Raw genomic sequence first — 72,089 nt, forward strand, 5'->3', positions numbered from 1 at the left:
ACATCCTCAGACACCTACCAAAAATGAAGGAAAGTAAGGCATAGCATATATTACAGGGTAGTAAAAACAATCATGGGGTATAGAGCCAGAGAACCTTAGGTTCAGACCCATCAGGTCCTCTGTGGCTCCCTCATATGCAGAGTTGAAACCACTGCATCAGAGAATCCAAGAGCCATACTCACATGTAACCCAAACAGCTTAGTATTAATGCTGAAGGGTAACTAGTTTATTGTTTACAATTAGCAGCTCATTATCTTGAAGACAGTTTCTTAGACACAAACACATTCATTCTACAATCTCTTTAAACAGACGAGATACATCACTAAAGGACCCAGTAGCAGACCATAGTGAGAAGGAGTAATTCTGAGGGAAGAATGATCTCCCTGTGATAAGAAAACAAACCACATTCCTAAAAAATTGACAATAAAAAACAGTAAGAAGCAAGCTTCCATTTTCTTTATTAAAAAACAAAAATCACCAACTCATGTAAAATAATTCATCAGATCATAAAAAGGAGTAGAAACAAAAAGTCAAATGTCAATTTAAAGAATATCTGACACACTAGAATGTGTGTATACAGTCTCTTAAATAATTTAAGATTAGCTCCATATTAAACACCCAGCTTTTCTCACATTGTTGCAAACCCAAGTATTGTTCTGACTATAGTCATTAATTATCTTTTTTAACAAAAATAAAGATTTAACTCAAACAGAACTCCTCTTAGTATTGCCATTTTAACTTTTGCTGCATTACCAGAAACAGTGTGTTTTCAAGAACTGGATCTTTCTAAGCCCATTTTTATTTTTAAAACTTCACTATTTGATTATATTCATTGTAGAAAAATGTGAAGATAAGGAAAAATATAAAGAAAATTAAAAATTTATCCAGTGTCCCTCCCCCCAAATACAATAACAAAAGAGTATATATATTTCTTTCTATTCATTGTACATATTTAAAACAAAATTAGTACTGTAAAATGCTTACATATCCCCATTTCATATTATACAGCAACAATTTCCTTAGTACATTAAATATTATGTGAAACCATGATGTTCAGTTGGCTGCTTCACAATCTAATTAGAGCTTAACCGTGATTACCTCCAGTTGTTGGATATTCAGATTGTTTTGAATATTTGTTATTAAAACTATGTTCTACATCCTTCTTTATACATAATTATTTGTATGTATCTCTGATAATTTCTTAAAGATAAATTCCTAGGAGTAAAGTAACCAGCACAAAGGGTATTTTTTAAGCCTTTTGATACATTTTACCAAAATGCCCTCCAAAAAGATTGTACCAATTTACAGTCACATCAGTAAATAGTCTAAAAGCTATTTCTTCACATTCCTTGGCAACATAGGAGTGTTACTGCTTACCTTTACTGTTACAAATTTGGGGGAATGGTGAAAGGTGTCTTCTTTTTTTCTAATGTGTAAATATTTCCCCACATGTTTACTGGTTATTTGCTTTCCTTCTGTTATTTGAAGCAGTCCAAGTCTTTTAGAAGGCATCTCTGATGTGAGCAATGTCTTATCACTTGTTCTTCCTTAGGGGGCAAGGACACAGAAGCTGCATGTCTCTTCTGTGTTTTCTCAAGCAGGAATTCCCCAAATGATTGGAATTAGAAGGTTACCTTGTCTTCTGAGCAGCCATGCTATTTTAATGTCTTGGTAACAAAACAGAAGACTGGGCCATTTTCTGAAAGAAAGCAGGCACAGATTATGGGACTTTGAGTGTAACTCCTAACTTTTAGTTCTTCATTCTCCTTTCATGTAAGGTGAGGTTCAGAATGTTTATCTCAGAGGACTGTTCTGATTCTCACTTATCTCCACCTGCCTTTACATCCACTAGGACATATTTTATACACCATCCTCCAGCCTGGATTGTTGTTTATGCAACCTCCATCATTCGCCTTATTCCACTGAAAAACGTCATTGAAATTTCAACGTTAGTATCGCCAAATAGAATAGGAGCTTCTTCATTACAGCGTCTTACATATCTTGACATATAGTGGGTGCTCACTAAGTGTAGTGAATTAATGATGCACACTTCAGTGCTGAGAGAGCTGAAAATAATGCCCTGGAATAAGGGATTATTAGTATGGTGTTCCTTAATGCTATAGAATGGAGGCCATAATTCTCAATTTTGTCTAGAGCAGCAATTCTTCATTTTCTCTTTTCTACACATATTAACCCTCTTAAAAAATGCATATGGGATTCCCTGGTGGCGCAGTGGTTGAGAGTCTGCCTGCCAATGCAGGAGACATGGGTTCGAGCCCTGGTCTGGGAAGATCCCACATGCCGCGGAGCAACTAGGCCCGTGAGCCACAATTACTGAGCCTGCGCGTCTGGAGCCTGTGCTCCGCAACAAGAGAGGCCGCGATAGTGAGGCCCGCGCACCATGATGAAGAGTGGCCCCCGCTTGCCACAACTAGAGAGAGCCCTTGCACAGTGGCGAAGACCCAACACAGCCAAAAAAATAAATAAATAAATAAATTAAAAAAAAAATGCAGCTGAAATAATAAATTTATTGCTTGACAAATTATCTTTAAGTTCAAGGGACTATGGTCAAAATGGGGTCAGAAACCTAAAAAAAAAACAAAAACAAAAAAAACAAACCCAAAACACACCATCCCATCTTGCAGGTTATACCCTCAGCAGCAGCAAAAGTATGAGTCACATTTCCTGCCAATCAACAGTGTGTTTATTTAGACAAGCCAAAGTCATGCTGCTCTATCACATTACACTCATTATGTTTAGCTAAATGTAACTGTTTCTAGTTTAAAGTGACATTCTCCAATTCTTAGAATTTGTTTTCTGTTCCCCTTTTCTTTATCCTTATAATGACGGCCTATATTTCAATTATGATGAAATACTTCATGGGGGGAAGGGCCTAACATTTACTCATTAAAGAACATTTATCTCCTGGGTATATAGGCTGAAACCAATGGATGAGTTTCCTGCTCCTTATGGATTTAAAGTCTAGTAGGGAAGATAGATTACAAATGCCAATATTCCTGACTTTGCCAGTCCTCAAGGCTGAGAGGCATATTATTACAGTGATGTGCTGGAGCCTGCTTGTACCAGCTTGTAAAAACCTGATTATGTACATCACTTCCCAGCTTACCAGTGGCTTCATGTTAGTAGCTTGAAGTCGGCTGTGCAAGAGCATTTATACCACAGCAATCAGCAAACACTACAAATCATGGCACCTCCATGCCCAGCAATTGGCAATCATTTACTACCACATAGTGTCCTTGTCACACTAAAACAGTGGCTCTCATTCCAGGGCTCCTCGGTGGTAATTCAGGTAGAGAGGGCTTTTATCAACTTTTCGAATCTTCTCTCAACTACTTTTCTTAAGACCTAAGAGTACAGATGTGTTCTAGGATATACTTAGGACCTTAGGATATACTGGCTACTAGGTGAATGTAACATCTGATCAATTTCAGGCAACTCCTTATCCAAGGTGGTTAATCAAGAGAGTCTCAAGATGTCCAGATAAAAACCACACATCTCTGAGCTCAGCAGTCAGTTCAAATTATATTCTGGGAATTAATACTAGAGTTGAAGAGCTACCGATCTGCAACCCATCACTTGTTTATCATTAATTACTATCTTAGTTTGACGCAACATTAACTGTAAGTAGACATTCCCTGGCACCATTTCAGTATTGCTGTTGTCAGTGTTTTGGCTTTAAAGGCTGCCAACACTTTGCATGGATCTGCCAAAGAGAAAACAGCCTTGTCTGCAGCATAATCCATGTACAGAGCAAACATTACCAATCTTCTGAAGTAAAACTTAGGGATATACTGCAAAGCAGGACAATGTTAAGAACCTGGTAGACTAGATAATAAAACTCTCCCCACCTTAACTTCCAGTGCTCTTGCATTACCAGCCAAAATGTATATCTATTCCATTTATGGTTAGTAGTAGTAAATGGCATGAAAACTTGTAGAAAACATCTAGCCTAGTATAAAATACATAAGGAGATGGGCCAAGGGTGAAATGCAAATTAGAGAAAAAGGCAGCTGAGGGTCTATGGAATTGTCTGCTTACAGATGGCTGAGGATACTTACCCTAATGTTATGGAGGGTTTCTGACCATTCCATGGATCCTATCTGAGGTATGGTAGTGAGAAGTAAACTTTTGGCTTTATTGGCATTTTCTTTCAGGGTCTTTAAGACCCGGTCCACAGAAACCTAGAGAAACAATAGCACGGGATGTTAACAGCAATTTAAAATTCCACTGCTTTTCACAGAACATTTTCTTGAGTTCCTACCTGATCTGTTAAAGTCATTTTACCCCAGTTTCAATCCCCTGGACCCAAGCTTTGCATGTATCAGGGAGAGCTCTTGGAGAAACCCAATGACATCTCTGAAAAGCACTGCTGGTTTTCAGTATGGCATCCGAGAAAGTTTCTCAGATGTATAATGTGTTAGCATGGCCTAGAAAGATTGTGGCTCTTCTCCTCATGTCCACAGAATGGATTCCAGTTTTAAAAACTGTTGCTATACTGGATAAATCAGAAGATAAGCACATTTCTCTTTAGAGAAGTCTTCCAGCTAATAAAGAAAAACAATGGGATCAAAGCATCAACCATTTTACAGTCCCAGTGAATTAATGGATGGGCTGTTAACATCACAGAACCAAAAAACCCAAACCAAACAAAGAAACAGTCCACTTTAATGAGCTTCCTTGTGGATTATGATGACCGAATATGATCAAATCTCTAGATCCTGCTGCCAATTTACAGAAAATAACAGAGCACTGAGAAATTGGATAAACCACCCTAAGGAGATGATTTCACCAATTCGGACGGTGGGAAACTACAGGACAAATGACCTGGTTTCTTTTAAAAACACCTGGAAGAAAAAAATCACTTACGCTATTTGAGATAACTAGAAAATTGAACTTTGCCTGGATATATTAAGCAATTATTGTTGGAATGCGATAACGGTAATGTGGTTATGTTAAATGTTTCCTAAAATGTTTATGGATAAAATTATGGATCAGAGTATAGACGAAATATGATTGGCCTTAAGTTGTTATGTTTATGATTGAAGCTGGATGTTGGATTCTTGGACGTTCATTACCATTGTCTCCTTCTGTGTATGACTGAAGTTGCTTCATAAGGAAGCTGAAGAAAGTTGAGTATAAAACAGATGATCAGAAAGAGTAATTGTCATGTTTCACTATGCTTAGAAGAAACCCAAGATTCAGGGGCACAATGATTACACCTTTCTACTTCCTGGAGTATCAAGTCCAGACCCCTCCCACAACACTGAGATGTGTTTAGAACAAAATGATGAGCACTGTAGCAGAGGGGAGTCCCATCACTGTGCGAGGGGATCACAGCACAAGGTGGTGACCAGCTTGCTGGGTGCCTGCCAGCTATGAATCTTCAAATGCAGGGTCATGAAACATCCCAGAGATTTACCTTGTATTTTACTCTTTTCCTCACACTTTGTGACTAATACAGATTCTGATCTCCTTTTTCTCTTTGTTTCTGCTGTTGTGCTTCACCCAAAATGTCCTTTCTACTAACTTCCTCACAATAAATTCTAACCTGTTCAACATCCAGCTTAAATCTCAGAAGTTTTCTTCAGAAACTATCCCTCTCCTCCATTCCATCACACCTACCATCTGATGACCACCCTCTTAGGAGCCAGCACTATACTAGATGCTCTACATTTATCATATGGTTTAATCCTCCTAATAATCCTGCAAGGTCAGAAATGTAACTACACAACCCCCACCCACGTGAATGGGTTAAATAACTCACCCAGTATTACAAGTAAAAAGAACAACAGGAATTTGAGCAAGTGTTTAGGCAACTCTAAAACCCTTTTGCCATGCCAGGCTACACATCTGGTTTAAAGCACAATGACACACATAGCTAGCTGACTGAGATGATGCCATCTTTGTCTATGTTTTCCTGGTGGCATTTAATATTATTTGCTTTTGTGCCTTACCACTTACACAGAGCTTAGGTTTTTGTTTTTTTTTTTTTTGCTTTTAACTGAAGTAGCTCCAACTGACTGTTTTCCAAACCTCATGTGGGCTACTAAACGAAAGTACCATTCGCTCTGCATGGGAGACAAATGTTACTAGACCGAGCAGAAAGCCACAGGCAGGAAGCAATCTGCTCTTGGGGAGTGGCAGAGGCTGGAGTCTCCTATTAATTGGAAGCAGCTTCTCAACATCATGAGGCTGAGCTGTCCCTTAGATGACCAAAGCTGCCAAGTCAGGGACTTTTTTGGGTCAGGATTTGCAAATCTCTTACATAACGAACATTCTAGTAGTCAGCAACAGTTTATTACACTGCAGAGTGAGGATAAGACATTCATTCAAAGAATCTGGGTTCACCTACGACCCAAACTCCATACCCACGGATGGACAGGCAGCTAGAATATCTTACTCCATTTTACATGAAATTGGATGGTGAAACAAGCAGCCTGAGATGGTGGTAAGGTCCCTTTGGAGAAGATGTCACCTCCCCTAAGTGTGTTCAGAACCGCCACTCCAGCACTTCTTCCTTCAAAATTTCTTGGCTGTAGTTTTATCACTTTCTCTTTTTAAAATGAGATAAATGACAAGACAAATGATCTGGTTTTTTCAAGTAAAATGCAAGGAATGAAAAGGGAGAATATTAGAGTAAAAGATTTAAGAGGCATATCGTTAAAATGCAATGTGTGGATTATAAGGGATCCTGATTTGAACAGTTAAAAATTATGAAATGAGGGAAAATGTGACAAATCTGGACATTTGATTATATTAAGGAATTAATATCAATATTTTTTCATACAACAATGGTGTTGTGGTTTTAAAAAATTATTTTAAAAGAGAGGCCTTTTAGAAAAATTTACTTCAAAATAATTAGGGTAGGGGAGAGAAAAGTGGGTAGGGGCATATAAATAAAACAAGACTTGACATGGCTGATAACTCTGGAAAGCTTGGTGATGGGTAACTGGGGGTTCATTATACTAGACTCTACTTTTGTAGATGTTCAAAGTTTTCCACAAAGAAAATATTTGTTTTGGAAGCCTGACCTCTGTGGCCCAGTGTCCTCAAATACCAGCTGGATCTTGCTGTCTTTCCTGCCAAAAACCCTCATTGACCTCCCATCTGAAATCCTTACACAGCCTACGTGGCCCTGCCTGCCTCTTCTCCCTCCTCTCCTCTCCACTCCACTCAGGCACGGCCATCTTTCCCATCACACTTAAACCAGGAAGGCTTCCTGGATTTGAAGTATTTGGTTGGGCCAATTTGATATGTACTTCTGTACCTTATCACACTATTTCTTTATAACCCTGCGCCTTCTCACATTGGTTTGCTTGGCCTCTACCCAGCCCCACAAAACCCAGAATGTTGGCTCCTTATGGACTTGTCTGTCTACTATCATATAATTATACCAAGCACAGTACCCAGCCATGGTAGGTGAGACAGACATGAATACAGACAGACATGAATACAGAGTCCTCTTACCAGGTTGAGGTACATAATAGTAGGGTTTTCCCCCTACATAATAAACAGTAGCACAGCATAAAGAACTTATAACCAAGTCTTTATCCTTAAAGTAAGGGCCAAGTCTCAATATAATTCCCAACACACCTACATGTTTACAGTGTACTGTTCCCCTGTTGATCCTTGGATAAAAGTGTCTTTTTATTCTCTATGAAGATTTCTGTTCTTCCAGTGGGAACTACAGAAAAAATCTGTTAATACCTAATGACAGTGTATAAAAAGCTGACTTTAGGGGCTTCCCTGGTGGCGCAGTGGTTGGGAGTCTGCCTGCCAATGCAGGGGACACGGGTTCGAGCCCTGGTCTGGGAGGATCCCACGTGCCGCGGAGCAACTGGGCCCGTGAGCCACAACTGCTGGGCCTGCGTGTCTGGAGCCTGTGCTCCGCAACAGGAGGGGCCGTGATGGTGAGAGGCCCGCGCACCGCGATGAAGAGTGGCCCCCGCTTGCCACAACTAGAGAGGGCCCTCGCACAGAAACGAAGACCCAACACAGCCATAAATAAAATAAATAAATAAAATTAAAAAAAAAAAAAAAAGACCTGTCACAAACATTATTAAAAAAAAAAAAAAAAAAAAAGCTGACTTTAAAACCTGGTAGAATGGCACTTTCTGGAACTAATGTAATATAAACAAAGAGTTAAGACACTCTCTTACTGGCTCACACGGCACGTGGAAGCCCAGGCCATACATGTTCCAAAGAGAATTTCACCTACCACTTCCTCATGCTCCTTCCAGCAATCATAATCTGTTGCCATGGCGATACTTGCGTAGCAAATTCCAGCCTCCTTAGCAAGAATCACCTCTGGAACTGTGGTCATGTTGATAACATCCGCCCCCCAGGTTTGGAACATGACGCTTTCTGCCCGGGAGCTAAAACGAGGTCCCTCAATTGTGATCACTGTCCCTTTTGAGTGGCACCGGAGTCCTAGCTTCTTAGCGGTCTCTATGAGGACCTAGAATGCAAAGAACCAAACTCAAAACATACAAACAGAAGTTCAGCTTAATTTATTTTTCCTCTGATACTTTAAAAGATTGTTACTATAAATACCTAGTACCTGTAGGCCCTCGAAGAGAACCTAGGAGATCACAGAAGGGTGTTTCCTAGACTCTTACCCACTTACATAGTGCTCTGTCCTGCCCCAGCCCCTAGCTCACAAGTACAAGAGCAAACAGTGAGGTTTTTCTACACACCAGGCATTTGTTTACATGCTTTAATCTCACTTCTTAACAACTTTAAGAGACTATCATGGATTGTGAAAGGGGGCTTGAGCCTGAGCTCTTAACCTCCAAGGCTACACTAAGATGCCTTCCTCATTCACATCTCAGAGATGTGCAGAGTGAACTGTTTTCAAGCTCCTGAGAAACTCATTCTCACTGCTCTTTTATACAAAACCTGAGGGCTTTTGTGAAAGCTTTTTGGGGGTAGAAAGTGATTTCATAATCTCTTTTGCCTGTTGCCTCTCTAAAGACATACAGTAAAAAACAGAATGGGGCTGTGCTGATTTCTTCTATCCAGAGAGAAACTTATCTTGGCATCCCTTTAGAGGCAAGGTGACACATGAGTTTAGAAACATTATTTAAAAGTTTGATCACTTTTTCTAGTGTCTAATAATGTACATCTAATCTAATTTCATTTTTTTCTTAGCCTGTGCTTAAACATTCCTTTTTAATTAAAAAAAGAATTAGTCTTTTAAACTTAACTGTTAAAGCACTGCCAAGAATTCACTTACCCTTATGTATGTCCTAGTTATTTCATCTGTAAAATGGGAATAATAATATTATATAACTCAGAGATACTGTGAAGTTGTGTGTTTGTTTGTTTTTTTTTTAAGAATTTATTTATTTATTTATTTATTTATTGGCTGTTTTGGGTCTTCGTTGCTGCATGTGGGCTTTCTCTAGTTGCAGCGAGCGGGGGCTGATCTTTGCTACGGTGCATGGGCTTCTCATTGCAGTGGCTTCTCCTGTTGTGGAGCATGGGCTGTAGGCGCGGGGGCTTCAGTAGTTGTGGCTCGCAGTCTCAGTAGTTGTGGCGCACGGGCTTAGTTGCTCCGCAGCATGTGGGATCTTCCCAGACCAGGGCTCGAACCTGTGTCCCCTGCACTGGCAGGCGGATTCTTAACCACTGTGCCACCAGGGAAGCCCCAGTACTGTGAATATTAAAAGAGCTAAGGAATATATATAGCAAGGAATCTAAATGCTTAACTGGTCTTCTAATTATTAACACTGGCAGCTTCTACACATTTCCCAAATAATTTGTCAAGTTTCCTATGATACCAATATATAAAATGGAGTGACTCAAAGTCAATAGAAGGCTCCAATCTAGGCCAAGGTCTTGCCTGCACATGTCTGAACCACATAAGCAAATTAACCTATTTCCTTAAAAATAACACATTATGCTATGGCAAGAGGAGAAAGAATTTTAACAAGAGCCTCGGCAACTCCAAATTTAGAACCACGACAAGCCCTAGATGACTAGCTGATGCTACATCATGTTTATTTATCCTATACATGCTGAAAATAAGATTATGCTAAATCAAAACTTTTCCTTAAGGAGTATAGGTATAAATACAGGGCTTATTAAATCACTCTTTCCCCTGCTGTCCCCCCTACTTTCAAAATTAAGATATATCCAGCCCAGTCCTGTCTTCATTACATGTCTTTAAAAATCCCAAATAACTGAGCTGTATGTCTCGGCCAAACTTCAGAGTGCTTCTAGAGATGTGTGAAGGAAGATCACAACTATCGCAGGCCAGTGGCAATGTGGCTTGTAAGTCTTCACTATCACCCTGGGCGGTGGGTGCCACGTTGGGGAGGAGGAAGTAGAGGCTTATGGGCCTGGGTGGGCCAGCCAGTGACAGACCCTGGGCCCTTGCCACCTGGACCAGTACTCTGCACTCCCACACGAACAGACAACGCCACCGTAAGGTGCCAGAAATATAAACTACAGGCTTAGAGGTCTCTTTACTGTGTCAGGACTTTAGAAGAATTTGTTTCAGATTACCTTTCGACTAGAAGTACTATTTTTGGAATAGGTAATACTTGCACATGGTACAAAAATGTAAACAGTACGAAAGGATATTATTCTGTGACAAGTATTTCTTCTACCTGTGTACTAGCGACCCAGTTTCCCCATGGGAAACCACTGTTAGCAGTTCTTTGGTCAACTTTCCAGAAACACTTTATTTGCATATAAATATTTTCATATTTATCTCTTTTACATACACATATTTCAACACAAATGGTAAGATATAGTACAACCATAGTGTACCTTGCTTGCCACTTGACAATCTGTCGTCGGTACATGAAAGATCACAATGATGTTGAAAGTTAAAGTGATAATTACGAAGGGGCAACACCACCCACTCTTTACATTTTTTGGACAATATTTTAAAATCTCTTTTAGGGTATATAAGAATAAAGTAATATTCTGAAGGCCTTATTTTCCCATGTTCTTAAACTGCCCTCCCCAGCACTCTTTTAAAGTCTTTATGTGAGGGTCCTTAGCTTGACTAGACTATTAATAGCTGCATTAATTCGGTCTCAAGGGAGGCCAAACTGCATTACTGGAAACTATCACCCAGCCACCACATTTACATGTGCTCTGCATACATCATTAGCACTTCCCTTACCCACCTCTACTCCTAGTACCCAAATCACTGGGGCAGTACCTCTGATTTCCTACTATCATGCATATTCTCTCCCTAGTCTATTTCTTCCCAAGCTGCCCCCATTTTGAAGTGGACAAAAATGTTATTGCACACATCTAACTTCCCCTGGAGAGCAGATTTATTCTGTGGACAGATCTGAGTTTCAGACTTACATTGTTCTGATATTATGCTGATAACTACCCAGGAACATACACAGTTGATCCTTGAACAACACCGGTTTGAACTGTGCAGTCCACTCATACATGGATTTTTTCCAATGAATTCATACTACAATATTATACAATCTGTGGTTGGCTGAATCCTTGGATGCAGAACTGCAGATAAGGAGGGCCAACTGTAAAGTTATACTCAGATTTTCAACTGCATGGTAGGTCAGTGCCCCAACCCCTCACATTGTTCAAGGGTCAAATGTATTCTAAACTCACACTTAAAACTTAACCTGCCTTTTTTTTGTTTTAAAGAAGTAAAAAAGGTGCTTTCACAGAAGTCACAGAGAATCAACATGCAGTGATATATCTGAAATGGCTCCCTCCAACGCCTGGCTTTGGATTCTAGATTTCTGAGACCAGAGTGAGGTTAAGGTGCCCTAGCTCTTAACTGTAAGGAAGCTAGTTTTACATGATTATACAAGGCTGAACATGTACTACTTTCCACATTCAGGTGTTAAAATCACCTGAATGATTAACATGTTTAGGTATATGTATTGTCTAAGTTATTTTATAAAGTAGATTTTACTAGGCAGTTTGTCTCTGACAATAACTTCTGACCTACTGGGTTGCACCTGACTTTCAAATCTTGAGTTATAAGAAAAGTACCATGGATGGACTTTTGAATTGTGGTAGCCATTTTTATTCTCTGAAAGCTAAGGCTGTGATTCCTCACTTTATATCACCATTGGCTTTTGTAGGGCTGCCCCTTTAGTCCTGAGATCTTACTATAATCCTGGAGAGGCAGCTGGAGAGTAAAAGCCAAACTCAGCTCAAAGGCAAATGATGCCAATCTGACAATTTACAGATTATTAATAACTTAATTCATAAAAGCAGTTAACAGTCACTGGATGTCTTATAACTAACAGGCATCACTCAAAGCACTTTATAAGTAAATAACTCTTTTATCCCTCACAGTCCTATGAGGTACATGTTATCATCACCTTATTTTATAAACAAGGAAACCAAATCCGAGGTTTTGGTCCAAAGACACACAACAATTAAGCTGAAGCGTAAAGACCTGATCATAAGAAATCTGGTTCCAGATTGTATACTCTGGACATATTATGCTACTCTAAATTATTTTAAAAGGTATCCTGACAGCAAAATCAAAACTCACTTAAGAAAAAAAAAAAAAAAGGTTGCAACTTTGAGTGATTCAGCTTACCAATGACTGAGAGTAGTGGAGGCATTATTAGCAAAGGGAAACAACTCTTCATAAAACCTTGAGTAAGCAGCAAGCTAGAGAGGGGAAGAGAGACCACGTGCTTGGCCAGTTAATCTACGTCTAGATGCCACCCCAAGCCCTCATGATTTATTCTGGTGCACCTTCCAGAAATATTACGAACCTCTCTCGTTTTAGGGCAGAACGGCTCAGCCATTGGAATATGACACACTCCTCTGGCACAGGAATGACTTCCGTCATAGAAGGTCTGAAGCCTTCTGGTAGTCCTACAAAATAAAATAAAAAAGGGTAGTTTTTAAAAAGCCACCTTTCCCCCCTCTGGGGGCTGGTAATCAGTTGTATCTAGGTCGATATCTTGGTCCTCACTCCAGAATCAATAGTTCTGGATAAGCTGAAGGAAACTGGTTTTTTTTGTTCTGTTTTTTGTTTTTTAAAAACAACAACAACAACAAGAAAAAGAGCTTCTGGATGGTATTTGCTTTTCTGGCTCTGGGTTGGTGGCAACATGCTTCCCAACAGGAATTAAAGTGTCTGTGGTCTGGTGGCTGTGATAGGATAACCACACTGAACTGTAGATGCAACTCAACTGTGGGCTCAGGAGGCCAGGTAAAACACTTAAGAAGTCAATATGAAAATTTTCCATCATCTTAGATGTAGAGGATTGTATAGTGAACCCCATATATATCTATCACTTAGATTCAACAATTTCCTAAATTTTGTCAAACTTGCTTCATCTGTTGCAAATCCCAGACTTTGTCACTTCACCCCTACTTCAGAAGGACCAAAATATGTGGATTATTCTCCACGGCAATGTCATTATCACAGCTGATAAAAATGACATTAATTCCTCAGTATCACCTAATATATAGACCATGTGCAAATTTCCCTGGTGTCCTCAAAAAAAAAAAAAAACAAACTTTTTTTAAACCGTTGCTTGATTAGTTTCATGTTCCAAACACGGTCCAAACTTTGCATTTGATTGCCCTGTCACTAAATTGAGAGTAATTCCTGCCCTCTGCCCTCTGCCCTCAACCTTATTTTTTCATGCCTTTGACCCACTGAAGAAAGCAGCCATTCATCCAGCTCCACATTTCAGAATCATCTGTCTCTTAGCTCCCTTACTTAAGCTTATGCGTCTACCCGCCAGAATTAGTTCTAAAGTCTCATGAAAGTTCTAAAGTTAACTTTCTGATAAAACATTTTTGAATCTGTAGGAGAGAGGGTAAAATTAAGCCAGTGGCAAGTCACCCAGCAACTTCTCTCTCAAAGTTTTCAGAATAAAGCACTTCCTATATCCATTATATTGTTCTAAACTTGAACTCATGAGTAATATAGAAAAGAAAGTCCTCATTTTCCTAGAGAGGGGAGAGCAGGGGAGGGACGGGGCAAGGGAAAACCAACAGGTGAAGGCAAATCACTTCATTTCTGCTTCCGGGGGTGGGAGGGTAGGGAACGGCATGGAGAAATATTCTGGTTCAGTTTACACAGCTGGCGTGTCCACTTATCAAAGTTAACCTGTTACTTCCTCCCCATCACATATTAAACAGTGACACTAGCTGGCACCAAAGCCACCTTGCTCAGAGATTAGGCCTCAGAGATTGGGGGGAATGAAAACCCAGTCTGTGCTCCTCTCAACCCCTTATCGTACGTGTCTTAAGGGAAAGGCTAAGTTAACCCCAAAGCAATTTCAGATGGCGTTGAAGAACAGGTCAAACGACTCTTCCAGCCTGTATAAACAGAGGCTTTTCTCTTTTTGTAAAACTGACTAATAAAATGGTGCCACATATTCCAGCTTTGGCTTGGTTTCAGCCTTCAATGAGTCAAGTATTAGCAAAAATCCTATTTACAACCATGATTAAGTGTGAAAACAGGGTCACAAAACCCTTCAGTGGCTATACCCCAATAGACATCTATGCAGTAACACCCCCATCTTATCTATCTCCGTCCCTTCTTTGCCTAATTACTCCTCTCTGTTCTGAACATTTACCTTAAGACATAATATGTATTAGTTATTCCTTATGTTATGCTATATACATGTGATACTAACTGCCTACAGTTTTAATTCCCTCTCAACTGGAACATTTTACATTTTTCTCTTTAAACAAAGCTCCCTAAATCCCACCTCTAAGGCTTATAGCAAACCACCATATCTTCTTCTTTTTTTTTTTTTAATTTTTAAAAATTTATTTATTTATTTGTTTATTTATTTTGGCTGTGTTGGGTCTTCGTTTCTGTGCGAGGGCTTTCTCTAGTTGCGGCAAGCGGGGGCCACTCTTCATCGCGGTGCGCAGGCCTCTCACTATCGTGGCCTCTCTTGTTGCGGAGCACAGGCTCCAGACGCGCACGCTCAGTAGTTGTGGCTCATGGACCCAGCCACTCCGCGGCATTGTGGGATCTTCCCAGACCAGGGCTCGAACCCGTGTCCCCTGCATTGGCAGGCAGATTCTCAACCACTGCGCCACCAGGGAAGCCCCCACCATATCTTCTTGATTCTTCATTTTCCAATTACAAAATGTAGTGTTCATCCACCCATTTATAAGAGTGTTATGAGGATTAAGTCAGCCCTGATGCCCAGATATCCCACGGCAGCTCAGAACTGAGGTCTGGGCTAGAGACTGAATTGGGAGTCAGCACCAAGGAGAAGCTGTAGCTGAGAATGGGGCCTCAGAGCACCCAACCTTGCAGGAGGGGTAGCCCCGAGGAAGAAATGGGGACTTTAATACCAGTATTTCTAATAGGTTCAGGGTTATGCTGTTAAGATCCCAGGAGGGAAAGTGCCGATAAGAAACATCTCTTCACGCAGACTGCCCACCTACTTGTGGTGTTCTGCATAACTCAAACAGTGACATATTCAAGGAAAAGTAATGATCTAATTTAAATCACTATAAATACTCCTGTGCTGCATAAAATAATGAGGTAGGATTATGCTGAATGAAATTCAGACCAAGAGCAATGGGGTTTGCAATCACAAGTGAAGTGACTGAAGGACACCACCCAAGTGAAATTCTAAAATGAAAATATATGTGATTTTAAGATCTCCTGTCCTCCCCCTGAGAGTTTTTAAGTAGAAGTGAGAGCTTCTGTAACGCAGCAAGAAGCAAGGGACGTCCCACACGGTGGGGACTGTTACCTCATTGAGCCTGTGTTGAAGGGGGTTCCTGCCTGTTCACTCCCAATTTCCAGTCAAAAGAGCTCTTCTATAAACAAAATAGTAGTTCACCCTCAGGTGGAGTTTTCTGACGGATATGGAGAAAATACAGGAAATGTAGTTTTGTACCTGGATTTCAATCTTGTTACTGATTTTTCGTGTGGCCTTGAGCAAATTACTTAACCTCCCTGAGTTCTTTCTTCATAACGTATTAGCAACATCCACTTACACCCTTGTTTAAAACAGGGCCGCAAAAAACCTCCAGTAGCTACATCCCAATAGGCTGATGCAATAACTCCTCCATTTATATGTCAAATGTGTGTTTGGGGATAAATAGTAATTGTTGCAAAGTGCTACTACTATTGCCTGAGGATCAGTGAGGGAACAGACGCAGCATCCGGCCCACAGTATTCACCCAAGTCACATTACCAATGGACACAGGTGCAGCAGAAGCAAGCACATGGAGGAGCTCATCAGTGGAAGACACTTGCAGATTTTTCTTGAGGGCAGAAACTAGGTGTGCAGCCGTGCCTAGGTGAGCACCTTTCCCTGATAAAGGGGGCCCTTAATGAGATCTCTTCTTCCTTCCATCAAGAGATAGAATTGGAATCTCTTCCTGGGCTACAGGAAACAATTAGCCTAGACAACGTCAGACTGGCTGGATCCATTGGGAAGCTGTGTTTTAGGCTGTGGGTGAGAAGAACAGGAAGGATCACACACCTTCCAGAAGCAACCTAGACCAAGGATGAGAGTTTGGGGGTGGCGGCTCTGTCCTACCACGCTGTGAAAGTGGCATGTGGTAGCAAACAAAATAATGCCCCCCTGCACCCCTGAATATCCACACCCTAATGCCCAGAACATATGAATATGTTACCTTACATGGCAGAGGGGAACAGAGGTTACAGGTGGAATTAAGACTGCTAACCAGCTGGACTTAGAAAGATTATCCTGGATTAACCAGGTAGGCCCAGTACAATCACAGGAGTCCTGACATGTGGAAGAAGGCAGAAGGGTCAGTACTAGTGATGAAAAGGACTTGACCCGCCATTGCTGGCTTTGAAGATGGAAGGGGGCCAGGAGCCAAGGAATGAAGGTGGCAAAGAGCAAGGAAAGGGATTCTCCCGAGCCTCCAGAAAGGAATGCAGCCCTTGATTTTAGCCTACTGAGACCCATGTTAGACTCCTAACCTGCAGAATTAGATAATAAATTTTTGTTGTTTAAGCCACTAAGTTTGTGGTAATTTGTTACAGCAGCAGTAGGAAGCTAATACATGTGCTCATGTGGTTTAACATAGTTAACGCAATGCAACTCTGCCCCTAACTCTTGCTTCAATTGGTGAAGCCTCCTAGTGAGGCAAAGGGACTGCTAATTTCACCCCCCTCTCCACCATCAGCCTGGGATATCCACTGGAAGTAGACTTCAGGGACTGCCCAACTGACTGGCTTTACTGCTCCCTGGCTGTCTCTGTGCCTCCAGGAGAGAGTCACTCTGACCTGGGTTCACCTTATCAGTCTTCTCATATTTTAAATGGGGAAGTATGAAGGGTAAATACAGTCAGTGTGAAGACTGAATGAGAAGACATGAAGCAAGTGCTCAGTCTGAGTAACTACTGCTGGTAGAAAATCTGCTTCTGTACTTCTCGTCTGCCAACTTCAGAGCAGACATACTCGGGTCTCAAGTCAAGGGTAGCCCCAAAACGGGGATATGTGATGAGAAAAGTTAGCAAAACAAACAACAAACTGCGTATGGAAGAGTGAAGAAGACAAAATGATGTTGTGTACTGGCAAGAGAAATGAGTTCAAGGCCATCAGGGAGAGAATACCGGGCACTTTCAGACACAGTTGGGGAACAAAGCCCAGAGAAAGACTGACCAGTAGGTTCTTTCTGGATCAAGATCCTTGAATTGGCACAAAGACAGCCATCTGTTAATAGTTTTCCTTTGAGGAAATGCTGAGTTGCAAACAAGATGAGGGAAAACACTTTTCCCACAGCAGAAGCAAACACACCCGCACATTTCCAAGGTGCTTCTGGAGCACAGCACATGTCCACGAGCCTCAGCACACAGGAACACGAGGCGGTTAATTTACTGGCAAAGCGAGGCCAAGGGCTGCTCATATGCAGCTTGGTTTCGGGGAAATGATTCTACCCACATCACTTAAAGTCTATCCAAACAGTCTATCTCATGAGTGCCCCTAAGTGAAAAATGCATTGTTTGGTGCATTTACTCTTAGCACTGCAAGCTGCAAAAGGGGAAGGCTGGTTGGAAAGGCATGCATATTGAAAACTTTAGTAATGTGTCAGATTGCCTTCTATTACGATTCTAACCATCTCTACCAGTAATAGGTATGTGCGTTAATTATCCAGGGCCTAACAGCATCTCACAAGTGGGAAGAACTTAATATTTTCTTTCCCTTCATAATTATCCAGAAATAACTTGACTTCATGTTCAAAAGACCAGAGATGACCAGATAATAAACAGTAATACTTCATTGGGGAAAGGGAAATGAGCAAGGATGCAAAGTACAAAAGCAGTGAAGAAACCACCACAAAGGGGACAAGATAGTTTTAAGTACACATCAAAGATCATTACCATCAATGACAAAAGGAACTAGGAAAAAATTACATCAAATTACAGGAAGAGCTGAGTAGCTGAGGTCTTCTACACAGGGACAGCCCTTCTCTAGACTGTGCTGCTTATTCAGAAGTCTGCATACGAGCTGATGCTCAGTAACAGATTCCGGGGCAAGGCCTCACAGAGGGTAGCAGTTGTTTGAGCTTGGTTTCCAGCACTCTTGTGACTGTGTCTTCCTTCCTGTTTTATTTTCCGGGAGTAGTATGGCAACCAGCTTTGAGGGGAGTCAAGCTGGGAGAAGTAAAAATGTTAAGAACTAACCCAGATGAGGGCAGTGGTGACAGATGACAGGGTGGATTCAAGGCACACATGGGCACGACTTAGAGACTGACTGGATGTAGGGGTGACAGATCCACAGCAGCGGTCACCTGGTAGATGGCAGTGTGATGGTATTACCAACTTAGCAACTTACCAAGTGGAGAAGAGGGAGCTCGAGACGGGGGAAGGTGTGGGGTTAGAAGACAACCAAGGGGGAAAATTAATGAAGTGTGAATTACAAAGTGTGAGGTGTCTTTGGGACCTTGTCCTGTATCTAGGAGCCAGTGTGGATCTCGAGGCAGGAGGGCAGAGCTGGAAGTCCATGTGTCAGGAGTGGTTGAGGTCATAGGGTTTGCAGATGAACCTAATTCAAACTCCATAGGTCCCACTTACTAGCAAATGACCAATATTTCTGAGCTTAAGTTCCCTCAATTTAAACTGAGGAAACGACACGTGTATGTGGTAAATAGGGTTAATTGATTTGTGGCACTTGGTAGGAACTCAAACATTGGGAGCTTACAGCATTTTTTAAATAACAATAAGGATATAAGGTAAGAAGGTAGTTTGCAGAACAGAGAGTTAACCTCACACAGGGAACAGCTGCCCCCACTTCAAGGACAGCAGCAAGATGACAAAGAAGAACGGGGATGCAAGTAACTGGTGAAAGGGAGGGTGAAGGAAGATGGCGCGTTTGTGCCGAATAGCATCTGTTTTCTTGTAAAGAGGCAATGTTCTCAACCAAGAGCGAAGGATATGGGCAGGAAGCTGTGAGAGAACAGAAAGGGTTCAAAATAGCTGCTGACAGGAATGGGAGAAAGAGCTGAGCAAAGGCTTCCTGTATAATTCTTTATCATAAACCTCCATTTCTATTGTTCTATTGGTAAGAACAAACCCCGTGCCCAAGAGGCTGAAAGACTGAGAAACTGACATCATTACACACCTCAACCTCTAGGCCGACCTTCCAAGGGTGGGTAAGAAGAACTTTGCACTGTTAAACCCCGGGGGAAGCCCAAGGCAGGGCTATGTCTTTGGGAGAGGGAAATAAACTGACATCATCCCTTACCCCTGTGGTTACAGCGGGACTTTCCTGATGAGTAAGTGTGCATCACCAGCCAAAGCTCATCCCAACCCCCAGCCTCTCCTGATTCTAGCGAGAAAATAATTCTCTTAAGAGGGTGGACATCAGAACTCTTAGGAATCAATCCAACACCCTCATTTAGCAGATGAGGACATTAAGTGACACAGGAATTTGGGGGCAGAGCCAGGATACAATTTTGGATGTCCTCACTTCCAAGCTGGGGCTTCTTCCACCACATTCTTTTAGTAGAACCTAACCAGGGGCCTCAGGCCAGTGTGTTAACAGCATTTTGCAGAAAACACCTGGCATTAGGAATTACATCCTGCCTTTTTTTAATCTTAATTTTTTGGTCATACTTTTCTCATTGTTAAAAAAACAAAAACCAAAAAACACCTTAAACATTCCTAATAGAGGCCGCTATTAAAAAGAAAGAATCTTATTCTCATCCTTACAGATGTTACCCAGCCTCACCTTGAGATATTTCTGGTAGTGACAGAAGCAGTTTAAGTGACCCTACTAGTATGCATCTTTTTTTTTTTAAAACTTAATATAATGTGGGCATCTTTCCAAACACTCTGCATATCTAATTGTTCCTTTCATAAATATGGTGAGGGACTTCCCTGTTGGCACAGTGGTTAAGAATCTGCCTGCCAATGCAGGGGACACAAGTTCGACCCCTGGTCTGGGAAGATCCCACACGCTGCGGAGCAGCTAAGCCCATGTGCCACAACTACTGAAGCCTGTGCGCCTAGAGCCTGTGCTCCACAACAAGAGAAGCCACCACGATGAGAAGCCCGCACGCTGCAACGGAGAGTAGCCCCTGCTCGACGCAGCTAGAGAAAGCCTGTGCGCAGCAATGAAGACCCAACGCAACCAAAAATAAATATATAAATAAAACTAATTCTTTAAAAATAAACAAATGATTTGTTTGTTTGATAAACAAATTCTTTAAAAATAAACAAATGATAAATAAGGTGAGTTGAATTCCCTTCAATGATGATAATCAGGATTGATGGTGAAAGGAGAAAGGTCATATGTGGAAGTTGCTAGAATCCCCTGCCCATGTGTACCTTCCATGGCATGGAAAGTTATTAGTCTGGGGTGGAAGAGAGGCCATATAATCAGTCCCCACCCCCCACAGACAAATGAATTTCTAGGAGTATCTAACAATAACTGGGTCAACAATGGACGGTATGTGCAACAGAAGGAAAACAGGAAGAGACAACAAAATGCCTCATGCTTTGAAAAAAGCATCTAGGGGAAACAGTGTTGCTTGCTCTATAATAGCAAAAATCTCACTAGAAATCACTTCTATACTCCACTTTATAATGTATCATCAAAGTCAGGCTTTAAAAGTGGGGTGGGATGCGAGGGATGGTTATGTCTTTACCTGCAAGGCTGAAAAGCAAAAACAAAACAAACCAAAAGCCAAGTAAATGCATAGTTATGCCTCTAAATTTCTAAGTCTTGTCTCAGAATTTGGTTAGTCTTATATGGAGCCCTCACCAAACCACAGGCAGGGAGGATCCAGCTTCATAAAACACCTACCACTGATCCTGCTGGGCTCAAAGGAGGGAGGTGCTTCTACCAGCAGGAAGGGAGGTAACAGCAGAACCACTGAGCAAGTAAAGCCGCTGGCTGTCCCAGCTGCTTCCTGGACAGTGGCAAATAGATACAGGAGATCAGAAGACACAAGGATGCAGGCAGGTGTAAAGCACAGTAGAGAAACAATCTGAAAAGCCTTAGTGGAACCCTGAGAGTAGCTAAGCTTTCAGATTTCTGTCTCAGTTTCATGTGCAAAGCCAGATTCTGGGGCGGGGGATCAACTTGGATTCCCTATGAGGTCTTTTCTCTCCATCACTCAGACAGTCTTGCTTCCCCACCAGAGACACTGTGAGAGCCAGATGTACCCTGCACGGGCAGAGGTTTGTACCACAGGAGAACTACCCCAAATTATGAATCTTGGGAGTGTCTCCCTTATAAGATCCTTTTAAAGTAGAAATAGCCTCACAATCCTAAAACAGATGAAAGGTCAGACACATTCTCTCCCCAGTTCACATGGACTGTTTAATAATGGTTAAGAAGCAGAACAAGACCCATTCTTAACCATGTTTTATCATGAATTGCCAAATGACTTATGGCTCTGATGGTGGGGACCTCCACCAAGTAGAAGAAAGGGATTAATCAAACCCAGTACATCAGGAGGCCCAAGGCAGGCACTGAGGACACTTACTGTGGGCGAGCCTCTTACAAGTTCTTGGTATGAATTACTATTTTAAATGTTTGGTTTGTGAAGAATATTGCACATGGGATCCAGGATAAGGGAAGAGTCAGGAAACCTGTCACTGTGCAATACACATGGGAAAATGACCAGAGAACACATTCTTTCAGCATTTAAGTTCTAGATCCACATACATTTTCCTTTCTACAGCAGCCCTAATCACAAATGAAAGATTACTTTCACTTTAAATATTAGCAAAGGTTATTTCCTTGCATGTTTGAGAAACAGATGCAAGGACTGAGTACACACACCCAAAAATACTGGAACCAACTCCTCGCCCCACCTGTCTGCTGTCCTGATTTCTCCAGGTCAGCCACACCCAGGATTCCCCTTTTCTCACGCCGAGGCTTTCAAGTTTTCACAGGCTGGGATGTAGCATAAGCAAACCCAATGATTTTCAGAAGAGAATGATCTTATTTTCTTAAAAGAGCTTTCAGCCTGTCAGACACCTTCAAGGGTATTTTTCATTTTCAGCTTATAGAAATCTAATGATTTTTAAAACAACCATAAAAATCAAAGCTACCTGTCACTCTTAAATCTTAATGACTTCTAAGGTATGCACGGCATGGTTGACAAGCCAGGTTGGTGTTTTTTTCCCCTATGCTGAGCACTGAGGGCAGAGAAAGCAAGATGCTCTAGTTCTGCCATCTGTTAAAAAAGGATAGCCATACTATTCCATTTTGATTCTTTATCACAAATGTATGTCAGGGAGATTAAAACAGTCCCTCTAGTCTTTGAAGACACTTTAGGATAGGATATTTTTTCTAAGATGATGTGCTGGCAAAGTTATAGCAGTAGTAAGCAAATACGTGTTTCCAGATCAATCCCTGGAGAAGAACCCATGGACAGTGCAAGGAAAAGGAGCTTAAGTGATGGAGTTCAACCTGTAATTTTGAAGAGAGGACCAAGGCCCACATAGGTAAAGTGATCTGCCTGAGGCCAAACAGAGCCAAGATGACCCTTCTAGAGTTCAGTGCTCCTGCTCCCACAGTTCTAATCCTCTGTGCACCTCTGCAGGATGCTGCAGTCCTATCAAACATTCTGGGGCTGTGGTTACAGCTATGGGCACTGAGGCTGCAAACAGCATAGCCTGCAGCTCACCATTCATGTCTGATGACAGCACTAAGTGGAGGTTCAGATGCCTGCCTCAACACACCAGGATTTACTCTGTTAAAATAAAAAAGTGCTGTCAGTACAACACATGTAGGGCATTTCTCACAAGGCAAAAAGTTCTGATTCTCCTCTCCTGTAAGACATTCTCAAGCCTGGTTAACAGAAACCACACAGCTCAACACAGCAGCAGTAACACTTAGAAGATGCTCTCCAATAGCAAAACAATGCAAGGCACATACGTAATTTAAAATGTTCTAGCAGCCACATCAAAACAGTATAAGAGAAACAGGTAAAATGAGCTTTAGTACCTTATGTAACTTAATATATCAAAAATGTTATTGTTGCAATATGTAACTGATACAAAATTTGAGATTTCATTCTAAATGTTATTTACTTAGGGGATCCTCCTTTTAACAGACCTTTTTTTCTGTTTTTACCAAGTGATGTTAACTAGCAGACATACTCCAGCCCAGACTCACACTAAAGGCATTTATTGGACAGGTACCACATGCTAGATCCATAAAAGGCACTCGCTAGGGACTCAGAACTCCCAAGGCGAGACTAAGGAGGCAGGTTATAGACATGGCACATAGAAGAAAACAGATACCAGAAGATTTTAAGGTCACACAACTAATAAGTGCCAAGGCAGAAAGAAACCAGATCTGATGGCAACGCCTGTTCTCTTTCTTTTTTTTTTTTTTTTTTTTTTTTTTTTTAAATTTTTTTTATTTATTTATTTATTCATGGCTGTGTTGGGTCTTCGTTTCTGTGCGAGGGCTTTCTCTAGTTGCGGCAAGCGGGGGCCACTCTTCATCGCGGTGCGTGGGCCGATCACTATCGCGGCCTCTCTTGTTGCGGAGCACAGGCTCCAGACGCGCAGGCTCAGCAATTGTGGCTCACGGGCCCAGCCGCTCCGCGGCATGTGGGATCCTCCCAGACCAGGGCTCGAACCCGTGTCCCCTGCATTGGCAGGCAGACTCTCAACCACTGCGCCACCAGGGAAGCCCGCCTGTTCTCTTTCTATTCTCTTTGTGCCCCACCTGCTTTCTTGAGAGCCAGTATGTGAAACATCTACATTTACTACATGTGAGAAAAAGATCTGGGAAATGCAACAGTGTACAGTTACACCATGTAAGTAACAAATTAATCCCAGGCTTAGTATCCAAGCCAAACTTTTCTTTCCAGTACCATCTGTCATACTTTATAAATCCACATCATTCTAGAGTTTTGTGCACTGCATTATTAAAAACACCACATTGCACCCATTTTCTTAGGTCATTACCTCCAAACACATGTCTTTGACGGCCATAGAGATTTTGATCAAGATGTCCCCTAAACACAAACTCCAGCCTCCCTCTCCCTTCGAACAATCATGTTCATTCAGTCACTCAAAAAATTACTGACTGAGCAACCACGGGCCAGGTAGTATTGTGGGTGTTGGGGATAAAGTGGCAAACAGGACATATGGGGTCCGTGCCCTCACACGGTTTACATTCTAGAGGGGAAGATGAAAAACATATAGTGTCAGGTGCAGAAAAATGATAGGAAGAATGAAAGGGGAGGGGCATGTAATGATTTTAGTCTACCCTCATTATTTATTAGGTTGAACCACATGAAATTACTGATATTCAACCATTTCTAACTTAGAACAGGCAATTTCATTTGGTTCAAGCTAATAGCTTCATTTCATCAGGAAACATTCAATGCTTCTGATGGACTACGGAATATTTAAATACCTGAAAAGCAGAAGACACACAGACGAGGTAGGAGAGGCGTTGGGTACAGCGAGCCCAGAGTTAACAGACTGGAAGAGCAGGATGGACTGAGGTGATGGTCTGGGTGAATGGATGGGGAATGCTGATAGGAGCTACCAAGTGGTTTACTCTCTGTGGTACTTCTCCCCACCGCTCTGGCTCAAGTAGCAGACTGCAGTTACCTGTCTCCATCCAGAGCATTCTGGGAAGTGGTTACTTCCCCCAGGAATGGGAGGTGGGAGCAGCATGAGGATGGGGTCCCTAGGAGACCACCCATTTTCTTGTGACTTCTTCAACTACTTCTAAATGCAGAGAAAGCCCAGGATCTTGGCAGTCCATTATTGTTGGCAGTCCAATATTTTGGTAAAGGAACATTATAGATTCCTTGTGCAGTTAAGTAACAGAAAATCCCTAGCTCAGGAACCAACTATTGATCTTAACATCACGAAAAGACAACCAGACATTACGTGCCTCCTGATATGATGCAGAAAGATTCTCACCAAGAATTCAAACCTGGTTCCGATCAGGCCTCTAGAGTTAAGCACTGGTTTACGGTAAACACAGGGGACAGGGGAAGACACTAAATGAGACTTAAGGATGCAATCAGTAAAATCCAGCATGTGGGGAGACTATAGGACAAAAAAGAAAAAAAGGCTTCTCTGGACCCTCATTTCAACAAACCAACTACAAAAAAAAAAAGTCTGTGAGACAATAGGGAAAAAGAGAACACTGCCTAGACATCTAATACTAAGGAAATATTAAGTAATTTGTTTTTTAAAGAGTTCTTTTAAAGTTACAAACTGATAAATGTTGAAGCTGGGAATTAGGAACTTGAGCGTTCATGATGATTCTTCTATTTTGTATCTGTGGGCCTGTGTCCCCTTTCCCCCAAGTCCCCACACATAGTCCACTTGAGCTGGGAACGATCGTACAGGAGGAGCCTGAGCATTTTAGATGACTGCTCACCTGTCAATGAACTGATCAATAATGACGATATCACCAGGCTGAATCTCTTCCTTCAAGGAACCGCAAGCTGTGGTCACTATGACATGTGTACAGCCCTCCTCCTTCAGAGCCCAGATGTTCGCCTGATAGTTGACTTTCGAAGGCATGATGGTATGCTGCCTCCCATGCCTAAGGAAAGAGAGTAAATATATTAAATATGGTAGAGGAGTGAGCAGGGCATTTTTAATACTCTTGGAAAAGAAAACTCATTTACAGCAGTGCCTTCCAGCCCTTCCCACCAAAATGCTTTCCTTGGCAGAGGAAGAGTGAGAACAGGCCAGGCAATAACCAGCCTACTTTAAATATAAACTATTTGGTTTTCAAGTGCAGACTCGGGACTTCCCTGGTGGTGCAGTGGTTAAGAATCTGCCTGCCAGTGCAGGGGGACACGGGTTCGAGCCCTGGTCCGGGAAGACCCCACATGCCACGGAGCACCTAAGCCCGTGCGCCACAACTGCTGAGCCTGCGCTCTAGAGCCCGAGAGCCAAAACTACCGAGCCCACGTGCCACAACTACTGAAGCCCACGCGCCTAGAGCCCGTGCTCCGCAACAAGAGAAGCCACCGCAATGAGAAGCCCGTGCACCGCAAAGAAGAGTAGCCCCTGCTCGCCGCAATTAGAGAAAGCCCGCACGCAGCAACGGAGACCCAATGCAGCTGAAAATAAAAATAAATAAAGTGCAGACTCAATTTACATTTCATATTTTACTTTCCTATCAAGAGTAGGTAACAGCTTACTTAGAATTCACTCTCCAGTAAAATGTGCCATGTCTATCCTGTGGGGCACCAACACCCCAGAATCTGAGGCATCTGGTCTCTCATAAGCCATGACACGGAAAACAAGAGGTGCCATGGAAGAAACACCCAAAATAGAAACTCAAGTTTCCAGTCTAATCTCTCTATTCTTTTCTGCCCGATCACCCAAATAAATTAATGAAACATTTAAAATATTAGATTTCCCAGTTGTTTATGTTGACATCAGCAGGTATGGTCCAAGAATGGATCACCTCACGCATCATTACTGTTATGGGCTCAATTATGTCCCCTCCAAATTCTTAGGCTGAAATCCTAACCCCCAGTACATCAGAATGTGACCGTATTTGGAGACAGGGTCTTTAATGAGGTAATTAAGTTAAAATGAAGTCATTAGGGTGAGTCCTAATCCAACACGAATGGCGTCCTTATAAAAGGACACAGACATACACAGAGAAGAACATGTGAAGATATAGGGAGAAGACAGTCAGGTACAAGCCAAAGAGAGGGGCCCGGAACAGATCCTTCCCTCCCAACCTCAGAAGGAACCAACCCTGCTGACCCCTTGATCTCCGACCTCTACCCTCCAGAACTGTGAGGAAACAAATTTCTGTTTCCACTCAGTCTGTGGCACCTTGTTATGGCAGCCCCACACTTAACACAACCGCTGATGATTTCGTGTCACGCTTCAAACAAAATCCAAATACTCTGCCATGGCGCTCGTATCATCTGGGCCCAGCCTACAAACGGCAACGTCAGTCCTTACCTTTATCCCTTCCCACCGGGGCTCAGCCTAACTGGCCTCGCTGCTTAGCTACACTCATTCCTGCTTAGCCTTGGCTCGCACATCACCTCGCCAGAGGAGTGCTTTCCACGACCACTGCATCTCCATCACATCACTACCCCCTGACCTTATTTTTCTTTCTGGCACCTGTTGGCCACTCAAACTATGTATTTCCTTCTCAGTGTCCATCTTTCCCACTAGCATCAGCCCTGAGACGGTGAGGCCCTTATCTGTCTTCCCTGCTGGTACCTAGAACTGGACTTGCTATATGAGTAGTTCAATCTGTTGGACGAAAAACTGAGTACTTACACACACACTCTTTCCCCCTATCTCTCTCACACATACCCCCCCACACCCACCCACCCAGTGTGCCAGTAAACAGCGAGTAACGGGAACTTGATTTCTAAAATTATTTTTAAAAATTCACACGTTAGAGAGTATATTTATAAGCAGTATTTCACAGAGAGTTAAAATTATCCTGAGCTGCTTGAAAAAGTACGAACATCACAGGTAATGTTCTGCCACAGGAAGGCTAAGTGTCAAGAGACCAGTGGTCTTCACATGTGATAATGCAGAAACAGGCTTTCAAGGAAGTAACACCACACAAAAATCTCACTTTGTACGATAATGATTAAAAGTTTGGGCTTTGAAGTAAAACTGCCTGGGTTCAAATCCTAGCTCTGCCACATACCAGCTGTGTGACCTCATCAAAATCACTCAGCTCTCTCAGCCCCCAGTGTTTTTTTTTTTTTTGATCTGTAAAATGGATAATAAAAACATGCACCACAGGGTTGCTATCCAGTATCCCTTGTATCATTCCATACTGATATTTTGAAATAAACTTTAATGTCTCTTCTGATCACCAACAACAGAATTAAGAATATGGAAATAATTTGTACATAATTGCAGACAAGCATTAGCATATCAGGGTTTTTACCCCAAGGTCATAAACGACCTCTCAGAAGGTGGAAGTCCATGAATGCCCAGAAAGTATGGTAGTCCCCGCTTATCCACAGGAAATGCGTTACAAGACCCCTCTGTGGCTGCTTGAAACTGCGTATAGTACTGACCTCTATATACGCTATGTTTTTTTCCTATACTAACAGGTGGGTAGTGTACACAGTGTGGATACGCTGGACAAAGGGATGACTCCTGACCCGAGCAGAGGGGGTGGGACGGCACAAGATTTAAAACTTATGAATTGTTTATTTCTAGACTTTTCCATTTAATACTTTTGGACCACAGTTGACTATGGGTAACTGAAACCGTGGATAAGAGGGGACTCCTGTACATGCATTTTTCTAAGGCTGGTCTCCAAATCTCTGATTAGATTTTCAAAAGAAATTCACATATCAAAAGGAGTTAAGAACCACTGCATAGAGTGGTTCACAGTCTGACACACTTTAGTTCAGCTGGCAAGAGTATAAAACCTTCACCATGGGGCTACAACACGAACCATTTTCTCTTACAGTCTGGAAAAAATTAAGTGTTTATCCAGCAATGACCACAGACCAACAAAGAAGGTTGCCTGAAATCAACCCTATGCGACCATCTAGAACTAAAATTTAGTTTTACTGGACTCAGCAAAGCCACTTCCGTTTCAAAAATGCAGTGTGGCAGACAGACCCTAGGGTGGTCTTCATTTTCATGCTCTGAATAATTCCTTCCTTCTCGACTGTGGGTGGACCTGAGATGCTTCCAACCAACAGAACACAGCGGAAGGTGCTGGGAGTCACTCCCATGATCAGGCCCCAGCCTGCCAGCATGCGCTACCTGGCCCTCCTGCTGGCCTTGCAGCAGCAAGCTGCTGTCTCGTGAACTGCCCACGGGGAGGGCCACAAAGCAGGGAACATGGACAGCCTCTAGGAACTGACAGCCTCAGTCCTTCAACCCTGAGGAACTGAGTTCTGCCAACTCCTACGTGAGCTTGAACGAGGACCTGGAGCTCCAGATAAGAACAAGCACTTAAATATACCCATGTGACACAATATATACTTGTGTGACCCTGAAGAGGACCCAGATGAGCTGTGCCCACACTCCGGTTACCTGGAAACTGGGGGATAATGTATGCTGTTTCAGGCTGCTAAATTTGTGGTCATTTGTTATGCAGCAATAGAAAGCTAATACATGCAGTCTGACTAATTTCTAACTGTGTGATAAAATGACTTGCTCTTGTCTTTAGGGAACAGCATGAGCCTTGTCAAGGCAATAAGGGTGTAGACACCACAGAGAACCCACCTCAGCGACCTGAAACCCACTCCCCACAAATCCAGAACTATTACTACACAAGGGGTCATGAATGAAGCAGTTTCTCTTGATCTTGTTAACTAGAAGATAAAAGACAGAAAAGAACAAAAGAAAACATTTCCTCTTGCAGCTAGAACTGAAAGCAGAGCTTCAAGTTTAGTCAAATCATTGCATCACTCATTGGATTGTTCTAAACATTTTCCCAACCTAAGGGGGGATGGGCAAGATCTTTAATCTCCAAAGTCAGTAAAACCTACCCCGAAACCATAAGCGATAAAGATGACTCAGATGCTATGGCTCCACCAACACATTAAAAACTCATACCTGCATCATTACTCTTTTCAGAATTTAAGTTAAATTTAAAATGTCCTTTGGTAGTAACATTCAAAAGCTTGAAATACGTTACCTTGCAAGGAGGACGCAATCAACATTCTTTATCTTCCCCAAAATTAAGGCATCAGAAGGCTGCACATAGTGAAAAATGGTTACAAGTCAGTGATTTAAAAACACATATAGAAACAATCAAAAAGCTGCCATTTCAATTGTTCACTTGTAGTAGGATTCATAGAAACTTGGGGTCTGAGGGTATATTTCAAAGAAGTAAAAGAGTCTAGATTTGATGGATCAACTTAGTCACTCAATGTTTACTGAGCCCTCTCTACCAGTACAGAGATTCGTAAGACTTAGAAGCATGCGTGGGTAGGTACCATTTAGTAAGATCTATTTGTAGCAAGCACCCCTGGGGACTCTTGACACCACACTGATCATACACAGATGTGTCAAGGCTATTTGGCAGGTTCAACAACAGGTGTGGGTGAAATGCGAAAGGAATAGGAGGCCACTATCAGGGAATTTAAGAACTCAGCACTGGAACCATTTGCTGTGTTAACCAGGTCTAAGATGGCCACAAGATGACCTCAGGTAATGGAGGAAAAGGTCTGAGAACCTAGGAGGTTAAGAAAACATGAGTCTAAGAAGTGAGCAAGCTGACGGCAGGACTTGGAGGATATGGGATCAAATCTAAGGACTTGGCTGAAAAGGAGGGTTTGGTTGGGATTGCCAAATACAGGGATCTTCGCAGGAGGATCAGAGGAACCACAGCATTTGGAAGTAGCCCTATGGAGTTAGGAGAAGGCAGACACCCTCACCCTGGCTGGATGACACAAGGGCTGGGAGAACTAAACAGCCTCCTTTTATTTTTATTTTTTATTTTTTTTAAATTTTATTTATTTATTTATTTATGGCTGTGTTGGGTCTTCGTTTCTGTGCGAGGGCTTTCTCTAGTTGCGGCAAGTGGGGGCCACTCTTCATCGCGGTGCGCGGGCCTCTCACTATCGCGGCCTCTCTTGTTGCGGAGCACAGGCTCCAGATGTGCAGGCTCAGCAACTGTGGCTCATGGGCCTAGTCACTCCACGGCATGTGGGATCTTCCCAGACCAGGGCTCGAACTCGTGTCCCCTGCATTGGCAGGCGGATTCTCAACCACTGCGCCACCAGGGAAGCCCCAGCCTCCTTTTAATAGAAAAGGAGTGTTTTATTTCCAATTCAGTTATGCAGTTGTGTTCTCAGTCCCCCCCAAAATCCCCCTTTGGGCCAGGGTGTACTAAGAAAAGGCCATTAGATATTTCCTCCCATTTGTTAAAGACTGTGGTATGACCGATAGGCCCCAAATTAGAAGCTGATTTGAATGCAGTGATCTGGAGAGTACAGTTCCTGTGTTTGAAATGAGCATCTGGCTTCTAGGGGTATAATTAAGAAATTATTTGTACACATTTAAAAGCCATGTTCTCAGTAGTCAAGTCCAAGGCAATCTCAGGGATACTGTCTCAGTTGGCAGAACCCAATAACAGAACTCCTGGCCTCTCTCAGCCTGGGGCAGGCAGCCCTGTGCTGCCAAGACAAAAGCAATTTAAAAAAATTTTTTAACTTAAAAATCAAGGCAGCAGGGAGAAAGAAAAAAGCTAGTATGTCTCCACTAACTGGATATTAACCTTGCCAAATGGAGTGTCCACATATTTTTCGGTTCTTCCTTCTAAGATTTCTGGATCATCCAGGCCTGTCCCACCAATTATTCCAATCTGAAGGAGACAATAAAAAGATATCACATTTGATCAGTTTGCAGTAGAAACAAAATGATTATTTTAAGCAAATTCGTTTATCCATACTCATATGCTCTTCTCCATTCCTGCTAAGCCCTAGTTGTTTTAAAAATCTGAACATTCCTGAAAAGCAGTCATTTATTCAGCAAACATTCGAAAGCCTTCTATATTCCAGAAATAACCAAAGCATGAGTCATCTTTTTGGACTAAATCACATTTTTGCTGACTATTTGAATAACAAATTAGCATGGAAACGTACTTCAACTAGTTTAAATCATAAAGCCAAACCTAAAAATAGGTAAATATGGTTGGAGAAAGTACTTTCTAACCAATTTTATTATCTCTACTAAATGCGTGATGGAATAAATGTTCAAAAAACAACTAGGATAGAAAATATTCAGCATTTCCATTTGGTAAGGATTTCTCCTCATTACCGTACTTGATAAAGAAACGAGAGATTTTCTTTCCTATGCCACTAAAATCAGAGCTGTAAGGGATCACAGATAGAGGAATCTGGAATAGCATGAAAAGTTAGCCTCATTTATATTTATGAAATCCAACTGTCATTCATATACATGTAAATGTAAGTAAGTAATTCAAAGGTCTGTAGTTCCAAATTATTTTTAAGTGTCATATTGCATTTTCTAGACATTAACTTAATTGTCCTCATCTTCAGGAAGTAATTTGAGTTTAAAAACCCTGATATTACCCTATAGAGTTAATCTAATTTGATGATTAAGACAACTGAACAAAAACAATTACAGAGATAACTAAATATATTAATAAACTGTTAACTAAAAATGAAATAACTGAAATCATTAGGAAGGTTTCCCTGGGTTGATACTTCCTAAAGGAAAAATACTATTTAAATTGTCAGCAACAGGCTACAGAGATGACTCTTTACTAGAAACCTAATAAAAAGTCACGTGAGCATGTTTTTTCAATGAACAGCTTTAAATCTATTGTCACTTGAGTAAAATTTCTACTCAAAGAAAGTAGCTCCTTGAGAACAAAACTCCAATGTTAAAAATTAACTGAACATCTGAATTAAATAATTTTGAGATCAGGTTACACAGTTGATTTATACTAGTATGTGGGAAAATAGTTACCTCTCTGGCCCTATTTCCTAGAAAAATAAATCAACAAAATAAGAAAAAGGGCGACTGAGTAAGATTTTTACAAAGAACTGCAGGTTACATGATTTAGTACTTGGAAAGCATCCCACGACTTCAAGTGGCTAAACCAGTTTTCGAAGTTGCTGCCACCTTGTGGTACATTGTTGAAACCACAGCAGGTTACATATTCTACAGCAAGTCAACATTTTTCTTTGTTACAACTTAACATCGTAGGTAGAGACTAGCCAATACAGGACTGCAGTTTTCAAATCAACAGAAGTGTTCACTTACGTCAGTGGGTTTAAATTCATTTCAGTTCAGTAGAAATTTTTAAAATCACACTATTTTATGAAATCCTAACCCTTCCTGTAGCTGGTGTCTTTATCATTTCATGTAAGGCCGAAGCACCACAGATCATAGTTGGGATGGGGTAGGGGGTGTAATGAACATGGGGTCCAGCCCATGTCATCACCTCAGACCACCGAACTGAGTTGCTGACTTTGAAATTACTCTCAGCCTACCCTCTGGGGACTCTTCTACTCATGGAAATGTTTGGTGTTTTTTTGCTTCCTTTTTTTTTTTTAAATACTACCACTCTGACTTGGCTGTTTCTGGCCGTTCCCCTGGGCCACGGCATCTCGCATTCTGGATTTAACACTGGATTCACACTCGTATATACAAAACAAACCAGACTTGGTTTTGAAACCACCCTCTGTTTAGGCAAGCCAGCCCAGCCTCACAGCAGTGAATAAGAAATGCCAGTTGGGGTCCTGCTGAAGTTCAGTGCCCTGGAGCCCACCCTCAGCAGCCCCAAGCTTCAGCCCAAACCACGCTGGCTGCATGATGACCATGCACTGGGTAGCTGTTAACTCAGCCCTCAGTGAGGAATATTTAGTACTGGGTGTGAAAACAAGAGCCATTACAGCTCGTCAGAAAGGCCAGGATGTGTTCTCTGGCACTGGAATTATCTGCAGGAGAGCCCGTCCAGTCAAACTGGCTCAAGTTGTTTCTCAAAACCCATATCTTGGAAGGGACACAGGACAAGTGTAGCAACTGAGTACAGCCACACTAGGAAACTCCATCGCTAACCTTTTTCTTGCTGCAGACGGAGGCCAGCAGTGCCAAGATGTGGCAATGTCGCCACCTGCTGGCTCCATGGTAAAGTATAACTATGGGACGAAACTCCCAAGCACTAGTGGCCTAACTGTCATTCCCCTCCAGCCTCTAAATTCAAATGGTCAGCTCAGTACCTGCCTTGATAAAGTAACTGTGTCTTCGCATTTACATGTCACAGGCACTGTGGCCAAGTTCTCCAGGGGCCTTACCTCATTTAATTTTCACATCCACCCTGTAAGATGGGCCCTACAGTGTAACACCCATTTTATAAAAGAGGAAAGAGAAACACAAAACTTAAAAGAAATTTGTCCAAAGAGCAAATTATAAAGAGCAAAGCTGGGATTGGAACCCAGGTCTTTCATACTCAACCACTATGATGTACTACCTCCCAGTATCCCCTGGAATCCTTGATAAACACCACAACCTATTAGAAATTTGTCTCCATGTTATGAAGAAACTGATCCTCAGAGTTCAAGTTCTGGACGAAGGTCACAGAGCAAGCATGGAAACAGCAACTCGGCAGCTGAGTGACCCACCTTGTAAGGAAGGGGGCTGTCCATGCACGACCTCATGCATACTTACCAGGCTTTCTAGGCCAGAGGCATCGCCCTCAGTCCAAGCAGTCCTAAAAATGCTTAGGAAAAGTGTTCAAGGTCTGAGATGGAATTTCTGGGCCAATTCTGCCCAGCCAGGACTTCTTCACTACACAAGATAAAGTTCTGAAATAAGGACCGCCTGGTCCATCAAGGCCATTGCTAGATTTTAACAGCAAGTTGATTCATCCCACACTTTTCCACTTGCAGACCACAAAGCCAAACTCCTCAAAAAGAAGAGATGGTTTGACTTCCTCTCTGAGACTGTAAGCATTTTATCTAAATGTTGTCTTACCTGGCCAGAATGGTTACTTCCAACGATACCAAAAGGGTTCACACCAACCCCTACCCTGTGTCCACTTCCCCTGGTACCAGCCACAGGAGATTTCACATACCCCACTTGGTTTAAACAGCCGCTCACCATCACTTTATACTACATGGAGGAACCTAGCACTCCATGAAGTGGAGAATTTCATTCTTTTCTTATGGCTAATATTCCATTGTGTATATATATACCACTCCTTTATCCTTTCATCTGCTCATGGGCACTTAGGTTGCTTCCATCAACATTTGTTATTTGTAGACTTTTTGATGATAGCCATTTTGACAGGTGTGAGATGATCTCATTGTGGTTTTGATTTGCCTTTCTTTGATGATTAGCGATCATCAAAGAGCAGGATTTGACTATGTTTGGAAATAGGGTCTTTGAAGAGGTAATTAAAGTTAAATGAGGTCTTGGTGGGGGGAGTGCTAATCCAAAATAACTTCAGGTTCAGAACATCCGTGGTTTTTATTTAACCAACCTCTCCTTGCAAAGTCAAGATATTATTCTAATGGGTAGACACCCTCTTTGAAGATACAATTCACCTCCTGAAGTGGTCAGTGACTTTTTGAGGAGGATTTTCCTCCAAGCTTACTGTACTCTGTAGCACTCTCCTTCACTTGTGGAAGGACATAGGATTCTTCCTGGTGCTCCTCCTGGGTCAGCTGCTGGATACTAGAATCCCCAGGAGAGCTTTCAGTACCAAAGCCCAGGTCCCAGATTCCAGATATTCTAATTGAGCAAGACAGAGTTGTTATTGTTCTTAAAGCTCCTCAGGTGGTTCTAACGTGTAGCCATAATTGAGCACCCTTGCACTAGGGCCCAGATCATAATTTCTAAAATCTGGGCTAGCTGAGCATCATAGGCTGAATAATGGCTCCTGCAAGAGAGCCTCTCAGCATTCTAATTATGAGAACCTGTGCATGTTACCTGTGTGATTAATGATTTTGAGATGGGGAGATGATTCTGGATTATGTGGGTGGACCCTAAATGTAATCACAAGGGTCCTTTGAAGAAGGTCAAATGAGGAAGAAGGCGATGTGATGATGGAAGCAGGGAGAGAAAAGGCGATGTAATGTAGGGCCCAGAGCCAAGGAACGCTGGTGATCTCTAGAAGCCGGAAAAAGCAAGGAAACAGATACTCCCTTAGATCCTCCAAGAGGACCTGCCCTACTGACATCTTGATTTTAGCTCCATAGGACTCATTCTGGACTTCTGACTGCTAGAATTGTTAAGTGTCTACACCTGTGTTGTTCTATGCCATCCAGTTTGTGGTGGTTGTGACAGCAGCCAAGGAAACTAGTTCACTAAGAAACACCTGAGGAGCTTGTTAAAAATGCAGATGCCCAGCCTTTTCAAAGCTCCACGGCCAATGGTTATCACATTTTAGCGGGCACCTGAATATACTGAGGCTCTTGAAAATCCAATTTGCTGCCCACCTCCCCATTTCAGATTCAGCAGGATTGGGGAAGGGCCAAAGAATCTGCATTTCTAACAAATTCCCGGGAGGGTGCAGATGCAGCACAGGCTTTGAGAACTACTGCTTTAGATGCTTTTGAGGCACAGACTAGAATACCATGATTATAATCACAATCAAAAAACCTTCCTCAGGGATCTCCCTGGTGGTGCAGGGGATAGGAATCCGCCTGCCAATGCAGGGGACACAGCTTCAATCCCTGGTCTCGGAAGATCCCACATGCCGCGGGGCAACTAAGCCTGTGCGCCACAACTACTGAGCCTGAGCTCTAGAGCCCGTGAGCCACAATTACTGAGCCCACGTGCTACAACTACTGAAACCTGTGTGCCTAGAGCCCGTGCTCCACAAGAGGAGCCACCTCAAGATGAAGCCCACGCGCTGCAATGAAGACCCAAAGCAGCCACACACACATGCATGCACGCACGCACACACACACACACACACACACACACCTTTCTCAAAGCAACAGCAAAAAAGCCCCCATCTCTGTTTTTCTCTGCTGCTCAGGACACCAACCTGGCTGCTTCTTCATCTCCTCACCAGGCGGTCTCTGTCTCAGGGATTTATAGCCCAGGGGTCCTCAACCAAGTGCTGAGGCTCTCCTGGGAGGTGCCTGGAAATCCACGGGGAAATTTCTGGCTGCCACAATGACTGGAGGGAGTGCTACCAGCATTTTTTGGGGAGAGGGGACCCAGGATGTGTTCTATGTCCTACAATGCTCAGGACAGTTATACTAAGGGAGGAATTGTCATGCCCCAAATGGCATTGTGTCTCTAGGCAAAAAATGAAGGCTCATTGGTCATTTGGTTTCTAACTGGGGCCTGTGGGTTGTCCACCAGTTTCTCAAGGTCACTCAAGGACTTTCAGTGTGAAGGCCTTTGCTGGCCGCACTCAGCCATCGAAAAAGAGAGCTTCAAAGGCCTGTTCTCCAGTCTAGACTTGACCGTCCCCCTTAATATTGATACCATTTTGTTTATAGCCCACTACCCAACTATGATGGGACCATATCCCCTCCTTGTCATAGCAACCATGTAAACAAGACTTATTTTTAATCCCTCAGAGTAAAAGCTGGGCAGCTGCCTAGGGGAGCCATGGCCCATTACAGGAGCCCTCCAGAATGCCAGAGATCGGTTCAGCCCTCTACATGGCCAAGCATGCCACTGCCCGTGGCTGTTGCCGGAGGACACTGTCTCCCTGAGGTCCTCCCAGACAGTGGCTGCTACTAATACTATGGGAGAGTGTCCACTGGGCACTCGGCAGGCAGCTTGCTTCATGCAAACACTCTACACTCCCTTTTCCTTAAGGCTGCATGACCTTTGTCAACAGAATAAAACAGGGCACAGGGACCACATGTCAGATTTCAGAAATGGCTCACAACATCTAGTTGGTGGAATGCCAGGCTCTAAGCCAATTCTATCACTATCTAGGTCCAACTATAATTCTGGACTCCTTAGGTGACCTTTCTGGGCCTCAGCTTTATGTCCACAAAAAGAGGTTTCTGTGGTTATATGGTCTTAAGGAACACTCCAGCTCTATATTTTATGATCTGGGGATAGGATACGGTTTTCATTAGCTTATTTTGCGCTGGACACTAGCATTTCATGTTTTCTATATAGGATGTTGCCTCAGCAGTCTGGCAGAAGTGGTGTAGGAATCATGGATTTGCAACAGCAAAATTTTCACCTGTTCTAACCCCAAAGAGAAAAATCAGCAGGCAGGCCTAGCACTATTTGTACCTATTAATTTTATATTCTGCAGCTGGCCAAGAACAAAAATATACATCATTCAATATTTACATCAGGGCTGTAATCACAGTGCCCATTCTGCACTTAAATGCACTGCACTAATTTTACAGGGAAACTGTGTGGTAGGGAGAATGCGAAACCAGGTTAAAGTGAGACTGTTTTAAATACCACTGCTCTCTATTTTTAATGTCACTCTAAGTGTATTCTTGTAAGGGAAAGGCGATAGTTTCCTGCTTGTCCACTGAAAGCTGTAGTCTATCATAATTTAATTTTTGGAGAAAAGATGTTCAAAATTAATCTCAGCTCCCTCACTTAGAAGCACTACCATTTAATAAGTTTCAGCCATGTGCTAGAAAGACAACACAATTCTAACGTCTCAGCAAATCCTGCAGTAATGTTCCCATTTTACTGAAATGAAAAAGAGCTTCATAAAAATTCTGCTTTGTTTTCCATGACTGATAAGGAAGAGGCATTCTACAATATTTGTTTAATGCAAGATTTTTTTCAAAATGGCAAAGGGAATATAGTATCTAAATGTGACTGCAACTCTCCCCAACCCACCCCCTGACATCAAGTGTCTGAAAGCTGCAAGGGCCTACTAAGCTAATCACTCTGGTTGATTACATACTGATCTCAGAGATTTGCCTTCTCCAGGGGGAACTGAACACAAAACGCGGAGTCAAGAGAGATACTTGAAGGCGACGGACCTTCCTATCTCACGGCCAAGAGTTTCTAAAGCCGAACAAGTCAACTGAGTTTTTAGCTGATCATAAACAGCCTGGAAGAGATCTTAACTTTGATCCTGTTTATTTCTGTGTACTATAATTCTACAGTCTCTCCCTGCGATGCATCAACCAGGAAGAAGTGCGTCAAAGTCCCAGGGAAACTTGTTGCAATCCTCGGAACTCGTGCCCTCCTCCGGCCAAAGCTCCCACTGCACAATGATGCCTTGTACCGAGACCTCTGAGGACCAAGGGCACAAGGAAACTGATCCCTAACTTTCAAGGTTGCCAACAAAGCAGTTTAAAGCCAGAGGCCTCCAAACAGAGAGTGGCCCAGTATTCCCATACTCCATTTCGGTGTTCTAAAAAACTCTCAAGAGTTCTCAAAGCAGAGAAGGCCTAAGTTTAGAACACACAAAAAAGCCGGAAGCTTGCAAAAGATCAAGCATGCAGTTTTCCCACGTGGGCCGCGGGCAGAGAGCCAAGTCAGAGCGGAAGCGTTTAAGTCGGTCAGGGCTCAAGGAGCCCGTCTCAGCGGTTGCAGGTGCCCACCCACCTGGCACACCCGCTAGCCCCGGCCAGACGCATCTGCCCAGAAAGGTGCTCGGGAAGGGTTGGGCGCGGGCGCAGCACCGGTCCGCTGTCCCTCTCTGAAGGGCTTGCCTACCTCCTGCGCGCTGCGGATGCAGCTGAGACCAAAGGCTGGGGGACGACGCTGCAATTGTTCTCTCTCCCCCGCCCGCTGCCCCTGGGCTAACCGGCCTCAGACCCTCCCCGCCGCGGCGGGGGCGCACTGGCTGGGCGCACGGCCCAGAGGCGTGGTCTCCCCGGGTGGGAGCGGGATCGTACAGGGCACGGAGGACCGCAGCAGCCGGGACGACTAATCTCACCTTCACGGCCGCGGGAGTGGCACCTGAGGCCATGGCTGCGCGAGGAAGGAGCGACGGCCTCGGGCGGGGTGGAGACGTGGAGCGGCGGAGCGGAGCGGTTTCAGGCGCTCGGCCCGGGGCTGAGCAGCGAGGTCCCGGGGGCGGCTGTGGCTCCTCCTCTTCCTCCCCGGGACAGCTGGATTGGCTGCTGGTGTGGGCTCTCCCCCGCCACCCCCCCCCTCAATTCGAGGTTCTAGTGTCCCGCCCCGTTTGCAGACCTTTCCGGTTCTCCGTTGATTTTTTTTCGACCCCCAGTTATAACTAACGGGCTCATGATAGAATAATGGAGACCGTTGATTGAGTACTTATGTTGTTCCAGACTCTGTGCCTTGCACTTTAATCAGCTCCGTTAACCATCACAAGAACGCTACAAAGAAGGAAGAGCAGCACTCCCGACAGCGCTTCGTCTCAGCTGCAAGCTCGGCCTTATCTGTAAAACCAGGCCCATTCTCGGTGCAGAAGTTCTCGCGGGAGGGAAAATCGTGGAGAGGAGGGAACAGGCTCTTCTCTGAGGTTACCTCCAGCTGCTAACGCGGGGCGGGGTGGGGCGCGGTTGGCTCTTCTTATCACCGTGACCCAACCGGGGGTTTGCTCCTTTCTGTTAATTCGTGGGGGACAGAGTAGGGGTGGGGTTGACCCAAGACTCAGGGATGACAAAAAGAAAATAAACAGAGTAACGTGGTGGTGGATAACCTTTCTGACCTACACACTCTGGCTGTTTGAGGGCAGGCTTTCAAGGGGATAAAACATTACCTAACTCCCAGCCTGGGTCCACAGGGCCGGGGCCATCTTTAACCTTACGCACACCAGGCAAAGTCCAAGACAACTAGATTCAGAATCCAGACTCATGTCTTCATCACTCGTCACTGGCTGGTCACTCCCCCACCCCGTTATACCAGCCCTTCACTGGGATAATCCCTTACTCTCAAAATGCCCATCCCTTTCCTACTGGGATAATCCAATTTAAACTCCCTGGATGGATTAAACTCTCTTCAACAAAATGCTGGGTGACAGTGATGTTCTGATATACAGAAACTTTGCAGATTACTCTGTGGGTGGGAGAATGGCTGTGGAAGGGTAGACTTTCCTCTTTCCCTATAGCAGTAAAACACTGAAACAAGACGGAAGCATAATTTCATTCAAAACATCACTGTCTGGGTGCTCCCTGTATACTGTTCACTTAAACAGTAAAGACTTTCACTCTCTCATTATTTGCTCTAGGTTTAAATTTTCTTGCAATGTAATTTTTCTTCTATTTCTTTTAAGTCATAAAATGAAATAGCAAAGAATAAAAGTAGAAGATTAGGGTGCTCCTTTGAAAGAGCAGGAGGCTGGGAGTTCCTCCCGAATGTAGTTTCCTAGGAGCCTGTCTGCTGCCTGTCCTATTGTTGATAGCCCACTACTCAGAGGGGAACCATTGCAGGGACACAGATACTTGGGTTTTATGGCTGCTTCACAATTAGGGGATCTTGGCCAACTTATGTGCTTTAATGTGACCGGCAAGTCCAGTTTCTACTCAGCACTGCCTCCCTGCGGAAAGTTAGACCCTGTTAACAAGTTAAATCCTGTAAGCATTAGAAGACCCCTAGACAAAGAAGGAGTTGGAAACCTGGAAGGGTTAAAAACAAAATTCAACTGAGTAAATTGGAAGGTCTGAATGGCTTTATTAGGCAATTCATGAGGACAGCATCCACCTAACTAGAACTAGAGGGCTCTCAGAAGTGTTGTACACAATGGAAGGTTTTTATAGGAAGAAGGATGGGGCAGGGAGCTATTACCAAAGAAAAGAAATGATTATTTTTAGGCCAGGACATCTTTTTGGATGGAAAGGACCAGCAAGGGTTTTATCATGCATATTGCCTCTTCTTCCTCTGTAGTGGGGGAGGGGAGAAGGGAGAGGTGGATGGAGAGGACCCTTGTGACAGATTATCTCATTGGTGCTGATCAGAAAATTTCAAACTATTTCTGAGGAAGGTCGAAACTGCGGTTAGGTTAGGTATTGAGTCTAAGTTTGGTTTCATGGGCTTTTAGCACAAGCAAGTGATGCCATTTTGGGCTTGTGGTTTTCTTTTTAACAGGGCTAAACTGGACTTCTGGACTTTCCTACTTTAAATTTCAGGACAGGGCTCAAGCATTTGCTCTTGAACTTGTGATGTCTGTGAAGGGAACATTGTCCCAAGTCTGGTCTGGTTTTTTGAGTGATGTAATTTATAAGCCATTTCTGGGAAGAAATTAGCATTTCTAGACAAAATTTAAACAATTTTTTAACTTCTCAGAAACCAGACACCCACCCACCAGCTGACCGTAAGGCACTATTTTGTTCTTTGTGTATGGGGCATGGAGTTCAAGACAAATTGATACTCCTTCCAAGGGGACTCTAGCAGTTCTCATCATTATGCATTATGAGAAAAGAGCATACAAATATTAGAAGCATGGGACTGGCCTGCTATAGGTAATTTGAACTGACAACAACCACTGCAGAGTTTTCTTAATAAAAGAATCGATTTTAGAAGAACATGTCAAAATAAGTTTTCAGAAAGTTAAAAACATTCAAACAAATAAATAGTTGGCACAAGTCAGAGATGTATTTAACTCATTAATAAAGGAACCAGCAGGATGACAAAGCTGATTCAAAGGAGGATGTAAGATGCTGCAACAGCAGAAAAGAGAATGTTAGAATAAGATGGAAAAATTAGATACAAAACTGGTATATATTTTACAAGGCAATAAAACTCTAGCCTTCGGGGTTATCTTGCCTGTGAACAGATACCACTTGCATCTTCAACTTCGAAAAAAGATTGTAACTTATCTATCTTAACAAGCAAGATATCTACCACCAGAGTCTGAACCCTTATCAATAAGAAACAATAAAACAAAGTTACAGCCCTTAGGTAAAGGGTCTGCAAACCTTTCCTACAAAGAGGCAAAAACTGAGGAGTGTGTGAAGCTCAAAAACATAGACAATATCTGATTGAATGAGCCTGGCTATATTCCAGTACAACCTTATGGACGCTTAAATTTGAATTTCATGTACTTTTCACATGTGACAAAATATTAATCTTCTTTAGATATTTTCCCAATCACTTAAGATTGTAAAAACCATTCTTCATTTGAAGCTATGCAAAAACAGGTGGAGAGCTAGTTTGGCTGAGGAGGGCTGGGGCTATTATTTGCCATTCCCCTCCCAGAAGCAGATGACCTTTGGGCAGACTTGTTGAACAATGCTTTAATATGTCTTTGAAAAGGCAGACAGTAATCTTTTTGGCTTACTTCCAAGTTTTAGATAATTTTTTCTTAACAATCCCCAGAATCAAAGTAGGACAAAATTTCTAATAATCAGTGGTCTCCATTTTTGATTGGTATAAAGAATCTTCAACAAGACAATAGGAGTCTCAAGCGTCTGTCTATGAAAGTAGCATCTTGCCCTACTCTTCTTGCCTATAAATTCCTACTGTTTACCTGTACCCTTGTCTTTCTGAAGACAATTCTAAAAAAGTACCCATGCCACCTTAACAACAATTCTGATTATGGCACTACATGGATATTTCAATAGCTTTCTCTTTTTTCCTGTAATCCCTCATACATACCTTGCCAGCTTCTATCACCTAGCCAGCAAGGTACTGAGATGGTGTTGCCAATAGCTGTCCACACCAGGTCTTGAGCAATGGTCCTTCCATGTCCCACGTTCCCTTGTTGGGGAAAAACCTACAATGATTTATGTCTTTAAATATGACTAAATTACATGCTAATTTAAAAGACTTCTCTAAATCATTCCAGGAGCATCAAATATTCAATAAGAAATGTTCACACAAATGCATGAAATATATCATCTCAGCCGACCATATCAGCTTTCCCACTGAAGGTCACATCTCTGCTACTGACCAGTGTGTCAGTGCTGGATGGGTACTACAAAATAGACCCAGGCTGGTGGTAACCCTTCCTCAACTGGGCATGTTAAAGCTGTCAAGTTGTCATGGCTGAAGCAACTCACATAACTCCCCACCACCTTGTAGAAATTTGCTGAAATAAAAATTCTGAACAACCTGAGTGTGTCCTTGCAGATCCCCAATTCTGTGTGACTCAGATCTTTTTACAATGTTCCTGTGTCACAGATATTATGGGTAGGGACATTTTGGCCACCACTTTTGTCAGTGGATTAGAGTTTGGCATTGGAAGCTTAGGGAAAAAGGTGAAATTGTATTAACAAGCAGCCACTTTGGATGTAGCAGAACATTGATAACAAAATATCTTAAGAGGACAATAAGAAAATCAATAGTAATAATAATAAATTTTAAAAATTGTTGCCCCTTCAAATCCCAGTCAGGCAAGCCCATGCAGACATGAAGACCCCAGAGATGTCTCAACTGGTATAAATTCAGATTCAAAGACTGCAATGTCATCATTGCATACAGTATAGTCATTGGAAAAAAAAATCTCAAATAGACACAACAAACCTTAACAAAATTGTGTTCAGAGAAATTTTTCCATAGGCAGTTCTCCAAATACTTAAATTCTTTTTCCCCTGCCACGAGAAGAAAAAAACAGTTCTTAAAAGGAAACAGGGCTTCCCTGGTGGTGCAGTGGTTGAGAGTCTGCCTGCTAATGCAGGGAATACGGGTTCGGGCCCTGGTCTGGGAAGATCCCACATGCCGCGGAGCAACTGGGCCCGTGAGCCACAATTACTGAGCCTGCGCGTCTGGAGCCTGTGCTCTGCAACAAGAGAGGCCGCGATAGTGAGAGGCCCGCACACCGCGATGAAGAGTGGCCCCCGCTTGCCACAGCTAGAGAAAGCCCTCGCGCAGAAACGAAGACCCAACACAGCCATAAATAAATAAATTAATTAATTAAAAAAAAATTCTTCTGTGCTTTAAATCATCTTCCCCTTCAGATATATCAAAATAATATGTAATCTTTAAAATTTGCTTAGTAAAGTATTAAGAAAAAAAAAAAAAAAAAGGAAACAGTGCCTGGTATTTATTAGGATAAGAAGTAAAAGATATGCAAATATGTACTAGGCCAGCCTTAAGGTAACATTCTATTTTTTAAAAATTAGTATTGCTTGGTAAGTATATAAAAGATTTATCTGCACCCCAAGTTCTTTAACACTCCTGGTTGTGGTAAATAACTGAATGAATTAAACTATTTTATTAGTTTTTAAAAACTAAAGCTATGTATCTTCTCTCTGACACCATACAGTATAGTCCATAATATCATATAACATTAACGTTTTAGTAACTAGAGACTTGAATTTATTTTGTCACAGAAAGCCTGATTAATCTGACCTTTCTAAATTACTTATACTTGTCTTATAGGCCAGTAAGTAATCATTACTTAAACTAAAACTTTAAGAAAACAAGAAGAAAAATGGGACTTCCCTGGTGGTCCAGTGGTTAAAACTCTGTGCTCCCAATGCAGGGGCCCTGGGTTCGATCCCTGGTCAGGGAACTAGATCCCACATGCATGCCACAACTAAGAGTTTGCATGCCACTACTATGAGCCTGCGTGCCTTAATGAAGATCCTGCACAAGGCCATGAAGATCCCATGGGCCACAACTAAGACCCAGTGCAGCCAAATAAATAAATAAATAAATAAACAAACAAAATAAGTCTCTAATGGGACTTCTCTGGGAAAAAAAAAGAAAAGAAAAGTAAACAAGAAGAAAAAAAAGCTCCATTCTCCTGTTATCAGAGTGAAGAAGTGTCACATGAAAAGAAAATATTTAAGTCTAATTTTTATAGTACATTTATTGCAGGGCACTTTGTAAAGGGAGTTAGAAGTTAACTTCCTCAAAAAATATTTACAGCAAATTTTATGTGGCAATCCTTTATACTGGCCTTTAATAAAAATGGAGTGTCCAACAATAACATATAACTTGTATCTTTGGTTGAGGGAGGAACCACGTGCTTTGTGATGAGATAAGCAGGGTCAGTTGTGACCATCTGTTCTGAACTTGGTGTGCTCCAGATAGTTGGAGATTCACCTATTTTAATTGTCTTATTTCATCCAATCAAGTTCTACTTCTTTAGTTTTCTCCATTTCTTTCTTCTATCCTAAGTCCATTTGAACCTAAAATACCTAGAAATAGCCTCCATTCCAAGTCATCTTGTCTCTTCTTCAGTTTTCACTTCAAATTGTATCTATCCTTTCATTTCTGGAGACTCCACTGAAGATGAAACAAGTCAGTTACGTATGGATCTATTAAAGGAAAATCTCGACCAGTCTTCCACTCTACCTAGAATAATGCTGCACACTAAAAACATATTCTGGTCGACAGAATGACCATCTATCCTGGAATTCCAGAATCCCAGAATCCTCACATTCTCTGAGTTAGATATTATTATTTCTATTGTAAGGAAATAAATAGCAAGATGAAACCCTAAACCCTATATACTTCCCTTGGTGAAGAAAAGAATGTTCAATCTTGTTTTAAGCAGAGGTGGAACAGACTTAGAGAATGAACTTATGGTCATGTGGTGGGGGAAGGGTGGGAGGGAGGGATAGATTGGGAGTTTGGGATTGACGTGTACACACTGCTATATTTAAAAAGATAACCAACAAGGACCTACTGTAAAAATCAATAACTTTAAAAAATAAAAGATAAAAAAATGACATTACTTGAAAGTGCTTTAAAAAAAATACGTGAGGAGCAGTCAAGATGGTGGAATAGGAGGATGTGGAATTCATCACTCCTCACAAGTACATCAAGAAGACATCTACAAATGGAACAGTTCTCATAGAGCACATGCTGAATATTAGCGGAAGACTTTTGGACACCTAATAGAGCAAGAAAAATCCCCTCACAACCGAGTAGGACGAAAGAAAGAAAAAATGAGTATCAAAAAAGGGACCAGCAACCTGGCAGGAAGTTGAAGGTGAAGGGAGGTCCCCACACTCAGAAAAACTCCCTCACGGTGGGGAAATCAACTGGGACAGAAAAGGACCTTCAGGGGATCAATGGAGAATGCAGGGGAAGGTCTGTGGAAGTCAGGACAAAGTAAGAATGGCAGGCAGGGTCTACATCTCAGCTCTGTGCATTCCAGCCTGAGTTGTGAGTCACCTGTTGTGAAGCGGGGCTGGGTGCTGGAAAGCGGGGTTTGGAGTGCAGACCCAGGGAGGGGACAGCTATTGGCTGTGAAAAGACAGCCTGAAGGGACAGGAGTAAGGAGCTCCACAAAGGGGAAAGTCTGCAGAAAAAGCCAGGGACACCACAGAAGCAAGGCATCATTGTTGAGTGGCGTGCAAGGGGCGCAGCCGCCATTATAACCCCTTCCCCCACCGGCCGGCTTCTTTGGCATCCACTGGCACTGGGAGGGGCTCCCTTCTGAGCCTTCCCGCCCGCCTGCGACGGCTCCGGGGGTCTGAGCGCTGCCCACCCCAAAGCCTCCTTGGGAATCAGCCCTAGGCGCCCCTGCCTGGGATGAGAGTCCACCGATGCTGGAGGGGGCTGAATGCTAAAGTATGGGGTTGGGAGAACTGATCCAGGGAGAGGAACGCTGTTGGCTGTGTGGATACAGCAGAGGTGACGGGAGAGAGGGGATGCGAGGCTGGGAGTGCCCCTAGAGGAAGCGTGGTCTGCCTGAAAACGGAGGTGCCACTGTTGAGAGGCACGCAGGGAGGCAGGGCCGCCACCCCCCACACACACACCACCCCTACACTCCAGCTCCTGCCTCCGTGGCCACTGGGAGGGACTCCCACCAGAGCGAACCGCCACAGTTGGTTACAACTGCCTGCCAGCCCCCGCCACTGCAGGCCACTCGTGCACACCCAGGTCTGAGTGAGCAAGTGTGCCCCAAGCAGCTGCTGCTTTCGCTTCCTCTCACCTGGGCAGGGAACAAATGCCTGAGGGTGGCGCACATGCAGAGGTGGGGTCAAAACCAAAGCTGAGCCCCAGGGGTGGTGCGACTAAGGAAGAGGAACGGAACTCTTTCTGTGCAGCTGCACAAGCCTTGGATTAAATCCCCGAGATTGGCTTGGTAAATCCTGCATCTGTGGAATACCTGCATAGACAGCAAGTGTTCCCACAACTGAGTTCAGTGTAGCCTTCCCAGCAGTGAACTTAGGGAACAAATACAAGTGAGAATTGGGCCAGGTCAGGGTATGAGCTGGCCCCACAGTGCTCACAGCAGGTCCAGAGACCCACCTAGAGGTATTGGAAGGCCTCCTGGGGAGGCGGGATTGGCTCTGGCTCACTATGGGAGCAAGGACACTGACAGCGGAGGCCCCAGGAAAATATTCATACTACTATTATTCTTTTTTTTGTTTGTCTCGTTTTGTTCAATTGTTGGTGTTGTTGCTTTTATTATTTTTTATCTTTTATTTTTTATCTTTATTTTCTTAATATATATTTTTATTTTTATTTATTTTTTATTTTTCTATTTTTACTTTATTTTTTGTTGTTTTGGAAGTTTTTTTCTTGTTTTTGTTCTTTGTTTTTTATTTTATTTTTGTATTTTTTTGATTGTTTGTATGTGCATATTTTATGTTTTCTTTGCTTCTTTTGTTGTTTGTTTACTTTCTGTTTTTGTTTTAGTTTTCATTTTCTGTTTTTGTTAGTTTAGTGCTTATTGACTGTTCTCATTTTTGAATTCTTTGCTTGTTCTTGTTGCTGTTTTGTTTTTTGTTTTTTTTCCTCTCTTTGTGTGTGTGTTGTGTTGTTGTTGCTGCTGTTTGTTTGCTGTTGTTTTTGCTATTTATCCCGGGTGTTGTTTATCTGTCTCTTTTTCTTTTCTCTTTCTCTGGCCACACGGTGTGGTTTGTGGGCTCTTGGTTCCCCAGTAAGGGGTGAGGCCTGGGCCTCTGGGGTGGGAGCACAGAGTCCAGGACACTGGACCGCCAGAGAATTCCTGGGCCTAGGGAATATTAATCAGCATGTGCGCTCCCGGAGGTATCCATATCAACACCAAGACCTGGCCCCACACAACTGACTGCAGGCTCCAGTGCTGGACACCTCATGCCAAACAACCAGCAAGACAGGAACACAGCCCCACCCATCAGCAGATAGGCTGCCTAAAGTTGTATTAAGCTCACAGACACCCCAAAACACACCACCTGATGCGGCCCCGCCCTGCAGAGAGGAAAGACTCAGCTCCACCCACCAGAGCACAGGCACCAGCCCCTCCCACCAGGAAACCGTCACAAGCCCCAGGACCAACCTCACTCACAAGGAGGCAGACAATAGGAGTAAGAGGAACGACTACCCTACAGCCTGCAGAAAGGAGACCATAAACAAAGCAGGTTAGACAAAATGAGATGACAGAAAAATATGTTGCAGATGAAGGGGCAAGGTAAAATCCCACAAGACCAAATAAATGAAGAGGACATAGGCAATCTACCTGAAAAAGAATTCAGAGTAATGATAATAAAGATGATCCAAGATCTCGGGAATAGAATGGAGACATGGATCGAGAAGATAAAAGAAATATTTAACAAAGACCTAGAAGAACTAAAGAACAAACAATCAGTGATGAACAACACAATAACTGAAATGAAGAATATGCTAGAAGGAATCAATAGCAGAATAACTGAGGCAGAAGAATGGATATATGAGTTGGAAGATAGAATGGTGGAAATAACTGCTGAGGAGCAGAATAAAGAAAAAAGAATGAAAAGAAATGAGGACAGTCTCAGAGACCTCTGGGACAATATTAAACACACCAACATTCGAATTATAGGGGTCCCAGAAGAAGAAGAGAAAGGGAAAGGGCCTGAGAAAACATTTGAAGAGATTATAGTAGAAAACTTCCCTAACATGGGAAAGGAAATAGTCAATCAAGTCCAGGAAGCACAGAGAGTCCCATAGAGGATAAACCGAAGGAGAAACATGTTGAGACACATATTAATCATATTAACAAAAATTAAATACAAAGAAAAAATATTAAAAGCAGCAAGGGAAAATCAACAAATAACCTACAAGGGAACCCCCATAAGGTTAACAGCTGATTTTTCAGCAGAAACTCTGCAAAACAGAAGGGAGTGGCAGGACATATTTAAAGTGATGAAAGGGAAAAACCTACAACCAGATTACCTTACCCAGCAAGGATCTCATTCGGATTTGATGGAGAAATCAAAAGCTTTACAGAGAAGCAAAAGCTAAGAGAATTCAGCGCCACCAAACCAGCTTTTCAACAAATGCTAAAGGAACTTATCTAGGCAGGAAACACAAGAGAAGAGAAAGACCTACAAGAACAAATCCAAAACAATTAAGAAAATGGTAATAGGAACATACATATTGATAATTACCTTAAATGTAAATAGATTAAATGCTCCAACCAAAAGACACATATGAAGACAAGACCCGCATATATGCTGTCTATAAGAGACCCACTTCAGCCATAGGGGCACATACAGACTGAAAGTGAGGGGATGGAAAAAGATATTCCATGCAAATGAAAATCAAAAGAAAGCTGGAGTAGCAATACTCATATCAGACAAGATACACCTTAAAATAAGGTCTATTACAAGAGACAAGGAAGGACACTACATAATGATCAAGGGGTCAATCCAAGAAGAAGATACAACAATGGTAAATATTTATGCACCCAAAATAGGAGCACCTCAATACATAAGGCAAATACTAACAGCCATAAAGTGGGAAATCAATGGTAACACAATCATAGTTGGGGACTTTAACACCCCACTTACACCAATGGACAGATCATGCAGTCAGAAAATAAATAAGGAAACACGAGCTTTAAATGACACAATAGACCAAATAGACTTAATTGATATTTGTAAGACATTCCACCCGAAAGCAGCAGAATACACTTTCTTCTCAAGTACTCATGGAACATTCTCCAGCATAGATCACATCTTTGGTCACAAATCACGCCTCGATAAGTTTAAGAAAATTGAAATTGTATCAAGCATCTTTTCTGACCACAATGCTATGAGATTAGAAATCAATTACAGGAAAAAAAACTAAAAAACACAAACACATGGAGGCTACACAATACGCTACTAACTAACCAAGAGATCACTGAAGAAATCAAAGAGGATATCAAAAAATACATAGAAACAGATGACAATGAAAACACTATGACCCAAAACCTATGGGATGCAGCAAAAGCAGTCCTAAGAGGGAAGTTTACAGCAATACAATTCTACCTCAAGAAACAAGAAATATCTCAAATAAAAATCTACCCTTACACCTAAAGCAGCTAGAGAAAGAACAAAGAAAACCCAGCGTTAGTAGAAGGAAAGAAATCATAAAGATCAGATCAGAAATAAATGAAATAGAGGTGAAGAAAACAAGAGCAAAGATCAATAAAACTAAAAGCTGGTTCTTTGAGGAGATAAACAAAATTGATAAACCTTTAGCCAGACTCATCACGAAAAAAAGGGAGAGGACTTAAATCAGTAAAATTAGAAATGAGAAAGGAGAAATTACAACAAACACCGCAGAAATACAAAGTATCATAAAAGACTACTACAAGCAACTATATGCCAATGAAATGGACAACCTGGAAGAAACGGACAAATTCTTAGAAAAGTACAACCTTCCAAGACTGAACCAGGAAGAAATAGATAATATGAACAGACCAATCACAAGCACTGAAATTGAAACTGTGATTAAAAATCTTCCAACAAACAAAAGCCCAGGACCAGATGGCTTCACAGGTGAATTCTATCAAACATTTAGAGAAGAGCTAACACCTATCTTTCTCAAACTCTTCCCAAAAATTGCAGAGGGTAGAACACTCCCAAACTCATTCTACGAGGCTACCGTTACCCTGATACCGAACCCAGACAACGATATCACGCAAAAAAGAAAATTACAGGCCAATATCTCTGATGAACATAGATGCAAAAATCCTCAACAAAATACTAGCAAACCAAAACCAAGAGCACATTAAAAGGATCATACACCGTGATCAAGTGGGATTTATCCAGGGATGGAAAGATTCTTCAATAAACGCAAATCAATGTGATACACTGTATGAATAAATTGAAGAATAAAAGCCATATGATTATCTCAGTAGATGCAGAAAAAGGTTTTGACAAAATTCAACACCCATTTATGATAAAAACCCTCCAGAAAGTGAGCATAGAGGGAACCTACCTCCACATAATAGAGGCCATATATGACAAACACACAGCAAACATCATTCTCAATGGTGAAAAACTGAAAGCATTTCCTCTAAGATCAGGAACAAGACCAGGTTGTCCGCTCTTGCCACTGTTATTCAACATAGTCTTGGAAGTCCTAGCCACACCAGTCAGAGAAGAAAAAGAAATAAAAGGAATCCAAATTGGAAAAGAAGTAAAACTCTCACTGTTTGCAGATGACATGATACTACACATAGAAAATCCTAAAGATGCCCTCAGAAAACTACTAGAGCTAATCAATGAATTTAGTAAAGTTGCAGGATAGAAAATTAATGCACAGAAATCTCTTGCATTCCTATGCACTAACAACGAAAGATCAGAAAGAGAAATTAAGGAAACAATCCCAGTTACCACTGCAACAAAAATAATAAAATACCTAGAAATAAACCTACCTAAGGAGCCAAAAGACCTGTACACAGAAAACTATAAAACACTGTTGAAAGAAATCAAAGACACACTAACAGATGGAGAGATATTCCATGTTCTTGGATTGGAAGACTCAATATTGTCAAAATGATTTTACTACCCAAAGTAATCTACAGATTCAATGCAATCCCTATCAAATTACCAACGGCATTTTTCACAGAACTAGAACAAAATATTTTACAATTTCTATGAAAACACAAAAGACCCCGAATAGCCAAAGCAGTCTTGAGAAAGAAAAACAGAGCTGGAGGAGTTAGGCTCCCTGACTTCAGACTATACTCTACAAAACTACAGTAATTAAGACAGTATGGCACTGGCACAAAAACAGAAATATAGACCAATGGAACAGGATAGAAAGCCCAGGGATAAACCCACGCACCTGTGGTCACCTAATCTATGACAAAGGAGGCAAGAATATACGATGGAGAAAAGATAGTCTCTTCAATAAGTGGTGCTGAAAAAACTGGACAGCTACATGTAAAAGAATGAAATTAGAACACTCCCTAACACCATACACAAAAATAAACTCAATGGATTAAAGACCTAAATGTAAGACCAGACACTATAAAACTCTTAGAGGAAAATATAGGCAGAACACTCTTTGACATAAATCACAGCAAGATCTTTTTTGACTCACGTCCTAGAGTAATGAAAATAAAAACAAAAATAAAGAAATGGGACCTAATGAAACTTAAAAGCTTTTGCAGAGCAAAGGAAACCATAAACAAGATGAAAAGACAACCCTCAGAATGGGAGAAAATATTTGCAAACGAAGCAACTGACAAAGGATTAATCTCCAGAATATACAAGCAGCTCTTGCAGCTCAATATCAAAAAAACAAACAACCCAATCAAAAAATGGGTGGAAGGCCTAAAAAGACATTTTTCCAAAGAAGGCATACAGATGGCCACAAACACATGAAAAGATGCTCAACCTCACTAATTGTTAGAGAAATGCAAATCAAAATTACAATGAGGTATCACCTCACACCGGTCAGAATGGTCATCATCAAAAAAAATCTACAAACAATAAATGCTGGAGAGGGTGTGGAGAAAAGGGAACCCTCCTGCCCTGTTGGTCGGAGTGTGAATTGATACAGCCACTATAGAGAACAGTATGGAGGTTCCTTAAAAAACTAAAAATAGAACTACCATATGACCCAACAATCCCACTACTGGGGATATACCCAGAGAAAACCATCAATAGAGGAATGGATAAAGAACATGTGGTACATATGTACAATGGAATATTACTCAGCCTTAAAAAGGAATGAAATTGGGTCATTTGTAGAGACGTGGATGGACCTAGAGAGTGTCATACAGAGTGAAGTAAGGCAGAGAAAAACAAATATCGTATATTAATACACATATGTGGAATCTAGAAAAATGGTATAGATGATCCTATTTGCAAAGCAGAAATAGAGACACAGAAGTAGAGAACAAATGTATGGATAACAAGGGGTAAAGGGGGAGGGATGGGAAGAATTAGGAGATTGGGATTGACATATATACACTATTGATACTATGTATAAAATAGATAACCTGCTGTATAGCACAGGGAACTCTACTTAATGCACTGTGGTGACATGAATAGGAAGGAAACCCAAAAGGGAGGTGATATATGTATATGTATGGCTGATTCATTTTTCTGTAGAGTAGAAACTAACTCAACGTTGTGAAGCAACTATACTCCAATAAAGGTTAATTAAAAAAAATATGTGCCACGGAGTATCCATGTAATTAAATTGTTCTCTGTATCTCCTCCTTATTGTGAAACATAAAGACATCATGAATTCTCAGAAAAGAAAAAGAGACATGGGCATTTCTGTGCTCTGGGTATAAAAGGACCAGGATGTTATAGGTGCTCAGCTATATTTTAATATACAGTTGTGACGTAATCTGCTCTGTTCAGTATGTCAGTATCTGAGCTCTGACAAATGTTATGTGCTGAATGTTTGTGTCCCTCCAAAATTCATATTTTGAAATCCTAACCCCCAATGTGGACTCCCTCTTGCAAGAACACCAGAATCACAACTAGCTGCTGGACAATCATCGATAGGAAGACACTGGAACTCACCAAAAAAAGATACCCCACATCCAAAGACAAAGGAGAAGCCACAATGAGACGGTAGGAGGGGCGCAATCAGAGTAAAATCAAATCCCATAACTGGTGGGTGGGTGACTCACAGACTGGCAAACACTTATACCACAGAAGTCCACCCACTGGAGTGAAGGTTCTGAGCCCCACATCAGGCTTCCCAAGCTGGGGTTCTGGCAACGGGAGGAGGAATTCACAGAGAATCAGACTTTGAAGCCTAGTGGGAATTGATTGCAGGACTTCGACAGGACTGGAGGAAACAGAGACCCCACTCTTGGAGGGCACACACAAAATAGTGTGCGCATCGGGACCCAGGGGAAGGAGCAGTGACCCCGGGGGAGACTGAACCAGACCTACCTGATATTGTTGGAGGGTCTCCTGCAGAGGCGGGCGGTGGCTCTGTTTCACCATGGGGTCAAGAACACTGGTGGCAGAAGTTCTGGGAAGTGCTCCTTGGCGTGAGCCCCCCCAGAGTCTCTCATTAGCCCTACCAAGAGCCCAGGTAGGCTCCAGTGTTGGGTTGCCTCAGGCAAAACAACCAACAGGGAGGGAACCCAGCCCCACCCATCAACAGTTAAGTTGATTAAAGTTTTACTGAGCTCTGACCACCACAGCAACAGCCAGCTCTACCCACCACCAGAGCCTCCCATCAAGCCTCTTAGATAGCCTCAACCACCAGAGGGCAGACAGCAGAAGCAAGAAAAACTATAATCCTGCAGCCTGTGGAACAAAAACCACATTCACAGAAAGATAGACAAGATGAAAAGGCAGAGGGCTATGTACCAGATGAAGGAACAAGATAAAACCCCAGAAAAACAACTAAATGAAGTGGAGATAGGCAACCTTCCAGAAAAAGAATTCAGAATAATGATAGTGAAGATGATCCAGGACCTCGGAATAAGAATGGGGGCAAAGATGGAGAAGATGCAAGAAATGTTTAACAAAGACCTAGAAGAATTAAAGAACAAACAAACAGAGATGAACAATACAATAACTGAAATGAAAACAACACTAGAAGGAATCAATAGAAGAATAACTGAGGCAGAAGAATGGATAAGTGACCTGGAAGACAGAATGGTGGAATTCACGGCTGTGGAACAGACTAAAGAAAAAAGAATGAAAAGAAATGAAGACACCCTAAGAGACCTCTGGGACAACATTAAACGCAACAACATTCGCATTATAGGGGTCCCAGAAGGAGAAGAGAGAGAGAAAGGACCTGAGAAAATATTTGAAGAGATTATAGTCAAAAACTTCCCTAACATGGGAAAGGAAATAGCCACCCAAGTCCAGGAAGCGCAGCGAGTCCCATACAGGATAAATCCAAGGAGAAACACGCCGAGGCACATAGTAATCAAAGTGGCAAAAATTAAAGACAAATTATTGAAAGCAGCAAGGGAAAAATGACAAATAACATACAAGGGAACTCCCATAAGGTTAACAGCTGATTTCTCAGCAGAAACTCTACAAGCCAGAAGGGAGTGGCATGATATACTTAAAGTGATGAAAGGGAAGAAACTACAACCAAGATTACTCTACCCAGCAAGGATCTCATTTAGATTTGATGGAGAAATCAAAAGCTTTACAGACAAGCAAAAGCTAAGAGAATTCAGCACCACCAAACCAGCTCTACAACAAATGCTAAAGGAACTTCTCTAAGTGGGAAACACAAGAGAAGAAAAGGACCTACAAAAACAAACCCAAAACAATTAAGAAAATGGTCATAGGAACATACATATCAATAATCACCTTAAATGTGAATGGATTAAATGCTCCAACGAAAAGACACAGGCTTGCTGAATGGATACAAAAACAAGACCCATCTATATGCTATCTAACCCCCAATGTGATGGTATTAAGAGGTGTGGCCTTTGGGAGGTGATTAGGTCATGAGCGTGGAGCCCTCATGAATGGGATTAATGCTGTTATAAAAGAGACCCCAAAGAGCTCCCTTACCCTTTCTGCCCTGTGAGGACAAAGTGAGAGGATGGCCACCTATGAACTAGGAAACAGGCCCTTACTAGACAGCGAGTCTGTAGGCACTTTGATCTTAGACTTGCCAGCCTCCAGAACTGTACAAAATGTTTGCTGTTTAAGCCATACAGTCTATGGTATTTTTGGTATAGCAGCCTGAACTAAGACAACGAGAAACTCATATGGGGGGTCCTTGTGTGGCTTCTGCTCTTCATTCTGCTTTTAAAACTTGAGGCACACCTGTGGGCAGTGAAAAAAAATTAAAATATAGGAAATAACTCTAATAGCATTCATTTCTTTCCCTGCTAAATCCATGTGTTGTCTGGAAATAAATTCTTAAAAATAAATTGGGAATGGGGTCATGTTTGTCTTCTGAGAATCTTCAAGAGCAACAATAAAAATAGCTAATATTTCTTGAAAACCATATATTCTTCATTTAATCCTTACAGCCACCCTTTGACCTGGATGCTGTTATAATCCCCATTTTACAGATGAGACTGAGAGAAGTTGACTCACCCTCTCCCCTCTTTTTTTGCTGATTTGCCCTTTTCAAATGCTTCCTTGTCTCTTTGGAGCCTTCAGTCTTCCCTCCCCCATCCCCACACCCCATCAAAAAGTCCATCAAATCTATCATTCCTGTTAAGTTTTTTTTTAAAATAAATTTATTTACTTATTTATTTATTTTTGGCTGCATTCGGTCTTCGTTGCTGTGTGCGACCTTTCTCTAGTTGCGGCAAGTGGGGGCTACTCTTTATTGCAGTGCGTGGGCTTCTCATTGCGATGGCTTCTCTTGCTGTGGAGCATGGGCTCTAGGCGCATGGGCTTCAGTAGTTATGGTGCGTGGGCTCAGTAGTTGTGGCTCGCGGGGTTAGTTGCTCCGTGGCATGTGGGATCGTCCCAGACCAGGGCTCGAACCCGTGTCCCCTGCACTGGCAGACGGATTCTTAACCACTGTGCCACCGGGGAAGCCCCCTGTTAAGTTTTTTTTTTTTTAATTAATTAATTAATTTATTTATTTTTGGTTGTGTTGGGTCTTCGTTTCTGTGCGAGGGCTTTCTCTAGTTGTGGCAAGCGGGGGCCACTCTTCATCGCGGTGCGCGGGCCTCTCACTATCGTGGGCTCTCTTGTTGGGAGCACAGGCTCCAGACGCACAGGCTCAGTAATTGTGGCTCACGGGCCTAGTTGCTCCACGGCATGTGGGATCTTCCCAGACCAGGGCCCGAACCTGTGTTCCCCGCATTGGCAGGCAGACTCTCAACCACTGTGCCACCAAGGAAGCCCCCCCCTGTTAAGTTTTAAATGCCCAATCGCAGTTTAAAATACTATCTTTTCTTGGGGTCTGGGACTTTTACAGAGATTAAAACAAACTAAGATAATAAAAGTCTAGGTGGAATGTGATGTTTGAGAAAGCACACGCGTAGGTGTTATTATCACAGTTATCACATGAGGTTCAGTATGTTTAAGAAGTCTTCTCAAATTTATATAACTAGGGTATTTGGGATTCAGTCCTCGATCTGTCTTACCTGCAAAGTCTGAATGCTTAACTACTGTATTATTCTTCCCACCATGTGCTGGGCCTTAAGCCAAGAGCTGAAGAGAGAAAGATGTACAACTTCTCAGCCCTTAAGGAACTCCGTGTCTGGTAAGAGGAGTCACAAAGAAAAGTCAGATATTATGGAACAGTGTGGTTAGGGTGAGGGTGGAGACTGCCACTAGGTTCTGTGAAAGGACAGAGCAGAGCACATTTCCTGGTCTTCCTGGAGAAAGTTAAAACGTTAGACACAGATCTTGCTCCAGAAGGAATGTACTCCCGTTAAACTCATCTAGCTTCTTATTGAAAAGTTTTATGCTTATAATGGACTTAAAGAGGAAGCAGCAAGTTGTCATGACTGGATTACATCATGTTCACTGTGCCTACTTACACCCTCCTTTTTCCTCTCCCACTTCTTACCTGTCCTCCCCTTCCATTCTCTCTCCCTCTTTTCCTCAGACTTTTTTTTTTTTAACATCTTTATTGGAGTATAATTGCTTTACAGTGTTGTGTTAGTTTCTGCTGTATAACAAAGTGAATCAGCTGTATGCATACATATATCCCCGTATCCCCTCCCTCTTGAGTCTCCCTCCCACCCTCCCTATCCCACCCCTCTAGGTGGTCACAGAGCACCGAGCTGATCTCCCTGTGCTACGTGGCTGCTTCCCACTGGTTATCTATTTTACATTTGGTAGTGTATATATGTCCATGCCACTCTCTCACTTCGTCCCAGCTTCCCCTTCCCCCTCCCTGTGTCCTCAAGTCCATTCTCTATGCCTCAGACTGTTATTAAGCCCAGGCATCACAGATTTTGTACAACTGAATTGATGGATTCTAGGGACATTTAAAAACAGACTTCATGTAATTTTGCCTTGAAATTCTTCTTTGTTCTTTCCTTGTCACATTGGTCAGTTTTGTGTCCCAGTCATCTGCATACGTCATGGTTTGTAGGTGCATAGGATGGCTTATATTCATTCATTGAATGAATAACTGAGTGAACGGCTATATGAGTGGATGAATGGAGGAACAAATGCATTAATTATTATGTTTTTAGTTTCAGCAAGAGAGAAAAGCTCGGAAATGCTAAGGAATTTGAACAGCAGGGGGCAGCAAACATTACCTTTTTTTTTGTTGTTTTTAACCCTGCAAGTCAACATACGAGAAAGAGAGTGAGAGAGTGAGAGAGGTGTTATAATTTAAAGGGCAATTCTAAAGTGACAAGTGTACTCAGCTTCAGTTGCTGGTAGAACAACGCACGGAGTTTTTCAGAGTTCTTTCCTCAAGGACCCCAGACTGCTTATATAGAGTTATATATCAATGGCCAGCAGATGGCAGCACTTTTCATGGGTCAGGAATATAGAACAACATTTTTTTGGGGAAAAAAAGATATACAGGGCATGAAATCTTTATTTTAAAAATTACAGAAGTAAAATCAATACTAACTAGAGGACTGAACTTTCTAGGTCACAAATATCTTGATGAAAGGAAGGTAGAATTTTAACCATGGGTACATTGTTCATTTTGAAGCGAGGTGATAACTAAAATGTTTTAAAATGTCAAGTTTGAGCCTTACAAAAGGTGAGCTGTAATTGATGGCAATCATTTGGATTTTACTGGGTACTTTTACAATGTTCCTTTATGAGATTTTTCAATGATAATTTCACAGATGTTAGCCAAGAGAAAGACACATGCACCTAGACACAATGCTTTTAGATTACTGATTAATAGCACTAAATGACTTCCTACGTTGTCCTTGGCTACATTATTTAAGTGTCAACAGAGTACCTCAGTCTCTTAGTTTTACCAGGTCTTCACCTTTTCTAAACATTTAACTACTTTAGTTGGAATATTTATAATCAGATTAAAAACAGTAACAATGTCTGTAGTTTGAGTACTTGAACTGCAAAGGAAAATGCAGACCTACTGGTTTTTGAGAGTGACAGCACTTACCCTGAAACTTCAGACAGGCCTGTGAAATTTCCATCTGGGTAAAAGAGCAGACGCCAGTCTAGCACTTAGTTTCTTTTTAGATCTTCCATTCCTTAGCTGTGCAGGTAAATAATAAGTGCTTGAATGGGAATAAAAAGCATTTCATTGCATTTCTGCGTATAATGAAAAGTCGCCTTCTTTGGTTTTTTGATTTCCCACATGAAACTCAACTTGGATTTTACTACAATAACAAAGAGCACTAGAAAAAACAGAAGGGCATATTTGCTTAAATTGCTGTTTGCACCAAAAGAAACTCCCTAATGGGGTTATCACCAGGTCAGGCTGCACTCTGTTTTTCACCAAGGCTGAAGCAAGGGCAGATGAATTCAGAAGTCTAGGTGAGTTTAGATTCCTTAAACACCATTATTTTAATTAAGTTTTGCCTTCTTGGCAAAATAGCCTCTCAGCTTTTCTATTTGACTGGCAACTGAAAGATACATAAGAAAGGGATTAGAAATACTAAAGAGTGGTCAACTATTAGGAAATGACACTTAGATTTAATTTGATTTCCAGCAAATAACACTGCTCCATATGGGAGGAAATATGGTCTAGAAGTGTGGCCTCTTAACTCCAGACTATTTGGTGTTGAATCTTGTCACACTCTGTGCTTCAGTTTCCTCATGTGTTAAATGAGGAGGATAATACCAGTCCAGTGTGAGAGTTCACGTTAATACTTGTCAGGCATTAGGAATGCAGTTAAGTACTATATGTGTTAGTGATGATGGTGATGTACCAGGCACTGCATTAGGTACTGAGAATACAGAGATTGATAAAATACTGTCCCTGTCTTTGGGGAGCTTAGAGTCTCTTAGGACGAGTCAGGTAAATAAAAAAGAGCAGTAAATTACAGATGTAATTGAGAAGTTATATAGAGTTTGGAGAGAGGGGTATAAGGCACAGTGTGGTGAGTATGGCCTAAGTAGGGGTGAGGGATGTCTTGAGGAAAGGCCAATGAGCTGAATCATGAAATATGACTTCCATGTTCGCAGGCAAGAAAAGGGCGCAAGAAGAGGCTTGCGAACATGGGACTGAAGGCAGTGCATTTACGGAGCTGCCCTTCTCAGACTATGACCAGAGGACAGGGTATGTGCTTAAGGGGTGGGGTGAGAGATGAAGCCCTACAGGTGGCAGACATCAGAGTCCAGCCTTGCAAAGAGGGCCCTGCGGCCTGAATTTGGAAATTAGATTGGTTTTGTTTGGCTCATTCAGTATTTTTCTTAAATAAGGTGTCAACATTTAAAATTTAGAATATTTTACATGGAAAAATATGGATTCCAGGCTTTCTAGAAAATCTAGAGGGTCTGTCAATGCTGTTTAAGTTCCAGCACAGCACCATACATGATGTGTGTACTGCCCAGTTTGCCTCAGGCCTCTCCTCCCTCAGTACAGTCATCAACCTCCAGCCCATCAGCATTTATGTTTTTGATCTTTATATTATATGCTAAGGAGTTCTGATTCTATTCTGTAGGGCATTCAGAGCATTAAAATGTTTTACGTAGGAGATTATACTGTGATCTAATTGCATTTTCATGTGGAGGATAAAACAAAAGTTTCATCATGAGAAGTGACTGGACACACAACAGGGCAATTGAATATCACTGGCTTTTACTATAAAATTTTATTAGTAAATAGAATCCATTCTCTGAAAACTGGGACCTTTAATCTTGTTATGGAGGAGTGATCAATCTTCCAGTCACCTCTGTGTTATTTTTATTTTTAAAGGTATGCAAGAGGTCTAGGATTTTAACAGGAGAACTCAATCTAGTTTGACAGCTCCTTTAAGGATCAGTAGATGGTCCCTTTAGAATTGATAATGAAATAAAATCATATCTTAGCTCATCTGGAAAGGGCTAAAGGGAATGTATACATTTCAGCAGGGGAGGGGGATGGGACAAAACAACAGATACTGAGAAGCAGCAAAGTAGTTCTAAAGGGTGGGTTTCACTATCTAAAAGACACTCTTACTGTAAAGACAACTCCTCATCTTCAAATAATCTGTGACTTCCTGGGGAAAAGTCACATGACTTAAATTGAGGTGTTAGATACAAATAAACCCAGGAAAAGAGCCATTAGTAGAATCTTACAGTTGGACGGGACCAACTAGATGTAAATATATTCTAACCTTCCACTCTGTATAGAAGTTAAATCCTGGCAAAACTACCATAGCTTTAAAGAAGTAAAATTCCTATGCCAGACAGCAGACACTATCCTCCATTTCACTTCACAGTCACTTTAAGAAAAACCAAAAGCACTGACTGAAAAAAAAATGCACTTTAAGATGTTGAAATTGAGGTCTGTGAGATCCTTCCTATACTTTTGTTCAAATTGTTAGGAATTTCACACTGAACCGTATTTTATTTACAAAACATCCTCCACCTCAATGAATCTTTATGCCCTAAGCAGACTCACTTTCTTAAAGATAAGTTTAAGACACTATGGTTTTTTTTAAGGGAAGTCTCAATTGGCATCAAATAATATGTGTCATGCATATTATATATAAATTTTCTCCCTCAACATAGCCTCTTTAACTATATTAAATTTGTTATATTATAAATTGTGTGTGTGTGTGTGTGTGTGTGTGTGTGTATATATATATATATATATATATATATATATATATATATATATATATATATATATATATATATATATATATAAACTTTCCCCCTCGGCATAGCATTAAAGATGGTTAATGTAATTTAGTATTTTGTACTTTGTAGAAAAAATTCCATTAGGAGACTCTCAAAAATGTTTTATAAATATGCATGGAGTAGATTTTTTTTTAAAATAGGTTTATTTATTTATTTATTTATTTATTTATTTATTTTTGACTGCCCTGGGTTTTCGTTGCTGCACGTGGGCTTTCTTTGCTGCACGTGGGCTTTCTTTAGTTGCATCGAGCGGGGGTTACTCTTCATTGCGGTGCACGGGCTTCTCATTGCAGTGGCTTCTCCTGTTGTGGAGCGCGGGTGGGCTCAGTAGTTGTGGCACACGGGCTCAGTAGTTGTGGCTCACGGGCTCTAGAGTGCAGGTTCAGTAGTTGTGGCGCATGGGTTTAGTTGCTCCACAGCATGTGGGATCTTCCCGGACTAGGGCTTAAACCCGTGTCCCCTGCATTGGTAGGCGGATTCTTAACCACTGTGCCACCAGGGAAGCCCCATGGAGTAGATTTTAATCATTGTCTTTTTCCTCCCCTGGACACTAAGAGAAAGCAAGACAGACGGTTGAAATGACTTATGCAAAGTTGAGAAACATTAGCAAAGTTTAGCCCTGACAGGCTGCTGACATCATCCTGTCCCAGAATCCACATTGTCTAACTGCTGGTCAGTCACGTAGAAGGCATTTCTGCAGCTTCACCTCTAAGTGGATTTGCTTGGCAGTCAGTAAAGTAGGGAGGATAAATTAGTGACTTGCTCCTACCTACTGAACAACTTGCTGAACATCTTATACGCTATCCAGGTCACCCCGATGAGAATCGAAGGGAAAAAAATCAGCGAAATCCAAACAGTCACAAGTACTCCCAGAGAATGAAAGCAATTTATAACCCAAAGTTCGTTCAATGAAGCTTGTTTTAGCTGAAAGTTAATCTTTATGTGTTTGTTGTTTCCTTCTTCTTCTGTCTCAGATTTCTTTCATCACTGCTGGAGACTTGTAGGAAAACTCCCTGAAATATTGAAACCATAATATATTAAAAATTAAAAAAGAGCTCCCTCTCTTCTCCTTTCCTCAGTCTCCCCCTGGCTTGCCTCACTCTCTTTCTTCTGATCTTCTCTTTGTCTTCCCGTCCCCTTTCCTTCCACCCATCCTTTCTGTCCCCTCCCTGCCCCCTTCATCTCTCCCTTTAGGCTGAGTCCTGGGCTTCTCCTCGGAGCCTGACTCCTCAGATGAAAAGGGAGAGTGGAGGGTGAGAAGGAGGGCGAGGGGAGGCTTTGTGAAGCTGCAGCCAGGACAGAGCAGGAGTGGGCAGTGCTGACTCCTTATACAACTCCGTTTACCTGTTGTGCTCCTGCAGATGCCATTCGCATAGGACATTTTCAGTGGTGTCCGCCTGGTGTTGGGGTGATAATTGGTTGGCAAGTGGGGTCAGTGGAGCTGCAGTGACGGACTTGACTTTCTTCCTCCAGCAGCACAGTCCATCCCTGGGAGGTCAGGTAGAGCCCTCGGTGCTCAAGTGCAGACCCTGCGCCTAGAGGCGTATATGCCTCCTCCCAGGGGTAAGCCAAGCACCAAAAATCACACCAGCCTTCAGCACGTTCATCAGGCGGTGAGTCTTTCCAGTGTCGAGTCAACACCAGTGGGGTTTGCGAGACTGGGGAAAGCTTCTGCCAGACTCCAGGCAGACAGCAGCGCTTTCTCAGGAAGGTCTACGAAGGTGACACTGTTTCCTATGGATGCCAGGGTTGTAGCAGCCTATGTGTTCCTATGAAGCTCTTTAATCTCAATGTTACTGTGAATTTTAGATGCTGCTGTGACTCACCTCTCTTAAACAAGTTCTAAAGTTCTAAAGACAGGGACCAGCTTTTGCCCTAATCTGGTGGATGAAGCTAATTCAGGATCCCTCTCAACTACCACAATCTCCAAGACTCTATGATCTGAATCCAAGTCCCCTGTTGAGAGGCAGTCTCAGACTTGTTCTGTTTTCAGGCCCCCTTTCCTTTCCTCTCCTTCATTGAGGGGTGCCCCTGGGATAGACTTTGAAATCAAATTTGGCTGAAGATTGGTGGACATAGCTAGGTCCAAGGGTACCTTCCCCCTTTTCAGGCCCTAATCAGCAGTCACATTGATTGCTGCTTAAAAAGGCAGAGCCTGTGGAAGACTGAATTTGTGATTCTGTGTGTCCTGGAGGCAGGAGCTGAAGGAGGAGGGAGAGGCCTCCAAGGCCGAGAACAGTGGCTGTGGGAGGGGCCATAAATGATGGGTTAGTTGAGTGTACTAGGCGGTGTAACACAAATCTCTTAAGTATCAGTGCCTTACATCAATTAACAATGGGGTCACTTTTGTCAAAGTGATCTAAGATGGAGCTGGGAGGAAGTAGAACTTAACACATGTCCACCCCTGAACACAGCATAGAATTTGGACGCAGCCACCCTCAGACCACCTGGAACTTGTCTTTTTTACTCCTTAGAGACCACGGCTTAGCAACCAATCTGCTGCCAGCAGGTGAAAATGCCTGCCAGCAGCAATGGTAGTTCTGTAAAGATAACCTATGTAATTTCTCTGGAATATCTTTGTTGACTTTATAAGCCCCCACTATTTTCTACTTAACCCGGAGCACATTTGAGTTGCCATTCGAATCGGTGCCTCTGGAAATGCAATTCTTAGGACTCTAAATAAACTCTTTTTCTTATTTGTAAATAAAATAAAATAAAATAGAATGTTGATTCTTAGGAATGAGCTAGAAGAGAGGACTAGTTTGGAGTGATGACCCAGTATTCTGGGTCTGCTGAAAATGTTACCACAACCCTCTGGTCTCAGGCTATGCGAGAGAAATCAGTGGATTGTTCCTCTAAAAGGAATCTGAACTGCTTATGTCTGCTGGATGACACTCAGATTTACCTTTGTTTTTGAGTGAAAGCAAAAAAAGAATGCTATGACAATGGGCAAAAATGCTCAAGGAGGGATTTCCTACAGGCTTTTATTTATGAAAGGGGAAAAAAACCCAATCATTGTAATGTATCTTTTTAAAAAAATTTTATTGAAGTATAGTTGATTTACAAGGTTGTGTTAATTTCTTCTGTACAGTGAAGTGACTCAGTTATACATATATATGTTCTTTTTCATATTCTTTTCCATTATGGTTTGTCACAGGATATTGAATATAGTTCCCTGTGCTATACATCAGGACCTTGTTGTTTATCCATCCTGTATATAATAGTTTGCCTCTGCTAATCCAAATCTCCCAGTCCTTCCCTCTCCTACCCTCCCTCCCCCTTGGCAACCACAAATCTCTTCTCTATATCTGTCAGTCTGTTTCTGTTTCGTAGATATGTTGATTTGTATCATATTTTAGATTCCACATATAAGTGATATCATATGGTATTGTAACATATCTTTTTTTAGCCTGTGTCTTTGCATTTATTCACCCAGGAAACATGATTTCCTATGATTTGATTGTAGTTTTTCTACAGTTGAATTGTAGCAGTATTCACCAGATAGATGAGAACACATGAACCTTATCTTTACCTCAGTGTGCACGATAGAGCTGATTGTCCCTGAGAGCTGGCTGTATTAACTCTCCCTGAAGCAGTTATAGTGGAGACTGGTTTATTAGGAACTATAGTAGGAATGGAGAAACAAGGAATTGTCCTTGTTTTCCAAGCTCCTTTTAAATAAATAATTCTTAAGAGTTAGAGAAAACCCCATGGAATTTGGCAAAGAATTAAAGAGATCTATTTTCCACACCTTTAGCTTTGTCTGAGTAGAAAAGTTTGCAGAAAATTCCTTCTTTGTTAATCATTTAAGCAATATCTCAACCATAGTATAGAGCAGCTTGAAAAAGAAGAATAATTCATTGTTATGTCATCATGAGGCCAGATTGCCAGGGGTTGAATTCTGACTCTGTGCCTTCTGACCATAGCTGAGTGACCTTGAAAAAAGTTATTAAACCTCTTTGAACTCCAATTTCCTCATCTACAAAATGGAGATATTAATAATACCTACTTAATTGTCTTGTTTGAGGATTATGTTAGGTAAAATACATAGAGTACTGAGAACAGTGCTTGGCACTAGTAAATGCTTAGTAAATATTAGCTACTACTATTATTAATTTTGAAATAATTATATTAAAAATGTTAGTCCCTTTTAATCTTAATCCAAATTCCACATATTTTTATTGAGTATAATCTCAGTGCACATACAGGTTTAAACTTACTCATTTTTTCATTGATCTGCCTAAGTATTTTTTCATGTGGTTACATAGACTTCATAAGTTTACTTTTAATAGCTCCATGACATTGTTCCACTGTCATGTACTGCAGTAGTCCCTTATGGGGAATACATTCCAACACTCTCACTGGATGCCTGAAACCATGGATAGTACCGAACCCTATATATACTATGTTTTTTTTTGTACATAGAAACTTTATCCTATGATAAAGTTTAGTTTATAAATTTGGTACAGTAAGAGATTAACAATAATAATTAATAATAAAATAGAACAATTATAACAATACACTATAATTAAAGTTATGTGAATGTGGTCTCTCTCTCTCAAAAATATCTTATGGTATAAATTTAATATCTTTTCCATCTTAACTAAGCATTTATCACACACTGTGGCCATAACTTTTGTAGTTTGAGGTGCAACAGCAAAACTAGCATGAATTTCTTTTTCTTTCTTTAAAATTTCACAGAGAGAAGATTAGTTCTTACCTAGATTTTAGCAACCTCTGCATACATTTTTTTCCTTTCCTTATTAAGTCAAGAACTTTCACCTTTTCACTTAAAGGAATCTCTTTACAGCTTCTCTTTGGCACATTCGAATTGCCAGCATCACTACTCTTGTGCTTTGGGGCCATCATTAAGTAAAATAAGGGTTATTTGAACACAAACACTGCGACTGCAATAGTTGATCTGATAACTAAGATGGCTGCTAGGTGACTAAGAGGTAGGATAGCTGGACAAAAGGATGATTCACATCCTGGGTGGGATAGAGTGAGATGGCGTGAGATTTTACCTTACTACTCAGAATGGTGTGCAATTTAAAACTTATGAATTGTTTATTTCTGAAATTTTCCATTTAATACTTTTGGACTGCGGTTGACCATGGGTAATTGAAAGTGAAACCACAGATAAGGGGGGTACTTCTGCAGAGTAGTCCAAGGATTCCATATACCTTTCATAATACTATAACTATCCCTTTGTTATAATTTGTGCAGATTGTTCCTATTATGATTTTACAATTGTAAATAATATACAATGAACATCTTGGAAAATTTTGTATTCACTATATTGATTTTTTTTTTACTGAGGAGCTAGAAGTATTAAATATAAAGGTATGAATGTTAAACAATAACATTTCAATGTAAGTTTTTAAAATGATTACCCTAAATTACAGTATTACATGTTTTGTGCAAATATTTTGCACCACACTTTCACTAGAATTTGTATTGTTATTAATCTAGTTTGGCTCATTTAATAAGTGTAATCTAATATTTTAATTGTTATCTTAAGTTTATTTCCTTTGCAATTTATATCTCTCTTTGTGTGAAGTTGTTGCTCATATCCTTTGACTATTTAACTATTGGGGTTATTTTTCTTATACACTTTAATATGGAAATTAACCCTTTTTCACTTTTGATGAAAATATTTTTTCTTTCAATTGTTGTTTTGTGATTTACATATTTGTGATTTTATAAATTTTTGTATATTTGAATATTTTCCTTTGAATATTTTTATTGCATTTGGGTTGCATCCAAATAGGATGATCTTGTTCTATTTTCCTTCTTTTTTTCCCCATAAATAAGTTCTTAACTTTATTTTGATATACAGCATAAAAAAGATTTTAAAAAAATAATATTCTAGCAAATCACCATGTTAGATTAAACACTTGGTATTTGGGTTCTCGAGACACATTATTATAAATACAGAAGGAATACAACAGGGTTCTACCACAAGAGATTGAGAGCAGACAGCTGATTTTTTGAGCAGAGAGTCTCTTCTGTTTGCTTTTGCTTTGTGTTAGATTGCCCCAATTCCAAACGACAAATTCCAAAGAAAGGGAAAAACCTGCGCCCCAAATAGAGCAAAAAGTCTAGAACTAAAGACAACGTCGAGGTCTCATTGGGTCCTTGAGTTAGCGGATCTAAGTTTTCTTTTTGTGAAATGAATCTTAAGCGCATATGCTGTTCATGCTTCTAAATTAAGGGATGCTTAACGTACTTAGTGCAAGCTAGAAATATTGATTTCTTAATGTGCTACTTAACGACATATATTGTGGCACCAATTCCTGGCAGAAACTATTTTAATTTAATTATTTTAACAAGTAAAAAAATGCTCTTTGTGGTTAGAAATGTAAGTGTACTTAGCAATAGGTGCAGCCTGGTAAGATTACAATCCAGAATTGCTAACAAAATATTGTGCCTCACTTGGATACTTAACTCCAGACACAATAAAACCTTGTCTTTAGCTTTTTAAGCATTTCATTTCAGTACATCAGGCATTTATTAAGCACTTCCTTTGTAGCTAGCACTATGCTAGGTGCAGGGGGTAAACGATAAATAAAAAAAGATTCTGCTAGGGCAATTTAAAGCCTAATGACAGACAGGCACATAAATAGATAATGCAACATAACTCGTTAAGCTCTGAGATTCAGACCATTTAACTGCTTATATCAAAGATTTTAAGGAAGGCTCGTAGTTTACACCTTGTAGGACTATTCTCTTACCCCTTTTGACACTGTTCTTGGTCCAACTTAAAAGGGCTTGAGACTCACAGGCTCCCACTCCACCTACCCAGTTCCTCCACTTGCTTCATCACCACATGCTACCTAGGCAACCTATCCCAAGAAGGAAGGTATACTTAGAATTAATTTTTCCACCTTTCCCTGAGAGGACATGGGACTAATTACCACAAGTCTAAGCCTCTCAGATCAACATAGAGACTCTCATCCATACACTTCTGTATATCCCTTTATCTGACCCACTCTCTCATTCCTTCCCAAACTGCAATCCCTGCCAGTGCAGCCTTTGGAACTCAGAGCTTGAACCTCTTTTACCTTCAAACTCTTCCCTAAATTGTCTTCTCTGAATTCTCTTCTCAATTAATCTCTGAATACCATCACCTTCTAAGACCTGACTCTCTCTGCTGCATCCTGCTTACCTGCTGCCCTTTCAAATGATGGCTGTTTTTTGCTTCCACACTCCACGTTTCCAGATCCTGGAGGTAGGCATAGAAAAATAGGTATTCTCCTTGCTTCTCGTCATTACTTTTCTTTCAGAAACCCTAGTTCCCTTGAGATTATGTTAGACTGCTTTCATTTCCTATCCACTCAGTCATTCTGTTTCATGCATGAACGATTTTAGCAGCTGGCTCACTGCATTTCCCTTCACCACTACTCTTGAAATCGAGTGCCCCTAAAACCAAGTTCCCCTGCCAAGTTTATGATTAACCTCTCTATCCAAAACTTTATTCCCTTTCTCGTCCCACCCCTTTTCCCCTCAGGATTGAGGAGTATCAAAGAGAAGGGGGGATTGAAACCAAGCAAGACCCTGTGGGGTCTTCTTGGGTACAAAAACCCCTCCATGTCCCCTATTTCTTATTTGTAGAAGAAAGCTTTAGTCTCCTAGACCTTCCCTGAGTTCCAAAGAGCAGACTCAAGCAGTTACTAATTAGGGAAGATGGGGAACACAGAAAGGAAAAGTAGTCAAGCAAGAAAAGTAATGACAATACTTCAGATTGTAAAACAGAGTTCTAGTTCCTTCTCAAGGCATATACATAACAATCTGTCACATATCTTTGAGTTGTTCTGCAGAAACTAAGACCCCCACCCAGGTGGAGGATGGTGACTACATGCTGACCACAAGCAAGTAGACCCCAGACTGCTTGGAACCAGAAGGTTGATGATTAAGATTCCTGAAACATCACCCTGTTACCTCACCACTAGCCAATCAGAAGAAAGTCCACAAACTGCAAACCTCACCCCAAATGTTGCCTTTAAAAACCCTTCCCTGAAAGCTATCAGGAAGTTTGAGTCTTTTAGAGAATGAGCTACCCATTTTCCTTGCTTGGCAGGCTGTAAATTAACACTGTACTTTCCTTCATCACAACCCAGTGTCAGTAGATTGGCTTTGCTGCACTGTGGATGAGTGGACCCAAGTTTGGTTCAGTAACACTCTTGACATCATTTCTGGTGACTTCAACATCTGTGTAGATCTTTGGTCCTTAAAACTGGCTGCACATTTGAATCAGCTGGGGTTGTTTGAAACGATTACCTGGGCTCAAGCCTTCTGCAAACCCCAGAGATACTGATTTAATTAGTCAAGATGGCATTCAGGTATTAGGGTTTTTGTTTCTGTTTTTTAACTCTCAGGTTGATCTGAATGAACAGGTAGGATTCAGCACCACTTACTTAGGAGATCAGTTCTAGTTCTTTGACCTCCTCACTCCAATATCTCTTCCTCCCTTCCACCGTCCCCCTGACCATGTTCACCTACTCCCACAGTCATAACCTAGATTTTATCACTATCAATAACCTCCAAGTTCTTCTTTCCATCATCCAACTTTCTGATATCCAGAGCATCTCTTCCTGCCTCCTCAAGGACACCACCATCCCAATAATTCATTGATCTACCCCATACCTCTTCTCTGTCCACTTCTCCCCTTTGTCCTTACTTCTTTAATTACTCAGCTTAGATTCCATGGATTGTCACCGTAACTCCCTTTCATGTGCCCTCAATTCTTTTGTCCTTCTCTGTCTCCATTGTGCTTTTTTGGCAAAATCCAAACCCTGGTTATATTCGACTCTGCCTACTCGACATCTGCATTCAAGCAGCTAAGTGTATTGCCACAAATCTCAACACTATAGGATAATTTTACTAGAATTCTCTGGTCAGTTTCCTGTCTACTTTTTCAAATGACTGCTTTATATCTTCTCTTTTTTCAAACCTCCAACACTCCCTCCCAGTCCTCACTCTCATCTGATAACCTTGACTTTAAAAAATTTCACTAAGAAAATAAAAGCAAGAACAAGAGAATTGCTTCCTTTCCTCTTTACCAAATCTACCAGTCTCCTTGTCCTACCCTCATGCTCTGTCTTCCCTCTAGATACAAAGGATGAGTAGGTCCTGCTCTTCTGAAGGACAGTCCCTCCACTCTTGTGGAACCCTCTGAACATCCACTCCCCCCCAATACTAGATCATTCTCATCAGCCTACAGGTAGACCTCCCATCTCAATAAAACAAAAGTGAACCTCCTAGACTTACTATCACACTCTGGCTCCAGCAGCTTTTCTGGGCTTCCCTTTATAGCAAGACTTCTTAAGAGTTTTCTGTACTCACTGTCACACTTCATATTTTCATCTTGCTAACTCTTTAACTTACTTTGGTTGGGATTTTGTGCTCACTACTCCCCTGAAATTGCTCTGTGAAAATCACCAGCAATCTCCATATTTCTAAAAGCAGCAGTCAATTTTCAATCTTCATTTTATGCATCCTCCCAGCAATTCATCATCTACTCTGAAGCAATTTTGTCTCGGCTGTCCTGCCTTCCAT

At 41.7% G+C, this 72,089-nt stretch overlaps 1 protein-coding gene across 2 annotated transcripts; it reads right to left on the reverse strand.

The window, feature by feature from the left end:
• Window positions 1-441: 441 nt before the first annotated feature.
• On the reverse strand, window positions 442-39,867 carry MTAP (methylthioadenosine phosphorylase). Of its 2 annotated transcripts, XM_059926386.1 has the most exons (8): window positions 39,719-39,867; window positions 31,631-31,717; window positions 30,047-30,105; window positions 25,820-25,987; window positions 12,753-12,855; window positions 8,240-8,479; window positions 4,080-4,202; window positions 442-1,699 (listed from the first exon to the last, which is right to left on the reverse strand). In XM_059926386.1, the coding sequence occupies exons 1-8, from the start codon at window positions 39,749-39,751 to the stop codon at window positions 1,661-1,663; spliced, it is 852 nt and encodes a 283-aa protein (XP_059782369.1). In that variant the 5' UTR covers window positions 39,752-39,867; the 3' UTR covers window positions 442-1,660. The 2 variants fall into 2 exon arrangements, with proteins under 2 accessions (XP_059782369.1, XP_059782370.1); XM_059926387.1 differs by lacking the exon at window positions 30,047-30,105.
• Between the last annotated feature and the right edge of the window lie 32,222 nt (window positions 39,868-72,089).

Source organism: Balaenoptera ricei, chromosome 6, assembly GCF_028023285.1.
Source record: "Balaenoptera ricei isolate mBalRic1 chromosome 6, mBalRic1.hap2, whole genome shotgun sequence".
Taxonomy (NCBI): domain Eukaryota; kingdom Metazoa; phylum Chordata; class Mammalia; order Artiodactyla; family Balaenopteridae; genus Balaenoptera; species Balaenoptera ricei.

Bases quoted from the DNA above. Each gene is read 5' to 3' on its own strand.
- MTAP (XM_059926386.1), bottom strand. From the start codon at position 39,751: ATGGCCTCAGGTGCCACTCCCGCGGCCGTGAAG. The intron at 31,718-39,718 runs GTGAGATTAGTC...TGTCTCCTTCAG, and splicing joins CCACTCCCGCGGCCGTGAAG to ATTGGAATAATTGGTGGGAC. The intron at 1,700-4,079 runs GTAAGTATCCTC...GCTTTCTTTCAG, and splicing joins AAACCCTCCATAACATTAGG to AAAATGGCCCAGTCTTCTGT.